Source organism: Salvelinus fontinalis, chromosome 37 (genome assembly GCF_029448725.1).
Source record: "Salvelinus fontinalis isolate EN_2023a chromosome 37, ASM2944872v1, whole genome shotgun sequence".
Taxonomy (NCBI): Eukaryota; Metazoa; Chordata; class Actinopteri; order Salmoniformes; family Salmonidae; genus Salvelinus; species Salvelinus fontinalis.
In genome coordinates, this window is record NC_074701.1 from 16,792,493 (window position 1) to 16,863,751 (window position 71,259).

At 43.4% G+C, this 71,259-nt stretch overlaps 5 protein-coding genes and 1 pseudogene across 7 annotated transcripts in view; 2 read left to right on the forward strand and 4 right to left on the reverse strand.

Moving 5' to 3' along the window:
• LOC129836255 (synaptopodin 2-like protein) overlaps positions 1-2,768 on the reverse strand; it is a 16,142-nt gene extending 13,374 nt beyond the window's left edge. Inside the window, exons 1-3 of one of the 2 annotated variants that reach the window (XM_055902174.1) lie at positions 2,411-2,768; positions 860-1,011; positions 1-485 (exon numbers count right to left, since the gene is read on the reverse strand). The exon at positions 1-485 is cut by the window's left edge and continues 258 nt beyond it. In XM_055902174.1, coding sequence (XP_055758149.1) covers positions 1-485; positions 860-1,011; positions 2,411-2,512 — 739 coding nt within the window. In that variant the 5' untranslated portion in view covers positions 2,513-2,768. Of the gene's footprint in view, positions 486-859; positions 1,012-2,392 lie in introns of both variants that reach the window. The other variant, XM_055902175.1, reaches the window with a different exon arrangement.
• Positions 2,769-6,293: 3,525 nt separating this feature from the next.
• LOC129835929 (N(4)-(Beta-N-acetylglucosaminyl)-L-asparaginase-like) lies at positions 6,294-16,930 on the forward strand (annotated as a pseudogene).
• A 703-nt stretch (positions 16,931-17,633) lies between these two features.
• Positions 17,634-32,148, forward strand: LOC129836257 (ras-related protein ORAB-1-like). Of its 2 annotated transcripts, none has more exons than XM_055902177.1 (7): positions 17,634-17,864; positions 18,006-18,074; positions 28,890-28,962; positions 29,277-29,372; positions 30,591-30,686; positions 30,859-30,990; positions 31,256-32,148. In XM_055902177.1, the coding sequence occupies exons 2-7, from the start codon at positions 18,061-18,063 to the stop codon at positions 31,451-31,453; spliced, it is 609 nt and encodes a 202-aa protein (XP_055758152.1). In that variant the 5' UTR covers positions 17,634-17,864; positions 18,006-18,060; the 3' UTR covers positions 31,454-32,148. The 2 variants fall into 2 exon arrangements, with proteins under 2 accessions (XP_055758152.1, XP_055758153.1); XM_055902178.1 differs by having other exon boundaries at positions 17,634-17,828.
• Positions 32,149-35,869: 3,721 nt separating this feature from the next.
• Positions 35,870-44,315, reverse strand: LOC129836256 (centrosomal protein of 68 kDa-like). The gene is made up of 7 exons (XM_055902176.1): positions 44,118-44,315; positions 39,593-39,953; positions 38,053-39,403; positions 37,733-37,947; positions 36,975-37,097; positions 36,592-36,688; positions 35,870-36,059 (listed from the first exon to the last, which is right to left on the reverse strand). The coding sequence occupies exons 2-7, from the start codon at positions 39,905-39,907 to the stop codon at positions 35,878-35,880; spliced, it is 2,283 nt and encodes a 760-aa protein (XP_055758151.1). The 5' UTR covers positions 39,908-39,953; positions 44,118-44,315; the 3' UTR covers positions 35,870-35,877.
• A 9,821-nt stretch (positions 44,316-54,136) lies between these two features.
• On the reverse strand, positions 54,137-62,034 carry LOC129836259 (succinate dehydrogenase assembly factor 4, mitochondrial-like). The gene is made up of 3 exons (XM_055902179.1): positions 61,886-62,034; positions 56,326-56,439; positions 54,137-54,624 (listed from the first exon to the last, which is right to left on the reverse strand). The coding sequence occupies exons 1-3, from the start codon at positions 61,962-61,964 to the stop codon at positions 54,515-54,517; spliced, it is 303 nt and encodes a 100-aa protein (XP_055758154.1). The 5' UTR covers positions 61,965-62,034; the 3' UTR covers positions 54,137-54,514.
• Positions 62,035-62,927: 893 nt separating this feature from the next.
• Positions 62,928-68,946, reverse strand: tlx1 (T cell leukemia homeobox 1). Its single transcript, XM_055901645.1, has 3 exons — positions 68,377-68,946; positions 67,111-67,348; positions 62,928-65,907 (listed from the first exon to the last, which is right to left on the reverse strand). The coding sequence occupies exons 1-3, from the start codon at positions 68,819-68,821 to the stop codon at positions 65,697-65,699; spliced, it is 894 nt and encodes a 297-aa protein (XP_055757620.1). The 5' UTR covers positions 68,822-68,946; the 3' UTR covers positions 62,928-65,696.
• Positions 68,947-71,259: the final 2,313 nt, after the last annotated feature.

A 71,259-nucleotide genomic window follows, 5' to 3' on the forward strand; every position in this document is an offset into this window, starting at 1 on the left:
ACATCCCTGGAGGGGGCTGGTAAATCACCTCCTTGCGGGCCACCCCCGGCAAGCCTTCCCCCGCTCCTCGGCAATCCATTAGCCCGTGGTCCTGGAGCCCTGGGTAGAGCCGGCCATCTGGGGCGCTGTCATAGCCGCTAAACTCTGAGGTCTCCCCTCCCTCCTGGGAGGCTCTGCCAGAGGCTTTGCCGGGTAAGTTGCTGGGACTTCTGCGCTTCTGCCTCCTCTGCCTCTCGTGGGCTGCCACATCTGCGTCGCTGTCTGTCTCCCCGTAGTAGGCCTCACTGCCTGGGGGTGAGGTGAGGCCGCTGTGCCCCATGGGGGACAGGACAGAGGACCTGCCATGGGGGACCTCCCTGACAGCTGCTATGTGGTTGTGTCTGGAGGAGGGAGACATGGCACGCAGGGTGGCTCGGTACTCTTTGTCAATGCGGGGGGACGGGGCGCGGGTCAACAGCACCACAGACTGGAAGCCTGCTGGTGCCCTGTGGGAGCAAATTAACAATTGTTGGGCATACTGCTCTGGCTTATGCTATTTGCATAAGATGGGGTGGCAGGTAGCCTGGTGGTTAGAGCGTTGGGCCAGTAACTGAAAGGTTGCTGGATCGAATCCCCGAGCTGACAAGGTAGAAATCTGTTGTTCTGCAGCTGAACAAGGCAGTTTACCCACAGTTCCCTGGCAGGCTGTCATTGTAAATAAGAATATGTTCTTAACTGACTAGTTTAATAAAGGTTAAATTAATAAAATAATGATGGAGTAGCACTTAATGCTAATATAACAGGTAAAACAATATGTTAACATCAGGGTTTTTATGCATAAAGGGGTACACATCAATGGAGATTGTAATTGCTCTCTGACCTCTTGACCCGGATGTGTAATATTCCTGGGGAGCTGTCGATTATGGTCATGGCCTGGGAGTGGGACAGACTTCCACATGGCTGCTCGTTGATGGACACCAGCTCATCGCCCTCCCGTAGTCCTGCCCTGCACGCCTTACTGCGCTTACGCACCTACACCAGCAGAGAGAGACAAAATATCACCCACAGTAAACAATATAAGATAGGTTTGCCAACAGCAACCAATGCCATACTCTATCTCTCTCTCTCTCTCTCTCTCTCTCTCTCTCTCTCTCTCTCACTCTATCTAACGAGCTCTCTCTCTATCTATTATCTCTCTGTCATCTGTCATCTCTGTCTCCTTCATTCTGAAAAGTGATATTGGATGAAGAACATGACAAAGCAGCTCTTGATGTCTTGTCTTGATGACTTGCCCTGACAGCCTGGACGTGCTGCAGACATTTCCCACAAGCTGTGGCTGAAGTGAAGCCCTCTTACCCACTTCAGCAGCGAAATGCCAGCCAGCACCTCTCCTCCCCCATGCACTCTCCCACTATTTGTGCCCAGGGTCAACCCATAGTTGTGCTGATGCAACCTATGAGATTTTAAGAGAGTGTACATGTTGAAGCTACGTGATCTGTAAGGATCTCTTACTCTGGTAGAAACTTTACACATCAAGGGTTACATTGAGGTGTGTGAGGATAGAGGAATTTATATTTGTTTTGAAGGTTTTTTTTAACCCTTTGGATCTCAACTAGCATTGGGGAAGAATATAACCCAGACAATTTCTTCACTGGCCTGAAACACACACTTTGGTGAGCCACCTCTTAACCCGGAATAGTCTGTTTGAAAAGCGGTTTTGCTCAGTCAACACTCAGTAAATGTGGTTTCAGTGTACTAAAATCCCCTATACAGAAAAGGACAAGAGAAATACTTTGGTAATGGGGAAATGCAATGGGGGAATGCATAGGCAGAGAAGTGATAAGGTAGTTGGATTTCTAAGGTGTGAAACTGATATCCTGTATGTATCTATGACAGCTTTGCTGAACTGGATATCCTCTTATGAAGAGGTGTGGCGACTGACTGAGAACCCTGACTGAGAACCAGCCATTCAGAAACGAGAGCGATCCAATGAGGAAACTCTGCAGATGATTATCCGATCTGTCCGACATCTGTGCAATCACGTACCAAATACTTTAAGAAAACAGTACCTCATGTGTACGTTTTTTCTCATGTCATTCCACATAGCATGAAATGATGTCTGCCTTGCTACATGCGCTTCAAACAGGAGAAGTTGAAAGTTCTATAGCTCTATCAATGTCTCCAATGTCTCCACATGAGACCCATTCTAGAACAGACACATGACTCATGCTCAGGCCTCTCGGCCCCTGCCCATGATTGCAGCCGATATCCATCTGAACCACGTTCACAACCCTTTATAACCCATTAATTCCAGAACCAATATATTATAGAACGTCATAGACATAGACACGTATCATTCAGAATGTCCCTCTTACCATATCCCCTGTCCCTTGAAACAGTTTTACCATCCTACCTTTCACTGAAGCCATACCTTGGCCACCTGAAGTGGTTTCTGGTGCTCCGCGCCCCCCTGGAGACGAAAGCCCCATGGTGCTCCACCAGACAAGGTGATTATAACCTCTTCTGCCACCATTATTGTGTGATACGTTCTCCTTTTTTTGCGTTTCTGTCCGTTTGTCTGTCTTTTTATCTTTCTGGGGGGCCCTCAGTGCGTTTACTCCATAGTTGTCAGGGCCCCCTCAGAGAGCTCTGTCCGCTCTCCTTCAGCTATAATGTCATGGAGTTGACTTCTCTCAGCCCACTACTCTGGCACCTGGGCACGCACACATACACACACTCTTTCAATGACACACACACATGCCCACCCACACCCTAAGTATGGGCACTGCTGATAGGGTTGCAGGCTGGGGGAGCTGAAATAGAGAGAGGGGGGGGGGAGAAAGAGAAAGGGAGAGAGAGAGAGAGGAGAGAGGGGGGAGAGAGAAAGAGGGGGAGAGAGAGAGAGAGAGAGAGAGAGAGAGACAGAGAGAGAGAGAGAGAGAGAGAGAGAGAGAGAGAGAGAGAGAGAGAGAGAGAGAGAGAGAGAGAGAGAGAGAAAGAAAGGGGGGGAGTGAGAGAGAGAGAGAGAAAGAGAGGGGGGATAGAGAGAGAGAGAAATAAAGGGGGGAGAGAGAGCAAGCAAGAGAGAGAGGGGGGTAGGTGGAAAAGAAGAGGAGGTGGTTAGAGACCTGTGTCTGCTTACACAGTGGAATGCTGGCCTGAGTGATTGAGAGGGTCTAATTGCACACTTGTCCTGTCACTCAGACAGCGGAGTTGTCAAGGGGTTGTTGATAGCCACTCCAAAAATAAGCCCCTACCTCCAGTGTGTTGTCGATGCACCTCTAAACCTGTGTAAGACTAGAATCTGGAGAATCTAAATGATTTATATCTATGTTCCCAAATGGTGGGTGGGGATCCACTTTTGTGGTGGATCATGGCTGATTCCTTTGAGGTCGTGACATCATTAATCAGTCAATCACATTTGATTATAACACTTTTTGCAAAATCATTAGTCGCAAGATATTTGTGGTTAGGTCCTGGATAGAAACAGTCATCCGTTCAGGGTCCATATTATGACAGCCTCAGTTTCAGCAGGTGTTGTACATCTGGTTGACTTTTTGGATCACAAAAACTCAACCACTGACAATACACTACTTTGTTTGTGACACTTTCCCTGGGGGGTAGATAACTTCCCTCGTGTATCATAGCAACAGGTGGACATACACTACTGTTCAAAAGTTTGGGGTCACTTAGAAATGTCCTTGTTTTTGAAAGGAAAGCACTTTTTTTGTCCATTAAAATAACATCAAATTGATCAGAAATACTGAGTAGACATTGTTAATGTTGTAAATGACTATTGTAGCTGGAAACAGCTGATTTTTAATGGATTATCTACATAGGCGTACAGAGGCCCATTATCAGCAACCATCACTCCTGTGTTCCAATGGCACGTTGTGTTAGCTAATCCAAGTTTATCATTTTAAAATGCCAGCATCCCGGAGTCGCCACTTCACTGTTGATGTTGAGACTGGTGTTTTGCGGGTACTATTTAATGAAGCTGCCAGTTGAGGACTTGTGAGGCATCTGTTTCTCAAACTAGACACTCTAATGTACTTGTCCTCTTGCTCAGTTGTGCACCGGGGCCTCCCACTCCTCTTTCTATTCTGGTTAGAGCCAGTTTGCGCTGTTCTGTGAAGGGAGTACTACACAGCGTTGTATGAGATCTTCAGTTTCTTGGCAATTTCTCGCATGGAATGGCCTTCATTTCTCAGAACAAGAATAGACTGCTGAGTTTCAGAAGAAAGGTCTTTGTTTCTGGCCATTTTGAGCCTGTAATTGAACCCACAAATGCTGATGCTCCAGATACCCAACTAGTCTAAAGAAGGCCAGTTTTATTGCTTCTTTAATCAGAACAACAGTTTTCAGCTGTGCTAACATAATTGCAAAAGGGTTTTCTAATGATCAATTCGCCTTTAAAATTATAAACTTGGATTAGCTAACACAACGTGCCACTGGAATGGTGGTTGCTGATAATGGGCCTCTGTACGCCTACGTAGATATTCCATAATAAAATCTGCCGTTTCCAGCTACAATAGTCATTTACAACATTAACAATGTCTACTCTGTATTTCTGATCAATTTTATGTTTTAATTGAGAAAATATGTGCTTTTCTATCAAAAACAAGGACATTTCTAAGTGACCCCAAACTTTTGAACGGTAGTGTATATTACATTGTACATGATGAAGGAGCCACTTTGGATTTAATCCTCAATATTTTACCTTAATGTTCTGGCATGGCTTAGAATCTGACACTGAATTCTTACATATAACTGCACTCTTAGCAGGGGAACTGGGATGGTACGACCAGCCTGGACAGGATCCTGGCTCTCAGCCCACAAGCCCTCACAGACATCTAAGATACTCTGTCCCAAAGGGGAACTGAACCAAACTAAGAGCAGACAAAGTAAAACAGTTTCTCCAGACACACAGTGTGCAGGATTATAGCTAGTGGACCATAGCTATATTATTTTGTGTCATGATCACACACCTGGATGATAAGCTTTATGCTTCACACACACCCCATTCACACCCTTGACCATAGTACATGAACCAGAACAATGTATGTGTTATGGTCAAGGGTGTGAATGCTGTGCATGTCCATATAGTACAAAGGCAGAGGCCTTTACCTAATGCCTAGTGTAAAGTAGATCTCTGTGGCAATGAAAAGCCTTTAAGTCCTTTTGATGGGGATGGAATTATCTTTATCCCCCACAGTAGCCCCTATCCATGCAATGCTGTTTTTATCAACAGTGCTATGTTTGTGTTACCAATGATAGCTTCTCCTTTGGGTGTTGTGTTCAGCAGCTGTCCCCATTTCTCGGATCACTGACTGGAGCCTGGCAGAGGGCAGGCATTATGGAATGTTATTGTGCATATCACTCCCTCTGCTGATTGGGGTTGGGATTACAGTCTCATGTGGTATGCTCCCTGTTTCCTAATGTCCTCCCCGCTCCATATGCTTCCTATTAGAAGAAGTATGGCTGTTATGATTTTCATCTTGAATTTTTTTTACAGATTGGTCTATATGCAGTTGGTGCGTCTGATGGAAGTGGCAGATAGAGTGAGAGCAGGTGAAAATGGGACAACAATATTTTTCTATTCAGGGATCTGCGATGGGTGTGAGGGAGTATGTAGGGTAGCAGAGGAAGGATTTCATCCTGTGGACCAGGATGAGATTGGGGCACTGTGGGTTTGCTGTGTACTGTGTAGGGATATACTGAGCCTGTGGGTGGCAGTAATACACCATGTATTTGTGTAGTCTGCCAGAAACTGAAAGGAAGGAGATGAGGAAGAGGATCACTTTCATTGGCTAGTGCTGCAAGTCGTGGTTCCAGCAAATAGTGTCCATGTAGAGTGATACCAGAGGAGGCTGGTGGGATGAGCTATAGGAAGAACGGACAGAGTTTGCTGTGTTTGATACCCTTCCATTGATTCCATTCCAGCCATTACAATGAGCCTGTCCTCCTAAAGCTCCTCCCACCAGCCCTGTCTGATATATATACTGGTTGTGGTGAAGTTAACGGGGGTTAATCCTGGGTCATGTCCGTATTCTGCAAACACTGCTTTTCCTTTCTCATTTCTGCCCACTAGATGCATAGATAGGGATCTCTTGCATTCACCAGTCCAGCTTTTCCAATGGGGATGACTCGTGAAAGGAAAGTTCTAGTGCATTGTTCATCTACTAGTTTGTTTATTTACTAGTTTGTTTAACCCAGACCTTGGATGTGGGGACTTTAATTTGCACGTGGATTGGGTATATAGCTACCATGTGTTTTGTCCTCCTATAGCCAGTAGTTCTTCAGACAGTGGATCCATGGCAGCTGTAGGGACATGGACATGGGGATTCTCTCAGCCTGATTACCGCTGGACGAGATGCTACGGACAATGTAGAGGATGCCATGGCAGGTTGGCATGAGTTGGAGTGGGTGACCCACCGACTGCAGTTAAGCAAAGCAGCATGTCTATTTAAAAAAATAAATAATAATGTTTAGTAATTTATCAGACACTTATTCAGAGCGACCTACAGTTAGTAGTATCTTAAGATAGCCAGGTGAGACAACCACATATCTCAGTCATAGTAAGTACATGTTTCCTCTATAAAGTAGCTATCAGCAAAGTCAGAAGTAGGAAGAGGGAAAAGAGTCAAGTGCGAGTGGGCACAAGCGGGGAGCCCAGCCAACAGCAAGTTGCAGGAGTCCAGCCAACAGCAAGTTGCAGGAGTCCAGCCAACAGCAAGTTGCAGGAGTCCAGACGGAAGTTGACAAGTGCCTGGATTTGGACCTGCGGCACTTCCAGTGAGGTAGTGTCGTACTCTACAGGTGTTGTAGAACATAAACCTGCAGGAGCATGTCACTTCTTTGATGTTTGCAAAGAGCGACAGAGTGTTGCCCAGGGTCACGCCAAGGTTCTTTGCACTCTGGGAGGGGAACACCATGGAGTTATCAACTGCGACGGAGAGGTCTTGGAGCAGGCGAGCCTTCTTCGGGAGGAAAAGCAGCTCCGTCTTGTAAAGGTTGAGCTTGAGGGCCGACATCTAAGCTCCAGATATCTACTAGGCACACAGAGAGATGCGTGTCCCCACCTGGGTGTCAGAAGGGGGTAAGGATCAAAGTAGTTGAGTTGTCATCCGCATAGCAATGACAGGAGAGACAGTGTGAGGATATGACAGAGGCGAGTGACTTGGTGTATAGAGAGAAGAGGAGAGGGCCTAGAACTGAGCCCTGGGAGACACCAGATGTGAGAGTATGTGGTGCAGACACAAATCCTCTCCACGTCACCTGGTAGGATGGGTCTGCCAGGTAGGATGCAATCCTAAAGTGTGCAGAGCCTGAGACACCCAGCCCTGAGAGGGTGGAGAGAAGGATCTGGTGGTTCATGGTGTTGAAGGCAGAGGATAGATCTAGGAGGATGAGAACAGAGGAGAGAGAGTCAGCTATGGCAGTGCGGAGAGCCTCCTTGACACAGAGAAGAGCTGTCTCGGTTGAGTGACCCGTCTAGAAGCCTGACTGGTTAGAGCCAAGAAGATCGTTCTGAGAGAGATAGCGAGAGAGTTGGTCAGAGACAGCACGCTCAAGTGCTTTGGAAAGAAAAGAAAGAAGGGAGTTTTTGTCGTTTTTGACATCAGCAGGGACGAGTGTTGGTTTCTTGAGGAGGGGAGCGACTCGGGCCATTTTGAAGTCAGAGGCGACGCCGCCAGTGGTCAGGGATGAGTTGATGAGGGAAATGAGGAATGGGAGAAGGTCTCGAGAGATGGTCTGGAAAGGGAGGAGGGGATGGGGTCGAGCGGGCAGGTTGTTGAGCGACCGGTCCTCACTATTCGCAGGATTTCATCAGGAGAAAGAGGGGAGAAAGAGGTTAAGGCGTAAGGTAGATCTGTGTGAGTGGGGCCAGTTGATTCAATAGGCTGAGTGAATGAGGAGCGGATGTCGTCAAACTTCATTTCAAAGTGGTTGACAAAGTTGTCTGCAGAGAGGGAGAAGGGGGGGGGGGGGGGTGGAGGATTAAGGAGGGAGGAGAAGGTGGAAAAGAGTTTCCTAGGGTTAGAGGCAGAAGCTTGAAATTTAGAGTGATAAAGTAGCTTCAGCAGCAGATACAGAGGAAGATAAGGTAGAGAGGAGGGGGAGAAAGGATGCAGGAGGGGGAGGGTGGAGCCAGCCAGGAGGAAAAGGGACAGTGAGAGTCATAGGATGCGGAAAGAAGGGATAGTAGGGTCGAAGAGGCAGAATCAGGAGACAGGAGAGAGAACGATTCAGCAGAAGGGAGAGATGATAGTATAGAAGAGGAGAGAGTAGTGTGAGAAAGAGAGTGAAGATTGCGACTGCGCATAACCATCTGGGTAGGGGCGAACAGCCTTTAATAAAGATGTGGTCAAGCATTTTGCCTGCCTTGTGAGTGTGAGGGGACTGGGAAAGGTCAAAAGAGGCAAGGAGGGGGAAAAAGAGTTGCAAAGAAATTAATCAAAGGCAGATGACGGGAGGTTGAAGTCGCCCAGTACGAAGAGTGGTGAGCCATCGTAGGAAATTAGCTTATTAAGGTGTCAAGCTCATTGAGGAACTCTCTATGGTGGGCGATAGATGACAACAATGTTAAGCTTGAGTTGACAAGTGACAGTGACAGCATGGAATTCAAATGAGGAGATGGACAGGTGAGTGAGGGAGAAAAGAGAGAATCTCTATGAGCAGCCCTGTGCCACCACTGTGAAGACCAGGTGGTCTCGGACTTCGAGAAAACATGTTGTCAGATAAAGAGAGAGCAGTTGGAGTAGCAGTGTTCCCCGGGTTGATACATGTCTCTGTCAGGGCCAGAAAGTCTAAGGACTGAAGGGCAGCATAGGCTGAGATGAACTCAGCGTTCTTGACCGCAGATCGGCAGCTCCAAGCGCTGCTGGAGAGCAGGACTTCCACACGGGTTGTATGCGCAGGGTACACTAAATTAGAAGGGTTGCAGCCAAGGGGTGGGGAGCGTCTGTAAAGCCTACAGGGAGAGGGGCGAACTGGGTTAAAAACACACATATAGTTGCCAAAGATACAAAAAAGCAAAATTAGATCATCTGAAAATAATTAGGTAAGATACTCAAGTGAGAGAGTGGTGTGAAGCTTTACTCTTTTTCCTTCCTTGAATAACTCAGCAGAACCATCTTTGTTTCGGTGACGGTCTTAGTTTTGACGACGAGACCGCCGCTGACACTGATTAACAAAACCACAACAGTCACAAACTGCCCTGCCCCTTAATCCTGGTTGATGTGTCAACAATCATCTGCAAGTTATGAGCAGTCAGCAGTTCACACACCAAGTAGGCTACTGGGAAGACAGGCAGCATTTAAAGTAGATGGTCTTAGCTAGCAGAAAGACAGTACTAGACAACAACAGATTAAGGCAAAAAAAATGAGGAGTCCTCTAGCTATAGAATGAAGCATTATGATACTCTTGTGTTTCTTCCAGAGGTTGAAGATGACCCAGAGACTGGGCATCACATTGTGGGGAGGGGAGGATTCCCTAACAGTGGGGGAGTGTGATGCTGCCATCATGGAGGGCATCGCCGGCAGGTTTGGGGCAGTCACAGCACTACGATGGTGAGAGAACCACCTGCTGAAACCACTGCCATGGGAAAGAGATATCTTTGAAAATAAATAACCTATTGATAAATGTACTGTCTGTACGGTATGAAACTATGATTTCCAGTGTTGGGGCTCTGGTGCGGGTGGCTTGTAGGGTGATGGACAGGAGCCCCCATAGTCTGCTGGTTGGGGATGGAGCAGCAGCTTTCGCCAGGGAGCAAGGCTTTACTATAGAGTCCAATTACAACATGCTGTGATGCTTGTGCAGTCAGCCAAGGATTACTAGGTACCGATACTCCATAGGGGAAAATGGCATGGCTAACCATTTTAAATATAAATTACAGATATTGATAAACTAAAATTATAACTCATAGTTGCAGGACTTGCTGGAACAGAAGCAAAGTGTCAGTGGACATGACACACTTGGTGAGAACTGAAACTTGCTTTTTAAATGTATTATTTATCATGATCTTCCTGCTCATTGTAGAACATTGAGTGACAGTAGAACACGTAGCAGAAGGGTTGGGTTAAATGCGGAAGACACATTTTAGTTGAATGCATTCAGTTGTACAACTGACTAAGTACCCCCCTTTTCCTTCCCTTTATTGTAACATAACTGAAAAGGACTGGTAATGTATGACTGATACTTGTGCAGTAAATTGTTTGGTCCTCTAAGGGGAGACCTAATCCATACAATCACATTAGTCTGGGTTGTCTATTATATAATGTATGAGTCCCTGACCTGACACCGACTGTTTTGATCTGGAATCACCTTATAATAGTCTTGATTTCCCCCATCTCCAATATGAATGTTTCTCATCTCGGTTAAATAACCCCAATTTCCCTTTTTTTCCCATAATTTTGATTACTGACAATTCCTGCAAGGCATGTTGGTACAGTACAATATATCTGTGGACCCAGGTCTAAAAGTGCAGTTTAAGTATTTATTAGTTCACGTCTAACACCTTCTCATCTTCCCTTTCTCAACAGGACTCATAGTGGCAGTTAGACAACATGGGGAACATAACTGTTGGTGAGGAAATTGGTGTCTTCTGTTTTGCTCTTTCTTCCTTATTATGTAAGGCTCTTTTCACATATAGTCCTCTTTAAAGGAACCAATATCAGTTCTCTTTAAAGTGAACTCTGGGGTAAAAAAAGGGGCACTTTTTTTTCATGAACCCAGTTCTCTTTGTAGTCACACTGCCTTTGCCTTTGAATGAGGCCTCAACTATTTTGCCAGTTCACTTCAACTACTTTGTGGACTGCGTTCTCTTTGCATTCACATTGCTATGTTTAGAAAGGAACCAATATATTTTTCCAACATGCACTCTGGGTTTTTACAAAGTGCAGGACAAGCCATTCAATTAGAATGCGTTATCAGACAGCTAGATACATCTACTTACATGTTGGAAGCCAATAGATTGCATTGAGTTAAAATATGACACATAATAATTGTAACCAGAAGATACTATTAACATGTAAATTTGATTGGTAACAATAAATAGCATTAGAATAACTGCAGAATAAATAATGCTGTAATTGGGGCTAGTGCCCCTTGAAGCTCTCTTAGCCTATATATCACATATTACAAATAAATAATCTGAACTAAAAACTCCATACATTTTGGAATTTCTGTGCGTCCTTGACAATCGCTAATCAATATCCAAAGCAGCACACAATTTTTTTCCGCAAACCGGCACATCGTCATCTTCTCTTTTTTTGTGGCACCAATGTGAGGGTTTATGGCAGGGGGAACGGTGTTGCAGTAGTCTAGTGTGTGGTTTGGGAATAATGACAAGCGAACCTGAGGAGCTTTGCGTTCACATTGTCCTAAAAAAAGGAAACCATGTGTTTGATGCATTTGATAGCATTCCGCTCCAGCCATTACCACAAGCCTGTTCTCACCAATTAAGGTGCCACGAACCTCCTGTGGTGAAAACACCCTAAAAGACATTCATTGACTATTTATTTTCCGAATTTAGAGATACTTCCATAGTAGCTACAGTATGAGGTCAGGTTGTAATATTATCATTCAGCGGATTTGCTCTTGTCCTATTTTTCAGTTGTTTTTACTTCAGGTGCCCCCTTCAAATCACCATGGAGGGTGGAAGACTCCCCTATCGGGCTGTCGCCTATACACTGAACACATGGCAAGTTTACAGCTACCAAAATTAACTCAATCAAAGAACTGTACACACTGATAAACTTTTTCCCCTCAATGTTTTAGTAGCCTTTTCTGGAAAGTTGTGTTATGTGACATACTACATAATTCATTCATGTTACTGTATGTTTGTTAATCCTACAAAGACTGAAGGTGTATGTAAAGTTTGAATACATTATTGTAATGTTAATGTAACAGTCTATTTCAAACCAGTACAATATTCAATGGACAAGTGGGGCAAGAAAAGTGAATGTAGAATTGTTGGGGGGAGGGGGCAAATAATTTTGGCCTTATTCCAACAACCTAGAAACAATCTCTCTGACCAGGCTACTATCGCCTTTACACACAACCATGTCTCTGTTTCAGTACGCTTGAGGGAAACGTATTCATAGACAATTCACCACACTCCACAGTTTAGCATCTTATGATCAATAAGAAAACACAAGAGCAAAGGAAGCGCATGTTGAATTGAAAGAGATGTGAATATTAAAACAGACTTGTTGTTTTTCACGTGGGGGCCACTGCAGGTACAGTATGTGAACTACCCTACCTGTCAAAAGTTTTAGAACACCTACTCATTCAAGGGTTTTTCTTTATTTTTGATGTCTTCACTATTATTCTACAATGTAGAAAATAGTACAAATAAAGAAAAACCCTTGAATGAGTAGGTGTTCTAAAACTTTGACCGGTATTTATATATATATATTTATTTTTTCTTTGCATGCTCAAATATGCTTTAGATTATACATTCATAAGGGTTCTTCTCTTGTCAGCCAGAGGTGATGGTGACAAAAGACTGTGTCATTGCCCAAGCTTTCATGCTGTTCAACTGATGAAACAGGCAGTGTTATCAAATGATCAAGCCATAAATCATTTTACTTTGTCAGCCTTATACTGAGTCAGGTGTAGGTTTGATGTGCCCTGTGGTTAAGATGTTTGAGCAGCACCACTGCCCCATGAAATCTATCCATCTATAATTCACACAGCATTAGCCTGCCTGGAACTTGTCCACCTCCTTACCTCAACTGACTCTCTGTCTCTCTGTCTCTCCCTCAGGAGTCATCATCCAATGAGGCCTGTCACGCTGTCCTGGATGACATCCTCAGGAGGACTGCCCCAGACAGGTGTTTTGAGGTTGGACTCATCACCCTGAACGCGAAGGTGTCTTTTCTACTCTTAGACCTATATTATAGAAATTGAGTAGTCATTTGTATATACAGTGCATTCGGGAAGTATTCAGACCCCTTGATTTTTTTCACATTTTGTTACATTACAGCCTTATTCTACAATGTATTCAATAGTTTTTTTCCCCCTCATCAATCTACACACACAATACCCCATAATGACAAAGCAAAAAGGTTTTATACATTTTTGCAAATGCATAAAAATTAAAAAATTAAATAAAATATCACATTTACATAAGTATTCAGACCCTTTACTCAGTACTTTGTTGAAGCAACTTTGGCAGCCATTACAGCCTCGAGTCTTCTTGGGTATAATGCTACAAGCTTGGCACACCTGTATTTGGGGAGTTTCTCCCATTCTTCTTTGCAGATCCTCTCAAGCTCTGTCAGGTTGGATAGGGAGCGTTGCTGCACAGCTATTTTCAGGTCTCTCCAAAGATGTTCGATCGGGTTCAAGTCCGGACTCTGGCTGGGCCACTCAACGACATTCAGAGACTTGTCCCGAAGCCACTCCTGCGTTGTCTTGGCTGTGTGCTTAGGGTCGTTGTCCTGTTGGAAGGTGAACCTTCACCCCGGTCTGAGGTCCTGAGCGCTCTGGAGCAGGTTTTGATCAAGGATCTCTCTGTACTTTGCTCCATTCATCCTTCCCTCGATCCTGACTAGTCTCCCAGTCCTTGCCACTGAAAAACATCCCCACAGCATGATGCTGCCACCACCATGCTTCACCGTGGGGATGGTGTCAGGTTTCCTCCAGACGTGATGCTTAGCATTCAGGCCAAAGAGTTCGATCTTGGTTTCATCAGACCAGAGAATCTTGTTTCTCATGGTCTGAGAGTCCTTTAGGTGCCTTTTGGCAAACTCCAAGCGGGCTGCCATGTGTCTTTTACTGAGGAGTGGCTTCCGTCTGGCCACTCTACCATAAAGGCCTGATTGGTGGAGTGCTGCAGAGATGGTTGTCCTTCTGGAAGGTTCTCCCATCTCCACAGAGGAACTCTGGAGCTCTGTCAGAGTGACCATCGGGTTCTTGGTCACCTCCCTGACCAAGGCCCTTCTCACCCGATTGCCCAGTTTTGGCTGGGCGGACAGCTCTAGGAAGAGGCTTGGTGCTTCCAAACTTCTTCCATTTAAGAATTATAGAGGCTACTTGCGCTATAAAAGCAACGAAGTCCACCTTCTTTACTATTAGTATGTTGAGATCCTTCTTCTGCATTGCATTCACTGCAGACTATGGGACATCCACTTCCATCTCCTCTCTACTCAGTCCTTCAGCTATTTTCACTGCCTCCACATAGGAGACCGTCTGGATTGCCCTGATCCTAGCTACTGTGACCTCCATCATCCGCATATCTCACGTACTCAAGTTTTACATAAGTTGGGAGAACGACTTCCTTCTCTCTATCATTCGATTCAATCGACGTGCGTCTACCACTCCTTGAATGTTATCCCTAAACCACACAGCCTCTATGTCCAACAAAACACCAGAGATGACACCTTTAACCGGTGCCCTACTCTAAAAGTCATAGCTTTCCACATCATGCGTCGACATCTTATTGAGCCACAGAGCTTTCTCCTTTTGTGCTGTCGACACCATACCACCATACAGCATCATACTGCTCCTGGTTATTCAAACTGATTCCACTTCACCCAATTCGTCCTTCACCATCTTTGAGACTGCAAACGGGTCTCCCAAAAATATCCTTGCTCGCGAATCGCACTCTAACCATAAACTGCAGTTCATTTCCAACTTAAGCCCTATTCACTCCACTCTTCTTCACCATCGTCCACTCATTCTCACCAACTGTACTCGTGCCAAGAGAATCACACAATGCTTCCGGTCCACCATTGCTCCTCCAGTCATCCCCTGGGACTCCCTCGCTCTTTGCTGTGAAAGATGCAGGAGTTTGTGTTCTCGAAGTAGCACCCATATTGTTCTCATTTCAGCACAGCTGTTGCTTCACCAACTTTTTCTCGATTTCCTCCATTTCATCCGCACTACTCGCCGCCATTTCCCTTCTTGGTCATGTCCTGACATGCACTTGACATGCACATGTCCTGACATGCACTTTCATGATGACGGAAGTGAGTGCTACGGGGCGGTAGTCGTTTAGCTCAGTTACCTTAGCTTTCTTGGGAACAGGAACAATGGTGGCCCTCTTGAGGCTGGTGTGTTTAAGGACATATTCAATCAATCCTTATCCCAGTCTGCTGTTCCCACATGCTTCAAGAGGGCCACCATTGTTCCTGTTCCCAAGAAAGCTAAGGTAACTGAGCTAAACGACTACCGCCCCGTAGCACTCACTTCCGTCATCATGAAGTGCTTTGAGAGACTAGTCAAGGACCATATCACCTCCACCCTACCTGACACCCTAGACCCACTCCAATTTGCTTACCGACCCAATAGGTCCACAGACGATGCAACCACACTGCACACTGCCCTAACCCATCTGGACAAGAGGAATACCTATGTGAGAATGCTGTTCATCGACTACAGCTCAGCATTTAACACCATAGTACCCTCCAAACTCGTCATCAAGCTCGAGACCCTGGGTCTCGACCCCGCCCTGTGCAACTGGGTCCTGGACTTCCTGACGGGCCGCCCCCAGGTGGCGAGGGTAGGTAACAACATCTCCACCCCGCTGATCCTCAACACTGGGGCCCCACAAGGGTGCGTTCTGAGCCCTCTCCTGTACTCCCTGCCATCCAGGACACCTACACCACCCAATGTCACAGGAAGGCCAAAAAGATCATCAAGGACAACAACCACCCGAGCCACTGCCTGTTCACCCCGTTATCATCCAGAAGGCGAGGTCAGTACAGGTGCATCAAAGCAGGGACCGAGAGACTGAAAAACAGCTTCTATCTCAAGGCCATCAGAATGTTAAACAGCCACCACTAACATTTAGTGGCCGCTGCCAACATACTGACTCAACTCCAGCCACTTTAATAATGGGAATTGATGGAAATTATGTAAAAATGTATCACTAGCCACTTTAAACAATGCCACTTAATATAATGTTTACATACCCTACATTACTCATCTCATATGTATATGTATATACTGTACTCTATATCATCTACTGCATCTTGCCATCTTTATGTAATACATGTATCACTAGCCACTTTAAACTATGCCACTTTATGTTTACATACTCTACATTACTCATCTCATATGTATAGACTGTACTCTATACCATCTACTGCATCTTGCCTATGCCGTTCTGTACCATCACTCATTCATATATCTTTATGTACATATTCTTTATCCCTTTACACTTGTGTGTATAAGGTAGTAGTTGTGGAATTGTTAGGTTAGATTACTTGTTGGTTATTACTGCATTGTCGGAACTAGAAGCACAAGCATTTCGCTACACTTGCATTAACATCTGCTAACCATGTGTATGTGACAAATAAAATTTGATTTGATTTGATTGTCAACTGTGGGACATTATATAGACAGGTGTATGCCTTTCCAAATCATGTCCAATCAATTTTAACACAGGTGGACTCCTATCAAGTTGTAGAAACATCTCAAGGATGATCAATGGAAACAGGATGCACCTCAGCTCAATTTCATTGCAAATGGTCTCATTGCAAATGGTCTGAATACTTATGTAAAGAAGTATTTCTGTTTTTAATTTTGCAATAAATTTGCTAAACATTTTAAAAACCTGTTTTCGCTTTGTCATTATGGGGTATTGTGTGTAGAGTGATGAGGAACATTTTTTATTTAATACATTTTATATTAAGGCTGTAACGTAACAAAATGTGGAAAAGTCAAGGGGTCTGAATACTTTCCGAATGCACTGTAGATACATTAAATTGCAAATAAACCAGCTTGGGTCTTTCTGTATCCATGACTCCCTAACGCTAGATTGAAACCTGTCCTCTGTCCTTTCAATGGAGTTTCCCTACACATTCTTGAACCAGGGGAATTATTCTTTGGAAACAAGTAATCAGCTTCCACATTCCAAAGCAACAGAGGGCACAGAACAATGTGACACACATGCACAGTGAAAGAAAGAGTGTCATTATTATCAGTGATTTCTTGAATTGTATCGATATAATCAGTAATAGATAATACAACTATTGTATGTTTACTATATATAAGGGTCTAATAGTGCTGTCTGAAAATATATTTTGAAGTAGGCCTACACACAGGTATGACGTTAGAATGGTATGTAGCAGACACTTTTTTTCTCCCCAATCTATGGTATGGACGTTTCTAGCTTTAGCCTGTGAAATGTTGAACTCTTTTCACATGCACGGTTCATGTTATGGACTAACTGTGACTGGCATAATCATAATTACTTACTTGCGTCCTCGCTCATCTCAAAAACCATTGGATGAGAAAGCCAGATGTCACGCCCTTCTGACCTTCTCCTCCAATAGCTTTAGTGAAGGAGGCGAGGAGCTAACCTTTGTTGATATCTGATGTGGCTGATCAATTTCATGAGGGAACTGGACTGTGCCTTCAGTTAATTTTGCCATCCATTACATTGTATCCCTCCCAGTGGTGGTTGTTGTCGTCTTTATTAATTTACTCATTCAAAACACTATCATGGTCTTACATTTTGAGAAAGCAATGACAAAGAGGAACAATTTGTCCGTTGTTTTTTTTTAGAGCTCATCTCAGAATTATTTTAATAAAACAATGACAGGCTTGATTTAGATTTGATTAAGTCTGATTAAGCCATATGGAGAGCAATTTATTTATCCAGTCCAGACTGGATTTCATGCCAACATTTTGCCACGTTTCACTAATGACGTAACCTCTTTTTAGCTTTGACAACAAGCAGAAGGGGCAAACGAGCGGTTGAAACATCGACCAGCCTAGTTGCCTACATTGTCAGTAGGGCACTGTAGTCATATTCTTCACGGCAGAACGTAGTCAATATTTGACGACCCTTTAGGGACAAACTACGATTTCCGAAAATCGCTCAACTCTCTGTAAGGCTTCTCTGCTTGTGGAGTTGCTATTTCCTGGTTGGTAACGTTACTAGCAGCCATTTTGGGTTTCAGACAACTAGCCTATTTTTGGAGGAGTACCTTGTCACCTAGTTAAATTATCTAGCTACTTTTTTATCGAAGGAATTAGCTAGCTAAGTATTTATTTCGATTTTTCAGAGCGGAAGGGGGTGTCGTTTTATAAGAAGAGGGGATTTACTGTGACGAGTCCAGGATGAATCCCGAATAGTAAGTAGCTAGCCAGCTATCGTTAGCTGATCAACTGTCTAAGAAGTGCAAGCTAGTTAACTACTATTGTCACTGTGTTGTTTATTTAGCGCATAATAACGTTTCGCACAGGTGAATTATGTTTGCAGACAGTTGTTGTGAGTTTGCTAGCTAGTTGCTAAGTAGCATCTACCTTAGCTAGCTAGTTAACGTTACCTAGCAAGCTAGACTAGGTAACGTTACCTAACGTTCATCAGTTAGTTAACGATAAGTGCTGTTGTCAAAAGGAACATTACTTTGGTTGGTAACTAACGTTACTACTTCCTTTTTTACTTAACATATTGAAACTAGTAGTCTGACAATACAACGCACGTCTGCTAAAGTTACATGTTATGGTTATCGTTAGCCATGCAAGTCATTATGCGAGTGTGTAACGTTACGGCAGCCTTTGTGCGCTTGTGGTCAATAATTCATGTAACTAGCTTGCCTTTTCCATGACATTCAGTGAATTTGGCCCTCAAGCGGAAAACAAGCAAGAGGACAGTCAGTGCCACCCCCCCTCTACATCCTGAGAGTCATGTGTAGGTCACGAGCATGCCTGCCATATGCCATGCCTCTTTCAACACACTCATTGGGTTGTTTGGCAAGTAATGGTTTGTCTACTACTACCATCTCTCCATGCAGGTTGGCAAGTACCTGATTACTGTAGTTTAGGCCTATACGTTTCCCTTTTGTGATACAGCTTTTGTATTTCAGCTCAGTTTAAATGATTGATTTCTCATATTCAATAGTCCCACTGGCATGACTGAACATCTGATTTGAAATGGTGTTTACAATATTAAGTTCTGATGACACAATCTAGTGCATATGACTTTGCATTGAAGGGTAGCCCTTTCCTTCCTTTTTTTTGACAGGCACACTATACTATTGCCTCCATTTATAGCCATTTCAGTTATTTATTTGAAACCTCAAGGGGTATGTTATTAATTGTAACTCAGTTGTTCTTTAACTCTTAAACTGTGTGTAGCATAATTTTTGGGGGGTCACATACACATGTTTAGCAGATGTTATTGCGGGTGTAGCAATGCTTGTGTTCCTAGCTCCAATAGTGCAGTAGTATCGTAACAATTCACAACAATACACACATGTAAAAGAATGGAATTAATAAATATATAAATATTAGGACAAGCAATGTCTTGAGTGGCATTGAATAAAAAACAGAATATAGTATATACATATGAAATGAGTTAAACAGTATGTAAACATTATTAAAGTGACCAGTGATTCCATGTCTATGTACATAGGGCAGCAGCCTCTAAGGTGCAGGGTTGAGTAACCGGGTGGTAGCCGGCTAGTGATGGCTATATAACAGTCTGATGGCCTTGAGATAGAAGCTGTTTTTTAATCTCTTGGTCCCAGCTTTGATGCACCTGTACTGACCTCGCCTTCTGGATGATAGCGGGGTGAACAGGCCGTGGCTTGGGGGGTTGATGTCCTTGATGATCTTTTTGGCCTTCCTGTGACATCGGGTGCTGTAGGTGTCCTGGAGGGCAGGCAGTGTGCCCAAGGTGATGCATTGGGCAGACCGCACCACCCTCTGGAGAGCCCTGCAGTTTGCGGGCAGTGCCAGGCGGTGATACAGCCTGACAGGATGCTCTCAGTTGTCCATCTGTAAAAATCTGGGGCCATGACAAATATCTTCAGCATCTTGAGGTTGAAGAGGCACTATTGCGCCTCAGTGTGGTGAAGAAGGCTGTTGTGGAACTTGAAGCTTTTCACCTTCTCCGCTGCAGTCCCGTCAATGTGAATAGGGGCGTGCTCTCTCCATTGTCTCCTGAAGTCCACGATCAGTTTATTTATTTTGTTGACGTTGAGGGAGAGGTTATTTTCCTGGCACCACTCCACCAGGGCCCTCACCTCCTCCGTGTAGGCTGTTTCGTTATTGTTGGTAATCAGACCTAGTACTGTTGTGTCGTCTGCAAACTTGATTGAGTTGGAGGCGTGCATGTCCACGTAGTCATGGGTGAACAGGGAGTACAGGAGGGGGCTGATCACACACCCTTGTTGGGCCCCTGTGTTGAGGATCAGTGTAGTGGAGGTGTTGTTTCCTACCTTCACCACCTGGGGGCGTCCCATCAGGAAGTCCAGGACCCAGTTGCACAGGGCGGGGTTCAGACCCACGGCTCGAGCTTAATGATGAGCTTGAGGGTACTGTGGTGTTGGAGGTTGAGCTGTAGTCAATGAACAGCATTCTTACATGGGTATTCTTCTTGTCCATATGGGATAGGGCAGTGTAATGGCGATTGCATAATCTGTGGATCTATTGGGCCAGTATACAAATGGAAGTGGGTCTAGGGTGTCAGGTAAGGGTAGGATTTAATAGTCACAGTGGAAACAACATCCCCTATACACTTCCTGATGAACTCAGTCACTGTTTCCGTGTATACGTCAGTGTTATTCTCAGAGACAACCCGGAACATATCCCAGTCCGCGTGATCAAAACAATCTTGAAGCATGGATTCTGATTGGTCAGACTAGTGTTGAATAGACCTTAGCACGGGTACTTCCTGTTTGAGTTTCTGCCTATAGGAAGGGAGGAGCAGAATGGAGTTGGATGGAGTGATTTGATTTGCCGGCAGGGCGGGGGAGGGCCTTGTAGCCATCCCGGAAGGGAGAGTAATAATGCTCATGTTTTTGTAGCGCGAGTACTACAGGCAATTTGTTGGTAGAACTTCGTTAGCGTTTTCCTCAAATTTGCTTTGTTAAAATCCCCAGCCACAATAATTGCGGCCTCAGGATATGTGGTTTCCATTTTGCACAAAGTCCAGTGTAGTTCCTTGAGGGTCATTGTGGTATTGGCTTGAGGGGGAATATACACGGCTGTGACTATAACCGAAGAGAATTCTCTTGGGAGGTAATACGGTCAACATTTGAGATATTCTAGGTCGGGTGAACAAAAGGACTTGAGTTCCTGAACATTATCACAATCACATCCTGAGTAGTTAATCATGAAACATACACCACCGCCTTTCTTCTTTCTGGAGAGTTTTTTATTCCTGTTTGTGCGATGTACTGAGAACCCAGCTGGCTCTAGGGACAGGGACATTATATCCGGAGAGAGCCATGATTCCGTGAAACATAGTTTGTTACAGTCCTTGTCTCTCTGGAAGGAGATCCTCGCCCTGAGCTCGTCTACTTTATTGGCCAGGGACTGAACATTAGCGAGTAAAATACTTGGAAGCTACTAATGTAAGAAATGACGTACAAAGAAACAAAATACTGCAAAGTTGCTTAGGACCTAGATGCCGAGCTGCCGTGTCTGTCGTCGCCACCTTCACCTTGTTGGCTTACTTTTTTTAATTTTTTAATTTTTTTAGATTTTTTATTTTTTTTAATGTGTTATTTCTTACATCGGTACCCCAGGTAATCTTAGGTTTCATTACATACAGTCGGGAGGAACTACTGAATATACGATTAACGTCAACTCATCATCGTTCCTACCAGGAATATGACTTTCCCGAAACGGATCCAGTGTTTTGCCTTCCACCCAATACAATGGATCTGATCCCAGCCGGCGACCCTGTGCGACGCCGTAAAAGGGGCAAACGAGGCGGTCTCCTGGTCAGGCTTCGGAGACGGGCACATCGCGCTCCACTCCCTAGCATACTACTCGCCAATGTCCAGTCTCTTGACAATAAGGTTGATGAAATCCGAGCACGGGTAGCATTCCAGAGAGACATCAGGGATTGCAACGTGCTCTGCTTCACGGAAACATGGCTAACTCAAGAGACGCTAACGGAGTCGGTGCAGCCAGCTGGTTTCTTCATGCATCGCGCCAACAGAAACAAACATCTTTCTGGTAAGAAGAGGGGCGGGGGGGTATGCCTTATGATTAACGAGACGTGGTGTGATCATCATAACAACACACAGGAACTCAAGTCATTCTGTTCACCTGATCTAGAACTCCTCACAATCAAATGTCGACCGCATTATCTACCAAGGGAATTCTCTTCGATCATAATCACAGCCGTATATATTCCCCCCCAAGCAGACACATCGATGGCCCTGAACGAACTTTATCTGACTCTTTGTAAACTGGAAACCACACACCCTGAGGCTGCATTCATCGTAGCTGGGGATTTTAACAAGGCTAATCTAAAAACAAAACTCCCTAAATTCTATCAGCATATCGATTGTGCTACCAGGGCTGGAAAAACCCTAGATCATTGTTATACTAATTTCCGCGACGCATATAAGGCCCTCCCCCGCCCCCCTTTCGGAAAAGCTGACCACGACTCCATTTTGTTGATTCCAGCCTACAAACAGAAACTCAAACAACAAGCTCCCGCGCTCAGGTCTGTTCAACGCTGGTCCGACCAATCTGATTCCACGCTTCAAGACTGCTTCGATCACGCGGATTGGAATATGTTCCGCATTGCGTCCAACAACAATATTGACGAATATGCTGATTCGGTGAGCGAGTTCATCAGGAAGTGCATTGACGATGTCGTACCCACAGCAACGATTAAAACATTCCCAAACCAGAAACCGTGGATTGACGGCAGCATTCGCGTGAAACTGAAAGCGCGAACCACTGCTTTTAACCAGGGCAAGGTGACCGGAAGCATGACCGAATACAAACAGTGTAGCTATTCTCTCCGCAAGGCAATCAAACAGGCTAAGTCCCAGTACAGAGACAAAATCGAGTCGCAATTCAACAGCTCAGACACAAGAGGTATGTGGCAGGGTCTACAGTCAATCACGGATTACAAAAAGAAAACCAGCCCCGTCGCGGACCAGGATGTCTTGCTCCCAGACAGGCTAAACAACTTTTTTGCCCGCTTTGAGGACAATACAGTGCCACTGACACGGCCCCCTACCAAAACCTGCGGGCTCTCCTTCACTGCAGCCGAGGTGAGTAAAACATTTAAACGTGTTAACCCTCGCAAGGCTGCAGGCCCAGACGGCATTCCCAGCCGCGTCCTCAGAGCATGCGCAGACCAGCTGGCTGGTGTGTTTACGGACATATTCAATCAATCCTTATCCCAGTCTGCTGTTCCCACATGCTTCAAGAGGGCCACCATTGTTCCTGTTCCCAAGAAAGCTAAGGTAACTGAGCTAAACGACTACCGCCCCGTAGCACTCACTTCCGTCATCATGAAGTGCTTTGAGAGACTAGTCAAGGACCATATCACCTCCACCCTACCGGACACCCTAGACCCACTCCAATTTGCTTACCGACCCAATAGGTCCACAGACGACGCAATCGCAACCACACTGCACACTGCCCTAACCCATCTGGACAAGAGGAATACCCATGTGAGAATGCTGTTCATCGATTACAGCTCAGCATTTAACACCATAGTACCCTCCAAACTCGTCATCAAGCTCGAGACCCTGGGTCTCGACCCCGCCCTGTGCAACTGGGTCCTGGACTTCCTGACGGGCCGCCCCCAGGTGGCGAGGGTAGGTAACAACATCTCCACCCCGCTGATCCTCAACACTGGGGCCCCACAAGGGTGCGTTCTGAGCCCTCTCCTGTACTCCCTGTTCACCCACGACTGCGTGGCCATGCACGCCTCCAACTCAATCATCAAGTTTGCGGATGACACTACAGTGGTAGGCTTGATTACCAACAACGACGAGACGGCCTACAGGGAGGAGGTGAGGGCCCTCGGAGTGTGGTGTCAGGAAAATAACCTCACACTCAACGTCAACAAAACAAAGGAGATGATTGTGGACTTCAGGAAACAGCAGAGGGAGCACCCCCCTATCCACATCGACGGGTCAGTAGTGGAGAAGGTGGAAAGTTTTAAATTCCTCGGTGTACACATCACGGACAAACTGAATTGGTCCACCCACACAGACAGCGTTGTGAAGAAGGCGCAGCAGCGCCTCTTCAACCTCAGGAGGCTGAAGAAATTCGGCTTGTCACCAAAAGCACTCACAAACTTCTACAGATGCACAATCGAGAGCATCCTGTCGGGCTGTATCACCGCCTGGTACGGCAACTGCTCCGCCCACAACCGTAAGGCTCTCCAGAGGGTAGTGAGGTCTGCAGAACGCATCACCGGGGGCAAACTACCTGCCCTCCAGGACACCTACACCACCCGATGTCACAGGAAGGCCATAAAGATCATCAAGGACAACAACCACCCAAGCCACTGCCTGTTCACCCCGCTATCATCCAGAAGGCGAGGTCAGTACAGGTGCATCAAAGCAGGGACCGAGAGACTGAAAAACAGCTTCTATCTCAAGGCCATCAGACTGTTAAACAGCCACCACTAACATTTAGCGGCCGCTGCCAACATACTGACTCAACTCCAGCCACTTTAAAAATGGGAATTGATGGAAATTATGTAAAAATGTACCACTAGCCACTTTAAACAATGCCACTTAATATAATGTTTACATACCCTACATTACCCATCTCATATGTATATACTGTACTCTATATCATCTACTGCATCTTGCCATCTTTATGTAATACATGTACCACTAGCCACTTTAAACTATGCCACTTTATGTTTACATACCCTACAGTACTCATCTCATATGTATATACCGTACTCTATACCATCTACTGCATCTTGCCATGCCGTTCTGTACCACCACTCATTCATATATCTTTATGTACATATTCTTTATCCCTTTACACTTGTGTGTATAAGGTAGTAGTTGTGGAATTGTTAGGTTAGATTACTTGTTGGTTATTACTGCATTGTCGGAACTAGAAGCACAAGCATTTCGCTACACTCGCATTAACATCTGCTAACCATGTGTATGTGACTAATAAAATTTGATTTGATTTGATTTACTATTTTAGGAGTTCTACTCGTGAACTTACACCTGGACAATGGACATCCCATAGGCCTATCTTATGTATTGTCTTGGCTAATCCATCAACAATTACCCCAGCCTACATCATTGTGTAAATCATTACAGTTTAGCCTAATTGTCCTTTTACTGTTTATGTACTGATTATGTTAGATCACCACCAAGTTCAAAAAACACAGACATTTTCCTAGCCAAAGATAGGAGTCACAGAAATAGAGATAAAATTAATCACTAACCTTTGATCTTCATCAGATGACACTCATAGGACATCATGTTACACAATACATTTATTTTTTGTTCGATAATGTGCATATTTATATCCAAAAATCTTAGTTTACATTGGTGCCATGTTCAGAAATGACTCGAAATTGCAGAGGGCCACGTCAAATAACAGAAATACTCATCATACACTTTGATGAAAGATACATGATTTACATATAATTAAAGATACACTTGTTCTTAATGCAACCGCTGTGTCAGATTTCAAAAAAACTTTACGGAGAAAGCACACCATGCAATAATCTGAGACGGCGCTCAAATATAAATAACATTTCTCCGCCATGTTGGAGTCAACAGAAATACGAAATGACATCATAAATATTCCCTTTGAATATCTTCATCAGAATGCATTCCCAGGAATCCTAGTTTGACAATAAATTGTTGTTTTGTTCGATAATGTCAATTTATTTATGTCCAAATAGCTGCTTTTGCTCGCGCGTTTAGTACACATATCCAAACGCTCGTGCAAGTGACGCATAACGTCGGACAAAAACTTCAAAAAGTTATTACAAGTTGAATAAACTGGTCAAACTTAGTAGAGAATCAATCTTCAGGATGTTGTTATCATATATATCCAATAACTTTACAACCCGAGAATTCCTCCGTGTCTGTAAAAGTTATGGAACGCAAGGCGATATCATGAGGAATGCGCGTGACCAGGAACTGGCAATCTGCCAGACCACTGACTGAAACACCTCCCATCCGGTCCCACATCACAGTATACACTTCATTCAACGTTCTACTGACTATTGACATCTAGTGGAAGGCGTAGGAAGTGCAAACAAATCCATATCTTCCTGGGATTTGAATAGGCGATGAGTAGAAAAAACAGCAGCCTCAGAATTTCCACTTCCTGTTTGGAAGTTTGCCTGCCATATGAGTTCTGTTATACTCACAGACATAATTCAAACAGTTTTAGAAACTTCAGAGTGTTTTCTATCCAATAGTAATAATAATGCATATATTAGCATCTGGGACAGAGTAGGAGGCAGTTCACTATGGGCACGCAATTCATCCAAAGTGAAAATGCTGCCCCCTATCCCTAAAAAGTTAAACATGAATTGTCTGCGTTCAATTAAAGTAGGCTTCTTGGTTAAGTCAGGCACAGGCCTACTAAGTTGGTAGTGTATTCTGTTGAACATGCTATGCTGTTGTCAGTCACAGTGCAGTCTTTACCTCTTTTAAAATTCTCTTGTCTGAGTGTGTATCACATGAGCACTGAAACATTGACCCCCCCCACTGACTATTATTTCCTTATGTGGTTTTGCTGACCTTGCACAGCTCAGTATTGTGAGGTTTAATTTTATTTGCCTGTAGAAAACGTTATTTTCTGTACCGACAACTATGGAAGTTTGTGTTGCTGTGTGGACTTGAATTGGCGGGGGGATGGGGGGGGATGGAAGGAAACTATGAAGGACCAATACTGGAGTTTTGGTTCAGGTACAGCCAACTAGGGCAAAAATATTGTAAAAATTATCAAATATATTGTAAAAAATGACATCCTGGTATGTAACTATTGATCCCCCCACCCCAATCACTACTGGTGATCCAGTGCATCCAGTAAGTATAAAAGACCCCTCGTCTTTTTCCACATTGTTACATTACAGCCTTATTTTAAAATGGATTCAATAAAAATATTCATCAATCTACACACAATACCCCATAATGACAAAGTGAAAAGCTTTTTTTGTGTGCAAATGTATTAAAAAAGAACACCTTATTTACATAAACATTTTTGCTATGAGACTTGAAATTGTGCTCAGGTGCATCCTGTTTCCATTGATCATCCTTGAGATGATTGGAGTCCACCTGTAGCACATTTAATTGATTGGACATTGATTTGGAAAGGCGCACACACCTGTCTATATAAGGTCCCACAGTTGACAGTGTATGTCAGAGCAAAAACCAAGCCATGTGGTCGAAGGAATTGTCCGTAGAGCTCCGAGACAGGATTGTGTTGAGGCACAGATCTGGGGAAGTCTGCAGCATTGAAGGTTCCCAAGAAAATACTGGCCTCCGTCATTTTTAAATGAAAGAAGTTTGGAACCACCGAGACTCTTCCTAGAGCTGGTCGCCCGGCCAAACTGGACAATCTGGGGAGAAGGGGCTTGGTCAGGGAGGTGACCAAGAACCCAAAGTCACTCTGACAGAGCTCCAGAGTTCCTCTGTGGAGATGGTTGTCCTTCTGGAAGGTTCTCCCATTTCTGCAGCACTCCACCAATCAGGCCTTTACGGTAGAGTGGTCAGACGAAAGCCACTCTTCAGTAAAAGGCACATGACAGCCCGCTTGGAGTTTGCCAAAAGGCACCTAAAGGACTCTCAGACCATGAAACCAAGATTGAACTCTTTGGCATGAATGCCAAGCGTCACGTCTGGAGGAAACCTGGCACCATCCCTACGGTGAAGCATGGTGGTGGCAGCATCATGCTGTGGAGATGTTTTTCAGCTGCAGGGACTGGGAGACTAGTCAGGATCAAGGGAAAGATGAACGGACCAAAGTACAGAGCGATCCTTGATGAAAACCTGCTTCAGAGTGCTCAGACTGGGGCAAAGGTTCACCTTCCAACAGGACAATGACTCTAAGCACACAGCCAAGACAATGCAGGAGTGGCTTCGGGACAAGTCTCTGAATGTCGTTGAGTGGCTCAGCCAGAGCCCGGACTTGAACCTAATCGAACATCTCTGGAGAGACCTGAAAATAGCTGTGCAGCGATGCTCCCCATCCAACCTGACAGAGCTTGAGAGGATCTGCCAGGAAGAATTGGAGAAACTCCCCAAATACAGGTGTGCCAAGCTTGTAGAGTTATACCCAAGAAGACTTGCGGCTGTAATCGCTGCCAAAGGTGCTTCAACAAAGTATTGAGAATTAGGGTCTGAATACTTATGTAAATGTGATATATATATTTTTTTTTTAATAAATTTGCTAAAATTACAATAACTGTTTTTGCTTTGTCATTATGGGGTATTGTGTGTAGATTGAGGGGGGAAAACGAATCCATTTTAGAATAACGTAACGTAACGGTACATAATGTAACGTAACAGTGGAAAAAGGTCAGGGGGTTTGAATATTTTCTGAATGCACTGTATATGCAATTGATAGACACTAACAATCAAAGGACAAACAGTTCAAACAATCAAGTTATGAAACAATGAATGCACACTAATTGGAGAGAGAGCGCATTCTGGCGAGAGATGTGCCTTGTGCAGCTTAGCCACACTTCCCTTCTTCTTGACTCAACATTTAAATTATTCCCAGGACGTATTATCTTCAAACATACTGTAGTCCTAAGGAATATTCCCTGAAATGGTGTCAGATCCAAAGCATTAGCCATTTATGGAAAACCAATGCAATTTCGAAATGAATTAAATTTCACATTTGATAAATTGTATCAAATTGCTTGATGTGCCAAGGCAAATACTCTCACGGCAAGCGTGTCTTGCATTGCCAATGCCTGTTTAAGAGTGATGGCCTGAGCCATCCCCGCTGCCTCTTCAATGGATTAGTCCACTGAGACGGGCGGGACTCAGACTGGCGTGCCATGAAATAAAAATATATATTTGCGACCAGTCGAGTAAATGGGGGTCAGCCCTAAAGCTAATGCTGTCTTCTGAGTTTAGAGTCCCAAGCTTGACAAGGCTGTACTTTCGTTGAAACTGTGGAAAATCTGGAAACCTGTGTTAAAAAAAAAAAAAAAAAAAACTTTACTCCTCTCTCCACAGTGACTATTTATTCAAGCTGCTCCTGATCGGTGACTCTGGCGTCGGAAAGTCATGTCTTCTACTCCGATTTGCAGTAAGTGTCCTATTGATTCATCCATGTCCTATAAGTGTCTCATAGCCATTCATAAATTGCTCGCACTAATCACTCATTAGCTGTTCATAGGCTGAACCAGTCATATTAATAATGATGTCATATTAGTGCACTGCCTGAAGTAAATAGTATTCAACTTCTATATTAATACTCATGTATGTTAATTTTACTTATCTTGTTTACTCTCCTTTTGCGGTGAATGGTCATACTTTTGATTCCTTTTTTCTCTTGACTGAAAATGTATGAAAGGGTTAAGGATTTGTACTTTTTCAGATTCCTCTCCTCTCTCTCCACAGGATGACACATACACAGAAAGCTACATAAGCACAATCGGAGTAGACTTCAAAATACGAACTATAGAATTAGACGGAAAGACCATTAAACTTCAAATCGTAAGTGTTTCCCCGCCACATCTTTGTTTTTCTAATATGGAAAGGGATACTCCAAGCTATACTAACAAGGACCTAACAAGTATGCCTTTCTGCATCTGGCCACATTTGTACCATGGATTTTCTGAAAAAATGCCTTTGTAGGCATTCCTAAACAGAACCTAACTCTAGATTGTTCATCAAATATCGCAAGGCAGAGGCCTCCTACATTATTAAGACACATGGTTGACGATAAAATTGTGATTTTATCGATTTAGAGATGTCCTTCTCTCATCTGTTTGAGGTGCTTGCGTGTGTTCTTATTTGTCACATTTGGTGAATGTGCGAGGAAGCAGCACTGTGAGTGCTGAAAGAATAGTTTTTAGAAGCAATGGGCACAGGCATAAAAGTTGTTCTAATTTACTCAAGTCTACTAAAGTGAGACTTTTTTGTAATGTTTCTTGGCTATTTACATTTATTTTGTTCACAAGCTAGGTTGCTTTTCAATGTTTGAGTTTGCTCCCACGGCTAGCAGAAAGAGACCTTGTTGGCCTCAACTAGTGACATTCTAACAGGCAAACATGACTTAAGTGGCCCTGTTACCAAGTAACCTTAAAGTGGCAGCTAAATATTTTTGTCTGATATTTTGGTTAGAATACTCACAGGTCATTAAATTAAATTGAACCGTAGTCCACATGACTTTTTACTAATAATACATTTATTGTTTTAGAAACATAACTAAGCATGACCATCTGTTTTTTTTGTGTGTGTGTTTGTGTAATTATGGCATCAACAAAAAATGTGGTCTGTAAAAAATAGTCAAATATTGAGTCCTATTTTAATAGTAAACTATAACAACAATGGCCTAATTGTCAAATTCATGACAATAGCTGGATTAGGTTGCAGTGCACATCAAAATATCTTGAATCATGCATTCCTGCTTAGATTAAACAAGATATTTGAATACCATCTCAGTAGTCTATTGCACTACTTTATTAAAGCACTGTTAATGCCATTAAAAATATGGGTAAATTAGCAGGTTTGTGGCGCACGAAGACCTCAAATTGTTATTAAATTGCATTTCAAGTTGCATTAAAAAGGTCTTTAAAATGTCTTAAATTCAACTTGATGAAACCTGCAGATACCTTGTATTTGGCAGTGTGTGTGTGTGGCAGCATCTATTTGGTAGTCCCGTATTTATGACAGTGACTGACTATCTCTGCTGTGTATTGACGCTGGCAGTGGGACACGGCGGGGCAGGAGAGGTTTCGTACGATCACATCCAGCTACTACAGAGGAGCCCACGGCATTATCGTAGTCTACGACGTCACAGACCAGGTCAGTCTGTCTCTTTAGCACAGTCAGTCTTTAACTACTGTGTTTGGGCTTTCTGGCTTCTTTTTCAGAATTTAAATTCAGGAGTGCAGGTGAATTAGTATTTTGAAAGACTTACTTCACAAATATATTGCCTACCCTGATATGTTGGTTTTCATTCTCTTTCTTCTTCTAGGAGTCCTTCAACAATGTCAAGCAGTGGCTACAGGAAATCGACCGCTATGCCAGTGAAAATGTCAACAAGCTATTGGTGGGGAACAAGTGTGACCTGACCACAAAGAAAGTGGTGGATTACACAACAGCAAAGGTAAGGGCTTTTAACCAAGACAATGGGTTATCAGATGGAGCAGAAGTAATGCATGTTTCCAATGAACTTTTAGAAAAAATGGTGTAGAGCTGTGGTTACCAACTTTTGAATTGAGATTTTGTTGAGGCCCCCAAACATTCCAAATGGTTTTGGACACAGTCAGGTCTCTACAACCCAGTAGTAAATTAGTAGCTGTAATGGTCTACAGTCCTGTCATGAATGCAGCAGATCCCCTAACCCTCTCTCGCCATTCCTTTCTCTGCAGGAGTTTGCAGACTCCCTGGGCATCCCCTTCTTGGAAACGAGTGCCAAGAGCGCCACCAATGTGGAGCAGGCCTTCATGACCATGGCTGCTGAGATCAAGAAGAGGATGGGGCCCGGGGCCACGACCGGAGGCAACGAGAAGTCCAATGTCAAGATCCAGAGTACGCCTGTCAAACCTGCCTCGGGGGGCTGCTGCTGAGAGAGAACCCCACCAACACCTCTACCCCCACCTCAAGCACCCCCCTCTGGCCTGTCAGCCCCCTCCACCTGGCCCCATTTTCCACCATGTCCCACCTTCCTAGCCTAACTGTAACCGAGAGAGGGAAAGTCTGATAGAAAGAAGTTGTGTGTGCGAGAGGGAAAACAAAATGAAGTTGCCTGAATTTGTACTGTAGCCGCACTACCAAGAAAATAAATAATTCCCCCCCCTCCCTTATTGCCCTGGTAATTGATTAGTAGTACTGTCTAGGCAATCTGTTAGCAGTCAGATGGACAGGTCCCTCACTGGCCCCCTCCTGGAGAGGCTTTACCCCCCCCACCCTTCCCCGGACCACCTCAGAGACAACTGATTTCGTTTGCCCCCTCACCCTCGCAGTTAACGCCCCCCTCTGTGTGCAGGGTTATGAGAATAATGTGTGTGTATCTCACTGCATTCCTATTTCGGGATTGGTCTGTGGTCAAATTCAATTATGTTTTCTATTCTTCTGTCCCCGTCTTTTTCTTCTTGGCTTTCCTTTCCTGTTGGTTATTTTACTGTTTGTGTCGGCATGTCTCTCTAAGGTGTTTATTCGCGAATATGAGTGTCAGCCAACTGCACAAGTCTCTCACTGTCTCGTGAAAAAGTACAGAAAAATATACAATACCAGTCAAACGTCTGGACACCTACTCATTCAAGGGTTTTCATTTTTACTCTTTTCTACATTGTAGAGGACATCAACTAAGAAATCATGTAGTAACCAAAAAAGTGTTAAACAAATCAAAATATATTTGATTCTTCAAAGTAGCCACCCGTTGCCTTGGTGACAGCTTTGCACAATGTTGGTATTCTCTCAACCAGATTCATGAGGTAGTCACCTGGAATGCATTTCAATTAACAGATGTGCGTTATTAAAAGTTAATTTGTGTTATTTCTTTCCTTAATGCGTTTGATCTAATCAGTTGTTGTGACAAAGTAGGGGTGGTATACAGAAGATAGCCCTATTTGGTAAAATACTAAGTCCATATGGCAAGAACAGCTCAAATAAGCAAAAAGAAATGACAGTCCATTACTTTAAGACATGAAGATCAGTCAATGTGGAAAATTTCAAGGACTTTGAAAGTTTCTTCAAGTGCAGTCGCAAAAACCATGAAGCGCTACGGTGAAACTGGCTCTCATGAGGACTGGCCCAGAGTTACCTCTGCTGCAGAGGATAAGTTAATTAGCGTTAACTGCACCTCAGACATGCTTCAGAGTTCAAGTAAGGGAAACATCTCAACATCAACTGTTCAGAGGAGACTGCATGAATCAGGCCTTCATGATCGAATTGCTGCAAAGAAACCACTACTTAAGGACACCAATAAGATGAGACTTGCTTGGGCCAAGAAACAGGAGCAATGGACATTAGACCGGTAGAAATCTGTCCTTTGGTCTGATGAGTCCAAATTTGAGATTTTTGGTTCCAACCGCCGTGTCTTTGTGAGATGCAGAGTAGGTGAACGGATGATCTCCGCATGTGTGGTTCCCACCGTGAAGCATGAAGGTATGATGGTGACACTGTGATTTATTTAGAATTCAAGGCACATTTAACAGGCATGGCTACGATAGCATTCTGGAGCGATACGCCATCCCATCTGGGTTCTGCTTAGTGGGACTATCATTTGTTTTTCAACAGGACAATGACCCAAAACACACCTCCAGGCAGACCAAGGAGAGTGATGGCGTGCTGCATCAGATGACCCAGCCTCCACAATCACCCGACCTCAACCCAATTGAGATGGTTTGTGATGAGTTGAACTGCAGAGTGAAGGAAAAGCAACAAGTGCTCAGCATATGGGAACTCCTTCAAGACTGTTTGGAAAATCATTCCTCATTAAGCTGGTTGAGAGAATGCCAAAAGTGTGCAAAGATGTCAAGGCAAAGGGTGGCTACTTTGAAGAGTCTAAATCACGGTTACTACATGATTGAATGTGTTAATTCTATAATGTAGACAATACTAAAAATAAAAACCCTTGAATGAGTAGGTGTCCAAACTTTTGACTGGTACTGTATATATGCTTATGTATATATGTATGATCTGCTAGTTCTGTAGACTTCATTACATTATCTGAGTAGTCTTGACTTAATTTCTGAATTAAATTTGTGGCTGTAGGCAATTGTAATATTGTTGCTCAACATGTCAGATTTAAACAATAAATATTGTACTTCCAGACTGTATGATACAGAAAGATCTGTCTGCGATTCTTGGTGGAATATGTAGAAACATTTTGTTTTAATTATTTATCCTACATTTATGGCAAATAAGTTGCACCAGTAATTTAGGATTGGTTTGCAAATGGGCCATTACCTGTGGAATATCTTCATTCAGAATTGCATATATAAAACTGTTCTTTTTTTCATAATAAAGGCAACTAAATACAGTTTTAAAATAAATCTGTTCCCATTTCTCTAGCATCGTTTACTAGTTCAGTGTTGTTGCTGTATGGATGTCTTTGTACAGTGGTAGTGGTCTGTCCAGATATCATTCTGTGGTCTGGTCATTCTACAGGTCAGAGTAGAATGCCTGTGTGTCACATTCTCATGAGTCCCCTCAGTACACCAACTGCTCATTTCAGACTTAAGGAAAAGGTCAGAGATTCACAGTTCCTTGGATCTTACAATATGCCAAGCCACATTTGTTTGTAACTACAGTATTTTCACTGACCTGGCCTCCATTGATCTGCTCCATAAGCAGCTGAAGTGTGACCTGATTTCCAGTAGACCCGACTCAGCAGAATTCCATAGTTGAGGAAATACTGTTCCATGAATCTGTGACCTGTAGACAGCCCATTTCCGATTACTCAGCTTTAAGAGCAAAAACTCAGTAGGCAGCACAAATCTGATAATTATTATACCCGAGCTCTACCCAAACTGATTGTACATTAAATGAAGCAGCCAAATAAAAGGTTTGTTTAATCAGAAGGAACAATGTGTAGTTTTCACCAGGCTCATTCTGTGAATGAGGATAACAGTTTGATGAACAAAGTTTTCCATGGTGTTTAAAAGTTAACATTCCCAATTGATTACTACAGTAACAAAGACAGTTAAAAACATCCTGTACGTTAAAAAAGGCTAGTTATGTCTGAGCGCTCTATTCAATCAGATCCGCTTTAGCCAACATCCGCAAAGTGGTCGTTTTGGCAGTGAAGGTGGAACTGCGTTAGAGCTGTCAAATCCACAAGCGGCTCCTGGCATTATACCTAAAGCGGACATTGCCCTTGGCTGCACCGAGTCTCATTAAGAGAAATCCCATGCAGCCTTGTTTACATTTTAGAACACTGGAATTTGAAAAGAAATCCTCATTATTTAGTTGAATGATTTTCAAATTCAGCATAATTATTTCCATATAACCTACTTTCTCATTCTGAACATCTTAACGCGAGGGGTGTGGCTTTGACAAATCAAGAGCAGCTGCTCACCAATTTGACAGCCAACGCGGTTACACCTCCGACGCCGCCAAAACATCAGGTATGCATGCGGATGCCGACTATTGCCCGTTATGATTGAATTTAGGCACTTTTCATCCAGGTTTTCCATGCATACAAAAAGTATCAAACTCATAAAAACATGGGACCTCCAAACTGTGCTGTTGTCTCTGGCTGGTGATTATCACAGAGGCCATATCTTGCATATAGCTGCCACCTGATCAATGATATGATTTCAAATACAACTGTAAGGGCACAATGGTTCACCATCCTATATTACCAATCTACATATACAACATCAACACAAATGCAGACCTTCACTTCTGTCAATCCAGGAAGAAGGCTCAACATTATGTACCAGAGACAGGTGACACAATCTGAGGCCATAATCAACTGGTTGAGTTCACCCTGAAAAAAGACTTGCTGGAAAATATTGCAGTGCTCTACCCAGTGTACTAAATTCACAGCACCTTTAGTGAAGACACTTAGATGCCACAGAGAAATATCAAAATAGGTTAAAAAACATTATGTCATGCATGTAACAGAGTGAGTTGCAAGAGGAGTGCAATAGGTCATTATTAATAACTGTGTAACTCAAATGATTAAACATCTGCTTGAGCATATATCACAAGGCAAATAATACTTTGCTTCTTCAGCACACATTATGCATACATTTAAAAAGCACTTAAGAAAACAATGTAACAAAAGCATGACAACAGTCAAGTGGTTCTCTTTTCAACACAACGAGGTCATTTCCTTTAAGGAATGTTAGTGAAGATGCTCCTGCACCTCATCAAGCCTCCTCCACCAATCTGCTCTCATTCTTCTTCACTGAAAAGGATAATTACTTACGATAAATAATACAACTGATAGCCCGAAACTAGACGGTGATGTATAGTAATCATAGCCCGATCTCTATGTAACCACAGAAACATACTATCCATATCTTGCATGGAGCCTTCACTAAGCTGTCCCCTGGACCTCCACGCTATCGGTGTCCCCAGCGCCGGTCTCCTCTGCCCCGCAGGGCTCCCTGGGCTGGGTCAGGCTGTCCATGGCCGAGAGGATAGAGGAGAAGAGGTGCTCTGAGTGAGTCTCCAACGCCCTGGACTGCCTCTCAATAAGACCAAGGGTCTCCTTCAGAACTGGGGGACATAAGAGGAAGAGAGTAGTATAGGGAAGAAAAATGAAAAGAGGAAGAGAAAAAAGAAATGGAAAGCTTTAGTGACTGCCAGACATCTACAGTATACCAGTGTTAGCTGTTAAACTGACACGTATGAGACCTGAAACCAAGACAAGCTCGCCACTGTTAGCAGACAGGAAATGTTACCCTTTGATCAAGGTAGCCTTCACACAAACATGTAAGCTAATCATGTAATGTCATTTGAATTTGGAGCCCTTTACAAAACAGGCAACGCCCACTTCAAGAGTCTCAGATGTTGCTGTGTCACGCAACTCATTTGACTCTCCCTTTAGTAAAGGAGCACAAGCATATATATTTCAGAAGGAGTCTGGTCTGACAGGCTGATCCGCTTGAGTTGAGATCGGGGTCATTGCTGTGTGAAGGAAGCCTCATTTATCGGTCCTAATAGTCAGGGTGGGTGACACCTGAGATTCAGTAGGTAACAATGAAATAGCTGCAGGCAAAGAGAAACTAGTCAGTGATGGAAATCTCACCGGGAGAAGTGGAGGTCATACAACCCAGGAGAAGCTCTCCAGTCTGCAGAACAGAGGTGGTCAGAGGCTGGTGGGCATTTACTTCTCTCTGAAACCTCTATGGAGGGAGAGGCAAGGGAACGAGAGAGAGTGATGAGAGTGAAAAAGACAAAGGGGAAAACAGAGGGAGTGGGGAGACAGAGGCATATAGAGATAGAAAGATAGCAAAAGACAGAAACAAAAAAGAGAAAAGGGGGCAGAGGGGGTTGAATAATTATAAGCCACTTCCCTTCTCCCAAGATACTACGCCAAGAGTTATCACTTTTGAACAAGGACGTGCATTGTACACCCACAGAATAACATATAGAATTGATTTATAGGATCTTTGGGTGTAAACTACGGACCTTATAATCCGCCAGGGAAGACTTGACACTCTCGATGTCCACAGAGGGCGGAGCCAGCACCTCCATCCTCTCCACCACAGTGTACAGCCATTGGATGAGCTCCTCCAGGTTAGAACAGAAGGTCTGATGGGTAAACAGGTTGTCAGTCCCAGAATTAATATCAAACTGCACCACAACCGTTTGTTCGTGGATTTGGATTGAATAGAGGTGAGACCTGTGTACTGTACATGTATTATGCGTTATAAACTGGGTGGTTCAAGCCCTGAATGCTGATTGGCTGACAGCTGTGGTATATCAGACCGTATACCACAGGTATGACAAAACATTTATTTTTACTGCTCTAAATTACGTTGGTAACCAGTTTATAATATCAATATGGCACCTCTGGGGTTTGTGGTATATGGCCAATATACCACAGCTAAGGGCTGTATCCAGGCACTCCACGTTGCGTTGTGCATAAGAACATCCCTTAGCCATGGTATATTGGCCATATACCACAAACCCCAGAGGTGCCATATTGATATTATAAACTGGTTACCAACGTAACAATACCACACCCCCTCTGCGTTATTGTTTAAATATACCATTATCAACACATTGCATTGATTGTGTAAGGTGTATTGTATTCCATTGTGTTGGGAGGTACTGTATCATATTGCATTTTTATTTTTTAATTTTTTTACATATTGGTGGCAGAGGCACACCCTTGTCTTTATATCGCACATAATAAAGCAATTATTTTAGCTCTCTGTCCTTACCTGGATGTGCTGCATGAGGGACTCCCTGTGTCCCTGCTCCCCCTGGCTCCCCCTCTGGAACTCAGGCAGGGTTAGTCCACTCAGCTGGTCCACCATGGCCTCCACCTCTCTCAGACTGGCCCTGCTCACTCCCCTGCCTGCTACCCCAGCCTCCATCCTAGAACCAGAGTTTCTGGCTGCTTGGGAGGATTCCCCACTATGGACCACTTTAGAGACTAAAAGTGTTTGAAGTCAAACATGTTAAGTTAAGAAATATTACAAATACAATAAAATACTATATATTTTTTAAAGCCTACTGAAATGCTGCCACCAACACATACCTTTATTAAAGTATTGAAGCGCTTCAGAAATGGGCACCTCTTTCTGCTTCTCATCACCCTCTCTTTCTTCCTTTTCATTCTGCTCCTGTTCTTTTCTCTCCTCCTCTGCCTCCTGTTTCTCAGCCAGGGTCATGGAGGACTGGACGGAGGTGGTCCCCCTCTCCAGGGACTCCCAGCTGGCTGTGACAGGCTGACTGAGTTGGGCCGTCACCTCCCTGACCTGCCGGGACAAACCCCGGAGCTCCTCTAACTGCTCCGGAAGAGACCAGAACTCCTCATCCCAAGCCCCCCCTCTGAGGCACCCTGGCTGGGGAAGGATACTGGTTGTGCGGATGAACGTGGTGGAAGAGGAGACGCCGTGATGGCAGTAGCGACCTTCCCCGATACGATGCAAAGGATCCAGACCACCACCTCCACTACAGTCCAGACTCTCCACGGATAGACCAATAGGGTCCGCAGAAGATAAGGGGCTACTGGAAAGGCGACCATCCGAAGACTTGGGGTGTGAGAGCCCACGCAGCTCAGATGACCTCTGAGCTATACCCGGCATCCGCCTCTCCCTAGCCGTCCCAACCCCTGCCGTGCCAGTCAGGGAAAAGTCCAAAGCTGACAGGCTGGTGGAGCTGCAGATGCGGTCCAGGTCTATTCCTGAGTCCTGGAGGTTTGGGTCTGTCTGGATTAGAGGTCCACCCCCTGCATCAGAGGTATCCCACCCACCTACCACCCTACCTGGCCTCAGAGGGTAGGTGTAGTCCAGGAGGGCTTGGTACTCCTTATCAGGGTCCCAGCTCGAAGAGCGTCGGTCTGGGGAGGGGGGCAGGGAGCTGGGAATGGCGCAGGCCCAGTAGTTGGCCTGGTGGGGGGACATGGTGTGGAGCACAGGGTTGGAGTTGCCCACTGAAGGGCCTACATTTAGATACATTTCCCTTCCTCTTCCACGTGATTGACAAACTTCACCTGCTTCCAATCTCAGCTCTGTCCATCTCTGTCTGGATGGGCGCGAAGGGGGGGTGTAGGAGGGCGAGAGGGGAGATAGCAGAGTGGAGGTCCACTTGGAGTTGAGTGGAGTAGAGAAAGTACGGAACTCCAGGGGTGGGCTGGAGAGGCTGCGTCGGCCAGGCCTGCTGCCAAGGTACGATGAGCTGAAGGTGGGTTCTTCATGTGACAGACAGGCCCTGAGGTCTGACACCCCTAGGGAGGTGCTAAGGTCCTCTCTGGAGGCTGAGCAGGTTGAGATGTTGGCCTGAGAGGGGTTGAAGTTGTCTGGGAACTTCTGTTCAGCCCATCGGGTCTGGAAGTCAAACTCGCTATGATGGTGTGCTTCATTACTGCTACCTTCCCCCTGTCGCTCCTATGGTGAAAGAATATGGAAGGAATAGGACATTTGGTAGAGCTAACATACAATGTGGTGTTCATTGTTGTTATTTGTACAGTAGTAGTAGAATTTTTTTAAATGTTTTATGTGCAGTCAAAGGTCATCTAAATCAAACATGTTTCAATACTTGTCATAAGTCATACAATAGTAGCAGTCCTATCTCACCTTTTCTGGGTGCTCCTGTAGGTAGGATTTCTTTAGGATGGAGGTCTGCTGCTCTGTGGTGGTGACCAGCGGTTTCCTCATAGAGTACTGCCTCCTGTCACTCATATACCTGGAGGTGGGTGCCATGGTAACACTCTTTCGGGGACCACCCCGGTCCCTGCCACCTGTCCCCTTCTCCCCATCTTTGTCATGCTGCGTTGTGGTTGTCCCCGTCCGGATAAACTCTGGAATCCGGGTCTTCCATCGCCCACTGCAGCCCTTGGACTCCATCGGGGAGATGGATGCTGGGAAGGCCCTGTCAACTCCCAGTGCCATGGTTACGGGGAGAGGCCCAGAGATGCGTCATGTGTCCAAGCGACCTCTGAAATTGACAGCAAAAAAATATACATTTCAGTCTTTAAACAGTTGTTGTGATGTAAACCAAAGACACTTGTGCTATACTACTGGTACCGTGATCTGTTGTGTGGTCAGGGATGGTAGCACAGATAAGAGGAAGAACACTGCCCTTTGTCCACTTCCGCAGTGTACCTTATAGTAGCATAGCTACAACCAGACAGACCAGCCATATAAACAAACATTTAGCATCCATCCAGCCACAGCCGCCAGTCAAGTCATGCTGAACTTTCAAATATAAAACCATCATATTAGCTGTATTCGTCACAAAGTTAAATAGCTCTCATAAGCTCGATTATATTTAATGATAGTGATATTCCATACTGGACTCATTAGGAACCAAAATGATTGTAAATATAATTGTAAAAACAGACAGCTAATGCTCTGTGTGTCTCTGGGGTGTGGCGCTCCATCTAGCGTCCTCCCTGCCGGTTTGAGTATGTCTTGTTGCCATGGGGCAATTCCACAGTAACGGAATTACGCCAACTCCGATTTTTCACTTTAAAATCTATACCAAACAAAAACCATTGTTTTCAAAGTTTAACAAACCGTAGAGAAGTCTATGCACAATAACTACTTTTAAACAATTTCCACTGGAACATTTTACAAAAACCCATTTAATGGAAGAACTGTGCAGATGCAAAGTATTGTAACAGAATTACGGTAAATCTCCCTCTGTTTTTTAAGCGACCACATTTTCCAAAAACTCTTAAATATCTGCTCCGAATTAAGATAAATATATATATTTTTTTATTGGGTGTCAGCTATGACATCTAGAGTTTAAAAAAAATATATATATATATTTTGGTTATTGAACTACAGTAAGCGAAGTGGCTTCACACCCGGTAACAAAATTACGGTAACGGAATTACATCATGGGTCCCTGATCTATACTACACAGAAATGCATAATTATGGATATAAATGTAATTCTCTTCATGGTGATGTATTATGAATAGGTACACAAAGGTAGAAATAGGCAATGGGTATTATTCTACACACTGGCTATTATTCGAATGAAAATTTGGTTGGTCCGGACCTAATCTGAACCAATCATAGACATCTATGTTTCACAAGTTTGGACATCACAGTAGAGTGCGGTACAGTACAGGGCAGTAGAGTACAGTACAATATACTTTACTCAACTTATTTACTGTACTGTGTTGTCCAAACTTGTGAAACAGATGTCTACGATTGGTTCAGATTTGGTCCAGTCACCAATAATGGACGTTTATGTTTGGGCCAAATCAACGCCCATGGACGTTGAAATCAAGGCCAGGGCAGACTGAACAAATTTCAACAACCATGGATGTCCAGTGTCGGTCGGTGCTCAGTGGGTGAGGATGCTGGTTACAGTACATGGAAAGAGGGGGCTCATGGGTGTCATTAACAGCCAGAAGAGGTAATAAATGGAGAGGGATTTTCTCAATTAGATTTGCTCAACTCCCGCGTCCTCTCTTATCTCCTTTTAAAAAAGGTCAAAGGTAATCAAGCAGAGGCAGCGCGGAGAGTGAACGTAGACAAAAATGTACTTTTATGAAATGAGAAGCACCTTCTCCCCTAGCGTACCATGTGGCAAATGGCGTTTACAGGGGTGGTTCCCAAAATAAGTGTAAAGTGATTTATGCAAGAATTGTATAGATAAAAAGGAGAAGTAGAATATTGTTTTTAAATGTGTACATGCTTTTCTCCTCCGGCAATACAACATCTGATTCAAAGGGTGTGTGGCAGATATCAAACTCTTCCACGGTAGGACACACTTGTTCTTCCTCACCAAAAGGAGGTTATCAAGGAGGGGAGGACAGTCTTCCGTTGGCCTCCTAACAAATTGACACACTCCGCGACCACTTATCGGTTTCCAGGTCACGGAGGAGAGGACAGACTTTTGCCCAAATGAGAAAAGGCCATAGAAGAGAGAGGCAGCGAGAGGGGGAGGGGTTGTCTAGACTGTTCACATTCTCGCTTTGACCACTAGAAGTTAAAACCAGAAAGAAAACCTGTATGAACATAACCTGTATGAACATAACAGTATGCCATTGGTAGGGATGACAGTAGCAAGTGACCAAACTGTGGTTTGTGACTACTATGATTTTGTATTGTAGCCAATTCAATTGCAATAAATCCGTTACGGATGTTTTTGTAATTCTGTTACCGATTTGGTAACAGAATTACGTGTTTTAAATCACTTAATTATTCATATACAAAAATGTAAACCACTAAAAACACTTCCTAATTGATAGTTCTACCTTTACTTGTTACTTCTGTGAACTTTCATTATCCTCCCTAACAAGGGTGAAAAATTAGATAATATCTTAAAGATGTGGGTTTTTGGTAACGGAATTACAAGGCACAAACAATGTTTCTTCAAACTTATACGGCAAAACATTTCCCCAAAACTAAATATGAAAATGTTGATATTAGTTGGCAGGAGTCTTTACTTCACATTGTGTTTTGATGTATTTCTAATGCTTTTTATGTTAGATGTTTTCTAAGACACATATTCCATCTGTTTAACCAGAAATCAAAGCCATTACTTATGCAAAAAAAATTAAGATGGAAAATGTATCTATGCCTTCATTTCCCCAAAATATAGACTTAGCTTTCATTTGACATGCTCCTATAAACGTCACATGGTGCTGCTCATGGAAATAACCCATGGCAAACGACTAGAGTGGCTCTCTAAAAAGCTGATCATGAGGGTAGTGTCAATCAAAGCTTTACTACAGAACAAAGACTGACAGAACACTCTAGAACGCTGATCATGAGGGTAGTGTCAATTGCCTACTAACAATAATTTGATTTGCCCCATTTCCTTCTTTGTTACCTTTATACCTATACTACAAGATATGATATAAGTGCAGAAAAAAGCTTACTGTGTTTGAATTCAACGAAAAATACACTTATCAATTTAATCTAAGTTCATTTCTTACCTCTCTCTTGAAGCCGCCACTGATCAAATTATTTTAGCCCGCTGTGCCTCTTTGTTACTCTCATTTGAAGAAGAACAGTTGTGGATACTGGCCTAGCAACAACATGTTTGCCTTTACTCGCACATGGCATAGGTACACTCATTGAATTACTGATACTGTTGTTCAAGAGCCAATGAGTCTTCTTGTAGCTTGCTTACCTGACTTTTCTGGGAACAAGACTCATTTCCTTGTATAGATTTCTCATTATAGAATCAGCCTAGTAAGACTAGATGTATTTGGTGATACAATTTGATGTATTTTACTGGATAATCTTGGACACTTTAGATCTGTGAATTCGTAAAGCCTAGAGCAGCTCTCTGCACCTGTGTGTTTGAATGTGTTGCTCAATTATTTTCCAACAGTCAGGGTATTTATACATAGACTTCAAACATTAACTTTGAGCCAAGCTGCCCTGGCCTTCCCTTGAACATACAGTAGTAACATGTAGGTATTGTCCAGCCCAAGATAATGAGTCCTTGTGATGGGTAGAATGCTTGGCTGGCTACCCAAACGCCACATTTATTGTCGTTTGGGTAGCCAGCCAATTATTTATCTGTATTTGAGTCCCTCCCCAATGATTTCTAGAACGCTAAAACATTCTAGCTGGTTTGATTAGTCCCAGAAACCGCTGGTACAAAGCAGCGTTTTGAAAATTCGTTAACGGCTTTGAAACGCTGATTGGTTAGAGATGATCCAATTGCTGATGACTTTGTTTTGTACAATGACGGCAGTCTCAGACTGATGTAGCGAACATAACAAACACTGCGTAAGAATTCAGTTTGAGTAATCAGGCAAGTAGAATGCTTAGCAAACTATCACTCTATTAGTCTAGGCCACTGAATATTGATATAATTCAAAATGTGAAATGAACTATCCACAAAGGCAACATTCTGTAAGACAAAGGCACTAGTTTATCCTAGGCAGCCGCTAGTGCGATCTAGCGCCCACTAGAGGCTGGCTAGGCTACACTAGCTATATACCTCCAGAGAAACCCGTGACAACACATTCAAAATAATTATCAATGTAAGGTCTACAGTGTGTACCGAGGTTACTGGTTTTCAAATAGCTATCTGCTATCCTCAACCAGTCCTAAAATGACATTAGCAGCCCTAGCCATTTATTAAGAAAAGCATTCACTCCACGAGAGGCTCAAACAGAACATACCTTATTTCTTTAGCGCACGCGTCTGTTAGATGAATGTATTCCAACTAAACGTGTTGCAATGGACGCATCCTTACGGTAACATTTGTTTCACCACGTCCCTTCTTGTAACAAAGATACATCGGCAAAGGAAATAGTTCAATTGTAAACAGGCGTGGCAAACGGAAGAGGCTACTGCACAGTTTCAGACCGTAGCTAACACTACCCCCTAGTGGGGCCACATCTGTAACAATTACTGTAGTTCCTTCATTTTTATTATTCAATGCATTCGTTTTCACATTGATCACAATATTTCATAATTTAATATCACAACTGGACTCAATACGGGTTGAATAATGGCATATTGGTGTGCTGGTATTAGAACACTCATGTAATCTCAGTTTGTTTTAAAGAATCGTCAATACAGCCATAACGTATCAGACCATCGCAACAGATGCAGATGCATCAATACTGAACAAAAACATAAACGCAACATGCAACAATTTCAAAGATTTCACTGCGTTACAGTTCATATAAGGAAATCAGTCAGGACATTGCTTACATCCGCTATGACAGGCTCATTGTCCACCCTACCAGAAGCCTGGAAGGGATGAGAAAGCCAAGCCTATGGGTTCATAGCTTCAACACTGCAGCACACACACACACACACACACCAATTGATTAATGGACTGCTGAATGTATCTTTTTTTCAATGTCTTTGTTTGCTATTTTCCACATTATGTCTATCTCTGATAAGCTACCCAGGAAAGGGCTGAACATAGCCCATATTAATATATGTAGCCTTAGAAATAAGGTTAATTAAATCAATAACTTGCTAACATCAGATAACATTCATATTTTAGCAATTTCTGGGACTCACTTAGATCATTCATTTGATTATACAACAGTAGCAATACAAGGATATAACATCGATAGAAGAGACATAAATGCTTATGGGTGAGGTGTTGCTGTATATTATCAGAGCCATATCCCTGTAATGCTTAGAGAAGATCTTATGTCAAGTGTTATTGAAGTGTTGTGGTTGTAGGTTCACTTGGCACATCTAAAGCCTTTTCTTTTGGGGTGTTGCTATAGGCCACCAAGTGCTAACAGTCAGTATCTAAATAATGTGTGAAATGCTTGATAGTCTATGTGATATAAACAGAGAGGTCTACTTTCTTGGGGACCTGAATATTGACTGGTTTTCATCAAGTTATCTGCTCAAGAGGAAACTTCTCACTGTAACCAGTGCCTGTAATTTGGTTCAGGTTATTAATCAACCTACCAGGGTGGTTACAAACACTACAGGGGCAGCAGGTACCCTAGTGGTTAGAGCGCTGGACTAGTAACCGAAAGTTTGCAAGATTGAATCCCCGAGCTGACAAGGTGAAAATCTGTAGTTCTGCCCCGGAACAAGGCCGTTAACCCACTGTTCCTAGGCCGTCATTAAAAAGAAGAACGTGTTCTTACCTGACTTGCCTAGTTAAATAAAGGTTAAAAAAACACTACAGGAACAAGATTATCCACATGTATGGATCACATTTTTACTAATACTGTAGAACTTTGATCTAAAGCTGTATCCGTACCCATTGGATGCAGTGATCACAATATGTGGCTATATTCAGGAAAGCCAAAGTTCCAGAAGCTGGGCCTAAAATAGTGTATAAGAGATCATACAGATTTTGCTGTTACTCTTATGTGGGTGATGTTAAAAATATTTGTTGGTCTGATGTGATTAATGAGGAGCATCCAGACGCAGCACTTGATGAATTTATGACATTGCTTCTTCCAATAATTGATAAACATGCACCTGTTAAGATACTGACTGTTAGAACTGTTAAGACTCCATGGATTGAGGAAAAACTGTATGGTTGAAAGAGATGGGGCAAAGGGAGTGGGCTAATAAGTCCGGCTGCACATCTGACTGGCTTACTTACTTCAAATTGAGAAATTATGTGACTAAACTCAACAAAAAGAAACTGTATTATGAAGCCAAGATCAATGATATAAAGAATGATGGGAAAAAAATGTGACTACTTTAATATAAATTATGGGCAGAAGGACAAATTCAACTCCATCTTTCATCAAATCAGATGGCTTATTCATCACAAAACCATTTGATGTTGCCAATAATTTTCATGATTACTTCAGTGGCATAGTGGGCAAACTTATGCAGGAAATGCCAACAACGAACAGTGAGCCATCGTATTCATGCATAAAAAAACGAATAATGAAAGAAAAGCATTGCAAGTTTGAATTTTGTCAAGTTAGTGTGGGAGAGGTGAAACATTATTGTTATGAATCAATTATGACAAACTTCCTGGAATTGACAACTTAGATGGAAAGCTACTGAGGATGGTAGCTGACTCTATAGCCACTCCTATCTGTCATATCTTTAATCTGAGCCCAGAGGAAAGTCTTTGTCCTCAGGCCTGGAGGGAAGCCAAAGTAATTCCACTACCCAGTGGTAAAGCGGCTGTCACGATCGTGTGGAGGATTGACGGACCAAAACGCAGCACTTGGAAAATAAGCCATCTTCTTTTATTTTTTAAAGATGACGAAAAATAAACACGACACAAAACACTTTAACAAAACGAACAAAAACAACAAACGACCGTGAAGCTAAATAACGTTGTGCACTTACACACACTGGCTACAAACGTTCTGACATAGACAATTACTCACAACCAATGAGAGCCTATGGCTACCCTAAATAAGGCTCCCAATCAGAGACAACCGAAATCAGCTGTCTCTAATTGGGAACTCATTCAGGTAACCATAGACTCTCCTAGACAACTAAACATACATAGACAACGCTAGACATCTACACTCAACACAAACCCATATACTACACCCTATAACCCCTTTACCATATAAACACCCAAAACTAACAAAACATAAACATTCCCCATGTCACACCCTGACCTAACTAAAATAATCAAGAAAACAAAGAATACTAAGGCCAGGGCGTGACATAACCCCCCCCTTGAGGCGCGAACTCCGGGCGCACCATACACAGTCTAGGGGAGGGTCTGGGTGGGCTTCCCTCCACGGTGGCGGCTCCGGCTCTGGTCGTGGTCCCCACTTCACCACAGTCCCTAACCACCTCCTTAGCTTCTTCAAAATGACCCCTCTCCACATTAACCCCATTGCATTAAGGGGCAGTTCTGGACTAAGGGGCAGCTCCGGACTAAGGGGCAGTACCAGGGTAAGGGGCAGTACCAGGGTAAGGGGCAGTACCAGGGTAAGGGGCAGTACCAGGGTAAGGGGCAATACCAGGGTAAGGGGCAATACCAGGGTAAGGGGCAATACCAGGGTAAGGGGCAGCACCAGGGTAAGGGGCAGCACCAGGATAAGGGGCAGCACCAGGATAAGGGGCAGCACCAGGATAAGGGGCAGCTCCGGACTGAAGAATGGCAGCTCCGGACTGAGGGACTGCAGCTCCGGACTGAGGGACTGCAGCTCCGGACTGAGGGACTGCAGCTCCGGACTGAGGGATGGCCCATGGCTGGCTGACGGATCTGGCTGCTCATGGCTAGCTGACGGATCTGGCTGCTCATGGCTAGCTGACGGATCTGGCTGCTCATGGCTAGCTGACGGATCTGGCTGCTCATGGCTAGCTGACGGATCTGGCTGCTCATGGCTAGCTGACGGATCTGGCTGCTCATGGCTGGCTGACGGATCTGGCTGCTCATGGCTGGCTGACGGATCTGGCTGCTCATGGCTAGCTGACGGATCTGGCTGCTCATGGCTGGCTGACGGATCTGGCTGCTCATGGCTGGCTGACGGATCTGGCTGCTCATGGCTGGCTGACGGATCTGGCTGCTCATGGCTGGCTGACGGATCTGGCTGCTCATGGCTAGCTGACGGATCTGGCTGCTCATGGCTAGCTGACGGATCTGGCTGCTCATGGCTAGCTGACGGATCTGGCTGCTCATGGCTGGCTGACGGATCTGGCTGCTCATGGCTAGCTGACGGATCTGGCTGCTCATGGCTGGCTGACGGATCTGGCTGCTCATGGCTGGCTGACGGATCTGGCTGCTCCTGTCTGGTTGGCGGCTCTGACAGATCCTGTCTGGTTGGCGGCTCTGGCAGATCCTGTCTGGTTGGCGGCTCTGGCAGATCCTGTCTGGTTGGCGGCTCTGGCAGATCCTGTCTGGTTGGCGGCTCTGGCAGATCCTGTCTGGTTGGCGGCTCTGGCAGATCCTGTCTGGTTGGCGGCTCTGGCAGATCCTGTCTGGTTGGCGGCTCTGGCAGATCCTGTCTGGTTGGCGGCTCTGGCAGATCCTGTCTGACGGACGGCTCCTGTCTGGCTGGCGGCTCTAGCGGCTCCTGTCTGGCGGACGGCTCAGTAGGCTCATGGCAGACGGGCGGCTTTGCAGGCTCATGGCAGACGGATGGCTCAGATGGCGCTGGGGAGACGGATGGCTCAGATGGCGCTGGGGAGACGGATGGCTCAGATGGCGCTGGGGAGACGGGCAGTTCAGTCATCGCTGTGCAGACGGCAGACTCCTGCCGGCTGAGGCGCACTGTAGGCCTGGTGCGTGGTGCCGGGACTGGTGGCACCGGGCTGGGGACACGCATCTCAGGGCTAGTGCGGGGAGAAGGAACAGGGCATACTGGACCCTGGGAGCGCACATTAGGCCTAGTGCGTGGTGCCGGAACTGGTGGTACCGGGCTGGGGACACGCATCTCAGGGCTAGTGCGGGGAGCAGGAACAGGGCATACTGGACCCTGGGGACGCACATTAGGCCTAGTGCGTGGGGCCGGAACTGGTGGTACCGGACTGGGGACACGCATCTCAGGGCTAATGCGGGGAGCAGCAACAGGACGCACAGGACTCTGGGTACACACAGGAGGCTTGGTGCGTAATTTAGGCACTGGTGGTAAAGGGCTGGAGACACGCACCATAAGGCTAGTGCGTGGAGGAGGCACTGGTTGTACTGGGCTGGGGACCGTCACAGGAGAGTTAGTACATAGGGCTAATATAGGAGGTGCAGGACTAGGGAGGCGTACAGGAGGCCTGGTTCGTGGGACTGTCCTTTCCAGACGGTTAGCACGCACATCAGGACGAGCATGTAGAGCTGACTCAGGTAACCTCACATCCCGCACACGCTCTGTCGGGTGGATCTTGTGCCTCACGCACCAACACAGCAGCTCCCTCATTTCACTCTCTTCCAACCTCCCCAATAAATCCTTAACTGTCTCTGCATCATTCCCATTGCTCCCCTCCAATCTCAGCCCGACTGGCTCAGGTTCCCTCTTAGAGGAAGCACGGGAAGCACGGGAAGTTGACGCAGTTCTCCCATCAGGACTCGCCACATTCCTCATGAGCCCCTCCCCAAGAAATTTTTGGGTATTACTCACGGGTCTCCAGCCTTGCTTCCTTCTCATATCGCCTCCTCTCGGCTTTCGCTGCCTCCAGCTCTTCACGAGGGAGGCGATATTCTCCAGGTTGAGCCCAAGGTCCCTTTCCTTCCAATTCGTCCTCCCATCTCCAGAAATCCTGTGTAGGTAGGTCCTGTTGCCGCCTTCTATGCCGCTTGGTCCTATGGTGAGTAATTCTGTCACGATCGTGTGGAGGATTGACGGACCAAAACGCAGCACTTGGAAAATAAGCCATCTTCTTTTATTTTTTAAAGATGACGAAAAATAAACACGACACAAAACACTTTAACAAAACGAACAAAAACAACAAACGACCGTGAAGCTAAATAACGTTGTGCACTTACACACACTGGCTACAAACGTTCTGACATAGACAATTACTCACAACCAATGAGAGCCTCTGGCTACCCTAAATAAGGCTCCCAATCAGAGACAACCGAAATCAGCTGTCTCTAATTGGGAACTCATTCAGGTAACCATAGACTCTCCTAGACAACTAAACATACATAGACAACGCTAGACATCTACACTCAACACAAACCCATATACTACACCCCATAACCCCTTTACCATATAAACACCCAAAACTAACAAAACATAAACATTCCCCATGTCACACCCTGACCTAACTAAAATAATCAAGAAAACAAAGAATACTAAGGCCAGGGCGTGACAGCGGCATTTACTGGTTCTAACAGCAGACCTATCACCTTGCTGCCAGGTCTTATCAAACCATTGGAAAAAATAGTGTTTGACCAAATACAAAGCTATTTCTCTGTAAACAAATTAACAGACTTTCAGCATGTTTATAGAGAAGGGCACTCAACATATTCTGCGCTGACACACATGACTGATGATTGGTTGAGAGAAATTGATAATAAGAAGATTGTGGGAGCTGTTAGATTTCAGTGCAGCCTTTGATATTATTGACCATAACCTGTTGTTGAAAAAACTTGTGCTATGGCTTTTCAACCTTTGCCATATCGTGGATTCAGAGCTATCTAATAGAACTCAACAGGGTTTCTTTAATAGAAGCTTCTCTAATGTCAAACGTGTGGTGTACCGCAGGGCAGCTCTCTTATCTTTTCTATTTTTACCAATGACATGACACTGGTATTAAACAAAGCATGTGTGTCTGTGTATGCTGATGATTCAACCATATACGCATCAGCAACCACAGCTAATGAAGTCACTGAAACCCTTAACAATTAGTTGCAGTCTGTTTTGGAATGGGTGGAGAGTATTAAACTGGTCCTGAACATCTCTAAAACTAAGAGCATTGTATTTGGTACAAATCATTGCCTAAGTTCGAGACCTCAGTTGAATCTGGTAATGAATGGTGTGGCTGTTGAACAAGTTGAGACTAAAAGACTAGGTGTTACCTTAGATTGTAAACTGGCATGGTCAAAACATATACACTACCGTTCAAAAGTTTGGGGTCACTTAGAAATGTCCTTGTTTTTGAAAGAAAATATTTTTTTTTTGTCCATTAAAATATCATCAAATTGATCAGAAATAGAGTGTAGAAATAGAGTGTAAATGACTATTGTAGTTGGAAACGGCAGATTTTTTCTGGAATATCTATATAGGCGTACAGAGTAGAGGCCGACCGATTATGATTTTTCAACGCCGATACCGATTATTGGAGGACCAAAAAAAGCCGATACCGATTAATCTGCCAATTTAAAAAAATGTATTTGTAATAATGACAATTACAACAATACTGAATGAACACTTATTTTAACTTAATATAATACATCAATAAAATCAATTTAGCCTCAAATAAATAATGAAACATGTTCAATTTGGTTTAAATAATGCAAAAACAAAGTGTTGGAGAAGAAAGTAAAAGTACAATATGTGCCATGTAAGAAAGCTAACGTTTCAGTTCCTTGCTCAGAACATGAGAACATATGAAAGCTGGTGATTCCTTTTAACATGAGACATCAATATTCCAAGGTAAGAGGTTTTAGGTTGTAGTTAATATAGTATTTATAGGACTATTTCTCTCTATACCATTTATATTCCATATACCTTTGACTATTGGATGTTCTTATAGGCACTTTAGTATTGCCAGTGTAACAGTATAGCTTCCATCCCTCTCCTCGCTCCTACCTGGGCTCGAACGAGGAACACATCGACAACAGCCACCCTCGAAGCAGTGTTACCCATGCAGAGCAAGGGGAACAACTACTCCAAGTCTCAGAGCGAGTGACGTTTGAAACGCTATTATTGCGCACCCCGCTAACTAGCTAGCCATTTCACATCGGTTACACCAGCCTAATCTCGGGAGTTGATAGGCTTGAAGTCATAAACAGCGCAATGCTTGAAGCACAGTGAAGAGCTACTGGCAAAACGCACGAAAGTGCTGTTTGAATGAATGCTTAGGAGCCTGCTGGTGCCTACCATCGCTCAGTCAGACTGCTCTATCAAATCATAGACTTAATCATAACATAACACACAGAAATACGAGCCTTAGGCCATTAATATGGTCGAATCCGGAAACTATCATCTCAAAAACAAAACGTTTATTCTTTCAGTGAAATACGGAACCGTTCCGTATTTTATCTAACGGGTGGCATCCATAAGTCTAAATATTCCTGTTACATTGCACAACCTTCAATGTTATGTCATAATTAGTAGAATTCTGGCAAATTAGTTTGCAATGAGCCAAGAGGACAAGTAAATTAGTGTCTAGATTGAGAAACAGACGCCTCACAAGTCCTCAACTGGCAGCTTCATTAAATAGTACCCTCAAAACACCAGTCTCAATGTCAACAGTGAAGATGCTGGCCTACTAGGCAGAGTTGCAAAGAAAAAGCTATATCTCAGACCGGCAAATAAAAAGAAAAGATTGAGATGGGCAAAAGAACACAGACACTGGACAGAGGAACTCTGCCTAGAAGGCCAGCATCCCGGAGTCGCCTCTTCACTGTTGACGTTGAGACTGGTGTTTTGCGGGTACTATTTAATGAAGCTGCCAGTTGAGGACTTGTGAAGCGTTCCCCACCCATTCCACACATACTTACCCCCCCAGACATGCCCCGAGGGGTCTTTTCAGTCCCCAAATCCAGAACAAATCCAAGAAAACGTACAGTATTACATAGAGCCATTATTGCATGGAACTCCGTTCCATCTTATATTGCTCAAATGAACAGTAAACTTGCTTTTTTTTAAACAGATAAAGCACACCTCACAACACCTCTCCCCAATTTGACCTAGATAGTTTGTGTGTATGTATTGACATGTAGGCTACGTGTGAAGTAGTTCTATTCTTGAGCTGTTCTTGTCTATTAATGTTCTGTATTATGTCATGTTTCATGTTTTGTGTGGACCACAGGAAGAGTAGCTGCTGCTTTTGCAACAGCTAATGGGGATCCTAATAAAATATAAAAAATACCAACAATTTAAATAAATACATTTGGCCCAAACTGGGAATACAGATATGCATCTGTTGGTCACAGATAACTAAATAAATGTAGGGGCTTGGATCAGAAAACCAGTCAGTATCTAGTGTGACCACCATTTGCCTCATGCAACCATTTGCCTCATACATCTCCTTCGCATAGAGTTGATCAGGCTGTTGATTGTGGCCTGTGGAATGTTGTCCCACTCTTCAATGGCTGTGAAAAGTTGCTGGATATTGGGAACTGGAACACACTGTGTACACATCGATCCAGAGCATTCCAAACATGCTCAATGGGTGACATGTCTGGTGAGTATGCAGGCCAAGAACTGGGACATTTTCAGCTTCTAGGAATTATCCATGCGACATGGGGCCGTGTATTACCATACTGAAACATGAGATGATGGCGGCAGATGAATGGCATGACAATGGGCCTCGGGATCTCGGTCACGGCATCACTGTGCATTCAAATTGCCATTGACAAAATGCAATTGTGTTTGTTGTCCATAGCTTATGCCTGCCTACCCATACCATAACCCCACCATGGGGCGCTCTGTTCACAACGTTGACATCAGCAAACTGGTCGCCCACATGACGCCATATACGTGGTCTGCGGTTGTGAGGCTTGTTGTACATACTGCCAAATTCTCAAAAACAACATTGGAGGCAGCTCATGGTAGAGAAATGAACATTCAATTCTCTGGCAACAGCTCTGGTGGACATTCCTGCAGTCAGCATACTAATTGCACAACATTGTTTTGTGTGACAAAACTGCACATTTTAGAGTGGCCTTTTGTCCCCAGCACAAGGTGCAGCTGTGTAATGATCATGCTGTTTAATGAGCTTCTTGATATGCCACACCTGTCAGGTGGTTGGATTATCTTGGCAAAGGAAAAATGCTCACTAACAGGGATGTAAACTAATTAGTGCACAAAATGAGAGAAATAAGCTTTTTGTGCAAATGGAACATTTCTGGGATCTTTTATTTCAGCTCATGAAACCAACTCTTTACAGGTTGCGTTTATATTTTTGTTCTGTGGATGTTACAGGACGTCCCAGACAACAAGACGTAGAAGAGTCAGGTCAGAATGTCAGGTTTCTGCCTGTTGAGTGTTGGTGAGCAGGAGCGGTTCTGTACAGTACGTATAGAATAAAATCGAGAAACAACCAAGAGCCAGGTATGACAAAGGTAATGGAGAAACGAGACATGGGCTAATGTAGGAATACTGACGATCAGAGAGGCATCAGGCATTGTAGATAACTCTCTTTAATATCATGAGCGTACACCAAAAGTGAAAACATGCCATGGTATTTTCCAGAAACATTTCATTTTATTCACAACATTCAAATTTCTGTACAGGAAGCAATAACCATAACAAGCATTCACTATGTCATCATCATAAATTTCAAGAAAGGAACACAATATAAGAGAGACTGTTTTTCAAATTCATACACATGGAGTCTGTTGAACAGTCATCAGATTGTGTCGTTCAGGGGGAAATAATTAAGCCTGATTCCGTATGGTGGACCGTTCCTGGTTTCTTGCACGACAGTCCTTAGATATAGATACATAAGTTATAAGTTAAGGTATGTCCACATCGCATGTGTAATATACCAGGTATGGAAACTAGAAGTCAACACAGCGGCCCTTCCTCTCCCAGTCCCCGTAGCGTGTGGGCTCTGGGCCCCGGGGCCCCCCCTGCTCCTTTGTGGCTGGGTTCACATCATCAGGGAACTCTGGAAAATCAATGGGGAATAATTACAGTGTGAAAGGCAATGGAGCATCCTAGAAGGTACAGTTGAAGTCAGAAGTTTAGGTTGGAGTCATTAAAACTCCACACATTTCTTGTTAACAAACTATAGTTTTGGCAAGTCGGTTAAGGACATCTACTTTGTGCATGACACAAGTCATTTTTCAAACAATTGTTTACAGACAGATTATTTCACTTATAATTCACTGTATCACAATTCCAGTGGGTCAGAAGTTTACATACACTATGTTGACCGTGCCTTTAAACAGCTTGGAAAATTCCAGAAAGTGATGTCATGGCTTTAGAAGCTTCTGATAGGCTAATTGACATAATTTGAGTCAATTAGAGGTGTACCTGTGGATGTATTTCAAGGCCTACCTTCAAACTCAGTGCCTCTTTGTTTGACATCATGGGAAAATCAAAAGAAATCAGTCAAGACCTCAAAAAACAATTGTAGACCTCCACAAGTTTGGTTCATCATTGGGAGCAATTTCCAAACGCCTGACGGTACCACGTTCATCTGTACAAACAATAGTACCCAAGTATAATCACCATGGGACCACGCAGCCGTCATACCGCTCAGGAAGGAGGCGCATTCTGTCTCCTAGAGATGAACGTACTTTGGTGAGAAAAGTGGAAATCAATCCCAGAACAACAGCAAAGGACCTTGTGAAGATGCTGGAGGAAACAGGTACAAAAGTATTTATATCCACAGTAAAACGAGTCCTATATCGACATAACCTGAAAGGCCGCTCAGAAAGGAAGAAGCCACTGCTCCAAAACCGCCATAATAAAGCCAGATTACAGTTTGCGACTGCACATGGGGACAAAGATCGTACTTTTTGGAGAAATGTTCTCTGGTCTGATGAAACAAAAATAGAAACTGTTTGGCCATAATGACCATCGTTATGTTTGGAGGAAAAAGGGGGAGGCTTGCAAGCCGAAGAACACCATCCCAACCGTGAAGCACGGGGGTGGCAGCATGATGTTGTGGGGGTGCTTTGCTGCAGGAGGGACTGGCGCACTTCACAAAGTAGATGGCATCATGAGGGTGGAAAATTATGTGGATATATTGAAGCAACATCTCAAGACATCAGTCAAGATGTTAAAGCTTGGTCGCAAATGGGTCTTTCAAATGGACAATGACCCCAAGCATACTTCCAAAGTTGTGGCAAAATGGCTTAAGGACAACAAAGTCAAGGTATTGGAGTGACCATCACAAAGCTCTCACCTCAATCCTATAGACAATTTGTGGGCAGAACTGAAAAAGTGTGTGCGAGCAAGGAGGCCTACAAAGCTGACTCAGTTACACCAGCTCAGTCAGGAGGAATGGGCCAAAATTCACCCAAATTATTGTGGGAAGCTTGTGGAAGGCTACCCAAAACGTTTGACCCAAGTTAAACAATTTCAAGGCAATGCTACCAAATACTAATTGAGTGTATAAACTTCTGACCCACTGGGAATGTGATGAAAGAAATAAAAGCTGAAATAAATCATTCTCTCTACTATTATTCTGACATTTCATTATTAAAATAAAATGGTGATCCTAACTGAACTAGACGGGGAATTTTTACTAGGATTAAATATCAGGAATTGTGAAAACTGAGTTTAAATGGATTTGGCAAAGGTGTATGTAAACTTCCAACTTTAACTGTATCTGCAACATAGTGAAAATAGTTTGTCCTACTTTCAAGGGGATCCTTGGTCTTCTCATCATTCATGTCGAAATGGCCCTGGGGGGTTTTGGCCTTGCGCAGTGGCTCCTTGTCCTTCACTGCTCCACTGGCTGTCCGCAAGTATCCTTTACACAAGAGAGCCACATCACATCTGATGCATTAGGACATTCCACCTCCAAAATCACAAGAAAAAGGTATGACACCCACAATGTCAGATTGTTCTGAAATCGTTTCTGTAGTTAGTAACAGATATGATTAGCATTCCTGAAACATTATTTTGTTGACATATAATTTGATCTCTGAGAAAAGAAACTAATTGATTACACTCAAATTGGCCATTCTAATTTATAAGATTCAGACATTCAATAAATATAGTACCCAACATTTGATTTCCACCAAACTTCTTCCTACCAATGAGATCCCAAATAAATTGTCAAAAGCCACCCACGGATTGTTCATTTCTCTACCATAAGCCACCTCCAACGTCCTAGAGAATTTGGCAGTACGTCCAACCGGCCTCACAACCGCAGACCACGTACTTGTATGACGCCATGTGGACGTTTGCTGATGTCAATGTTGTGAACAAAGTGCCCCATGGTGGCGGCAGGGTTATGGTATGGGAAGGCATAATTACGGACAATGAACACAATTGCATTTTACAGATGGCAATTTGCATGCACAGAGATACCGTGACGAGATCCTAAGCCCCATTGTTGTGCCATTCATCCGCCGCCATCGTCTCATGTTTCAGCATGATAATGCACGGCCCCATGTCGCAAGAATCTGTACACAATTCCTGGAAGCTGAAAATATCCCAGATCTTCTTCTATGGCCTGTATACTCACCAGACATGTCACCCATTGAGCCTGTTTGGGATGCTCTGGATCGACGTGTACCACAGCGTGTTCCAGTTCCCGCCAATATCCAGCAACTTCGAACAGCCATTGAAAAGGTGTGGGACACATTCCACAGGCCACAATCAACAGCCTGATCAACTCTATGCGAAAGAGATGTGTCATGCTGCATGTGGCAAATGGTGGTCATACCAGATACAGACTGGTTTTCTGATCCACGCCACTACCTTTTTTTTTTTAAAGGTATCTGTGATCGATGGATGCATATTTAACCTTTACCTAGGCAAGTCAGTTAAAGAACAAATTCTTATTTACAATGACGGCCTACCTCGGCTAAACCCGGACGACGCTGGGCCAATTGTGCGCCGCGCTATGGGACTCCCAATCACGGCCGGTTGTGATACATCCTGGAATCGAACCAGGGTCGAACCAGAGGCGTCACACCTCTAGCTGAGATGCAGTGCCTTAGACCGCTGCGCCATTCGGGAGCCCAATATCTGTATTCCCTAGTCATGTGAAATCCATAGATTAGGGCCTAATACATTTATTTCAATTGACTGATTTCCTTTTATGAACTGTAACTCAGTAAAATCTTTGAAATTGTTGCATGTTGAGTTTATATTTTTGTTCAGTATAGTATGAAGCTGTGGTTTGAGTATTGCTTTTCCATACACTGAACGTATTCCCAGTGAATCTGGTGATGTTTTTTACCCCCGTTCAGAGAAAATAGTCATTGAAGTCACTTGAATTACTGTATACTAGTTGTTAGGGTGGGATTGGAATGGGATGTGGTGGGGTCAGTGGGTTGCTTTCGACAATTTTGGATTCTTCATGTCTTACTCATTAGTAGGAAGAGGTTTGGTCCAAATAAGATATTGAGTACTATATTTATTGAATATGATCTCAATCCTATAAAATGAAAATAGACAATTTGGGTGCAATCAATTAGCTTAATTTCTACAAGATAAAATTAAAAGTTCAACAAAAAAAAATTTCAGGAATGCCAATCGTATCTGTTTCTATTCACAAAAACAATCTCAGAACAATCTGTTGGTGGGTGTCATTGCTTGCTGAAATTACATTGAAAAACTATTAACAACTTCATACCTAAGCTAGAAGATGAATTTGTGTTGACATTTTTGACATATCAACACAAAATGATTGGTAGCTTGAGAAGGGTATCAATATCTTGGTAATTTGTAAACAAATGATGTATACGTGACAATGTAGGAACCATAGTTTGGGTCTGTTTCCCAGTGTACCCTTTTAAATTGATGTATTTATTTGCAATAATAACACAACAACATTAACACATTTAAACACAGGGACAATCCAGGGTACATCATAATACTACCAGACACAGTTTGATTGATCGATCCCTCCGATGTCAACAACTACAGACCAGTATCCCTTCTTTCTTTTCTCTCCAAAACTCTTGAACGTGTCGTCCTTGGCCAGCTCTCCTGCTATCTCTCTCAGAATGACCTTCTTGATCCAAATCAGTCAGGTTTCAAGACTAGTCATTCAACTGAGACTGCTCTTCTCTGTGTCACGGAGGCGCTCCGCACTGCTAAAGCTAACTCTCTCTCCTCTGCTCTCATCCTTCTAGACCTATCGGCTGCCTTTGATACTGTGAACCATCAGATCCTCCTCTCCACCCTCTCCGAGCTGGGCATCTCCGGCGCGGCCCACGCTTGGATTGCGTCCTACCTGACAGGTCGCTCCTACCAGGTGGCGTGGCGAGAATCTGTCTCCGCACCACGTGCTCTCATCACTGGTGTCCCCCAGGGCTCTGTTCTAGGCCCTCTCCTATTCTCGCTATACACCAAGTCACTTGGCTCTGTCATATCCTCACATGGTCTCTCCTATCATTGCTATGCAGACGACACACAATTAATCTTCTCCTTTCCCCCCTCTGATAACCAGGTGGTGAATCGCATCTCTGCATGTCTGGCAGACATATCAGTGTGGATGACGGATCACCACCTCAAGCTGAACCTCGGCAAGACGGAGCTGCTCTTCCTCCCGGGGAAGGACTGCCCGTTCCATGATCTCGCCATCACGGTTGACAACTCCATTGTGTCCTCCTCCCAGAGTGCTAAGAACCTTGGCGTGATCCTGGACAACACCCTGTCGTTCTCAACTAACATCAAGGCGGTGACCCGTTCCTGTAGGTTCATGCTCTACAACATTCGCAGAGTACGACCCTGCCTCACGCAGGAAGCGGCGCAGGTCCTAATCCAGGCACTTGTCATCTCCCGTCTGGATTACTGCAACTCGCTGTTGGCTGGGCTCCCTGCCTGTGCCATTAAACCCCTACAACTCATCCAGAACGCCGCAGCCCGTCTGGTGTTCAACTTTCCCAAGTTCTCTCACGTCACCCCGCTCCTCCGCTCTCTCCACTGGCTTCCAGTTGAAGCTCGCATCCGCTACAAGACCATGGTGCTTGCCTACGGAGCTGTGAGGGGAACGGCACCTCCGTACCTTCAGGCTCTGATCAGGCCCTACACCCAAACAAGGGCACTGCGTTCATCCACCTCTGGCCTGCTCGCCTCCCTACCTCTGAGGAAGTACAGTTCCCGCTCAGCCCAGTCAAAACTGTTCGCTGCTCTGGCACCCCAATGGTGGAACAAACTCCCTCACGACGCCAGGACAGCGGAGTCAATCACCACCTTCCGGAGACACCTGAAACCCCACCTCTTTAAGGAATACCTAGGATAGGATAAAGTAATCCTTCTAACCCCCCCCCCCCCCCCCCCCTTAAAAGAGTTAGATGCACTATTGTAAAGTGGTTGTTCCACTGGATATCACAAGGTGAATGCACCAATTTGTAAGTCGCTCTGGATAAGAGCGTCTGCTAAATGACTTAAATGTAAATGTAAATGATTGCTGCGCCAGCAGCATACCACCCTGCATACCACTGCTGGCTTGCTTCTGAAGCTAAGCAGGGTTGGTCCTGGTCAGTCCCTGTATGGGAGACCAGATGCTGCTGGAAGTGGTGTTGGAGGGCCAGTAGGAGGCACTCTTTCCTCTGGTCTAAAAAATATCCAAATGCCCCAGGGCAGTGATTGGGGACACTGCCCTGTGTAGGGTGCCGTCTTTCGGATGGGACGTTAAACGGGTGTCCTGACTCTCTGAGGTCATTAAAGATCCCATGGCACTTATCGTAGGGGTGTTAACCCCGGTGTCCTGGCTAAATTCCCAATCTGGCCCTCAAACCATCATGGTCACCTAATAATCCCCAGTTTACAATTGGCTCATTCATCCCCCTCCTCTCCCCTGTAACTATTTCCCAGGTCGTTGCTGCAAATGAGAACGTGTTCTCAGTCAACTTACCTGGTAAAATAAAAAATGTAAAATTTAACAAGGCATAATTGGGGGATTAATGTGCTTGTGGGAAGCGGGAAACTGAACAGTGGTGCATCCGACATGATTGTGTTCAAATCCTCTCTGAATTTCCCACTCCCGGGGTACCCTGATTAGTGGGGAACACGTGAAGTGTATAAAAGTACTTCTTAGATCTGTTCAGGTGGGAGCTTAGCCTGAAGGAGTGTAGAGACTGTGGCATCTTTGCTGAGCTGTGCTTGTTTGAGAACCATTTGAGGATCATACTGAATGTTTACAGTGTGGTTGAATTTGTTCTTGAGTTTCTCTCTGTGTTTAGGTTTGGCAATATTCAACAACATTTTTTTTTTTAAAGAAGCACTCTCAAACTATTGTATAATTTCAGGCAGTAGTTTTGAAAGTGATGCTCACGAGCCAAAACGAGTCCTCGTGTTTTGGGTACTACATCATCCATTTCGTGTGATATGTTACAACACATGTTCCAATTTGTATGATATGTTACAAACCAATTTGTGCAATATGTTACGAATTTGTTGTCTTTAAAGATTTCGGAGTGCATCTTTAAGTTATGCCACTGCAGTAGCAAGTGAATGCCTAACCTATTCATAGGGTTAGGGTGCCTACACTGCCATATTTCCATGTTACAGCTCTAGTTTAAGGAAAACAGACGGAAGAGAGATGTGTCCCTATGTTAATTAGCTATCTGCATTTCTAAAACACCTGTGTGTAAACAGTAGATGGAAACAACAAAAAATACTATAAGCTGCAACTGTGTTAACAGTGTATAGTATGTATATATTTAGCATTTGTGAAATAATTATTTTGATGTGATATGAAAGTAGAGGCCTTTTATGTTCCTAGAACCATACCGCAATTGAAAATCGATTCACGTTTAGATGGAGTATTTGGCTGTAAGAGCCAATTCGCTTCTAAACTGAAAATGTATGGTCCTTGGTCTATAAGGGAGTAACGTTAGGCTCCTTTCGTCCATTATTGGGCTAGCTTATGCCCCATCTGAAAATACAACGGAATGCATTTGCTCCATTGTTTACATTTTTTAGGGATAGGCACATCAACCTAGCTCCCACTCATCCTTGAGCTTTACCTCAACTGTCACAAGTAAGTTATCCCTGAGTTGATTTCTTTCATTTTCATGTGTACTTTTCTTATTTATCGTGTGTAGTATTTACTGCATTGTTGACGAACAGCTTGCAAGTAAGCATTTCACTGTACTGTTTATACCTGCTGTATAGTGTGCACGTGACAAATAAACGTTGATTTTATGTTGTTTACCTTGCTAACGGTAACTATAGCCATCATGTGCACGCTAAGCATTGAGAAGCAACACTCTTCTTCGAGTTAAGACACGCACCTGTAAAAACAGATTCCACGAATAACCCTTGGGTCACAAGACGTTTCGATGCAGAAGCACCGGCGCTTAGTAGAGACATAATGATTGCTCGTTTAGAAAGATGGTCAAACAGTAATTTACCAAATGTTCTGGTGTTTTGGCAAGCTTTAATGACGTATAAAAAGTCATCATCTTGCGACAAAATCTACCTTGTAGTAACTACGTATGGTCACCAGGGCGAGCTAAAGTACAGGGTGTGGGTCAATCAGATGCAGCCGAGTAGCCAACACAACACAAACTACCACCACCGGTATGTCCCTGTGTAAATGCTTTCATCATCATGTCTTCTGGGTGCAGAACGTGAGATATCATCATGAAGGGATGGTTATCAATGTCTGTGGGATCGGGGCGGTCTAAAGTTAAACTGTTACATATACATGTGTGATAAAGTGTATTTTGGTTGACATGACCATTTGTGACATGCACAGGTTGAAAGAACCGAACAATTTGTCAACAACAAAAAAATCTTTATCATGATTTAATCTCAGTCTCTTCCTTTCTTTGGATCATTTATCACAAAAAAAAGTCAAGTGTGAAAGAAGTATGGTATAACCTAATCAATCCACCGATCAGTGTTCCTATAGGATCGGGCTGCAGGTAGCCTAGTGGTTAGAGCATTGGACTAGTAACCGAAATGTTTGCTAGATCGAATCCGCCGAGCTGACCAGGTAAGAATCTGTTGTTCTACCCCTGAACAAGGAAGTTAACCCACTGTTCCTAGGCCGTCATTGTAAATACGATTTTGTCCTTAGCTGACTGGACTTGCCTAGTTAAATAAATAGGTTTAGATGAGAAAATACCTTGTTAAAAATTGGGATACAGCAACTTTGATTTTCTTTTGTGGACATGGTTTTGTCTCATCGTATATGTTAAACAAGGGAACTAATGGATTAGAAGAGCCAAATATTTATCAAATACAAAATCATGAATCATTTAATAAAAAAAAATTACATACAAATTGACATATTCTGTTCAAGAATATGATTAAACAATGATTGCAGGATAAAGTCTGCAATAGACAATTGATTTAGCATGCAGTTCAAAATGAGAAAAAAAAACTCGCTCCATTCATACATTTCAAATTCAGAGACATAGGCTACACAATGGCTTTGAATGGTACATTGATTTGCATGTGTGTAAAGCCAATAATAGATTATACTGTAGCTAATTTGACTCATACATTCGTTTTCATAGAGCAATAGGATTCATTGCAAATTAATTGTAGCAATGAAGGACATGACAGAGATCGGTTTATTGATAATTATGTTTCAACTTCTTATTGATGATGTTAAGAATATACTGCTTTATTTCCCTGGTGGTGAATGAAAAATGCATGGGCTTCTGTGACTTACTGTGGCAGAATCATACATTACTGTGCTATAAACAGGATACTAAGCTGTAAGTCCTGGTTAGTGCTAATTTGGAGTTTGTGTAGTGATGAATGCATTGCAGCATTACAGATCATAACTAAGCAAAGCGCAGTGAGGTCAAACGTAGAACATGTTTGTGGAAATGTACATATTTCATACGGTACAAAGGAGATTGCAGAATAATAACAGTAACACAAGAACTGAACATTATTTGTGGCTGTGTCAAGATATACGAATGTTGTTAGATTGTGGATTTGCAACTGAATTGTGGCATACAAAACAAACAGTAAACGCTCACTTGGTAGAAATACAATAACATATTACTTCAGTAATGAAATGCATGCAGGAACTGTATTTGATGACATAAAACAAGCCTAAATAATTGTAATTTAATGAAACAATAAATAAAGAATACTGATCAAACTAAAACTGAAAAGACTGAGGACAGCGAAAAAAATGGAAGGTGTTATACTTGCTTACATATTAAGCTCTCAATCTGCCGCTCACTGCACTTGTCCACTTCTTTTACATTTTCAGACATTTTTACCACCTTTTTCCATTGAGGGCTTTGAAAAAACTGAAAACCCTCATGCCTGCTCGGTTTAAGAATCTCAGGAGTTTGTGGAAAGCCACTTAACTGACGCTGCAGTGCTGATATTTCCGAGTAGATGAGGCAATTCTACTCTACATTCCTTTTTGACCATGGGGAGAGGCCCTGGACTAACTCACAAACACACTGTCCTACAGCTGGATACGATCAACACACACACACACACACATACACACATATACACACACTTTACAGTTGCATTGAATGTTAACTAACACACAAAATACACAGCTGCATACTCCAAAATATAGACATTCATCATGATCATGCAACCAGTATCAATCACTTGCTGGAAACACCCATTATAAAGGTCTGGTATTGACTAATAGAGGGCAGGTATATCAGGGATGGATCCTATAGTCAAAGAGGGCTTTGGCCATCAGTTGTCCCATACACAGCAATGTAGTTTACTCCATGCACTCCATGATGCATGATCATTGGTTTAAAACAAAATATGACAAATACACAAAGTACAACACTGCTGTATTCATTCTTTAAAAAATATTTCATATGGCCTTATAATTCCAGCCTGTCATTATACGTATAAATGGATCAACATAACTGAAATGATTATAGGATTATAGAGTACAAGAAAGTTGAACAAATAATACCTTATTTTACAGTCATAATTCAGCTGTTTACCTTGTATTTATTAAGAAATTACATTATGTAGTAACAATGGATAGGCTACTAAACGAAAAAACAATACATTTACACTTCAACATATTCAAGGCCATATTAATATTGCTAACATTCTGCTTGTTTGAAAGACAAAAACAACAAATAATATTGGATAATGATCAGGCAACTATATAACCTAATTTCTGCAAATACCAGGTAAATAGTAGAGTGCAATAAAGTATAATCCAAATGATTAAGTGCTTGTGTAATGTGGTAAGAGGTAAACGATAATGAATAATTTATAACAGAAACTTGATGAGGTGGTACATTTGAATCTCTTGTCACTGATTCTTCCCTGCAAAGAGATAAAGGGGTTGCATAACTGCTAAAAGCAATTCATAACCATCGCTAGCAATATAAACAGTTGATATAAACATCACTGTTATGAGACACAGGCAGGCTAGTGAATCTATACCACCAAATTCATATTTTTGAAACCAATACATTTTTCTTGAATTAGGCCTATTCCTCAAATGATCAGGTATGAATGAATATGTAAAAGTTTTCCTCTAGGAGAAAAGTGCTAAAAGAAGTGCTCACTTATTTGAATCAATCTAGCTATAGTCTTAGTTCATAGTTAGAACTGGATTATATTTTATTGAAAAATGAAAATAAATACAACTGCTAAAAATGTGATCACCTAAAAACAGGAAGATAAGGTGAACTATTGCACAGTCCTCAAAAAGCATGTTGCTAATGGACTCGTGCATGGCTGCAGGAAGATTTTTCCGGGTGGGGGTGCTGAGAAAGAAAACATTTCCCCGCACAACGACTATTTTTCTCCACTCATACAGGAGTCATTAAGGACCAGTGCACTAATTTGGTGATTTTATGTATATTGGTGATTTTATATATATATATATACATATATATGTATGTGTATGTATATATGTATATTTAATTTTGATTTATCACGGGGTGCTGTAGCACCCTCAGCCCCCTACTTCCGGTGGCTATGAGCTCCTTGTTCACTCCATGCTTTCAACCTAAACCTTTTTTGAGGCAGTCAGATAAATCCAGGTCCTCTTGAGTCATATTTTTCTTAAAAAGTTGTTCGCTATGACTCCACTCACTTTCAAAAAGAAGAGAAAAGAAAAGCGGTCAGAGTTTGTTATTCGCAGGCGGACACGCTGCTGATTTTGGCGGTGTTCTCAGTCCATGGCTGGAGGTTCTGAAGCGCGAACAGGGAGCTGTTATGCAGGCAGAGCGGGTCCGGGTTTGCCGGTTGGTTTATCGTCTTCTGAAAAGCCTCCTGTTGGAGTTGCATGAGGATCCGGTTGGCCTGCTGTCGCTCTGCTTCTCTCTCCTCAGCTGTCTGCCGCCTGGAACACCGGAGACACAAGAGAGACACCGAGGCATCAGTGGGAAATTGTATCCAAAATAGGCTGCGTCATTATAGATCATAACAAGCCTATGCACATTACATTTTGACACAAAGTGAATGTCTTCTGGATTAATTTAAACACGTTTATCAAGTATGATTATAGACTATAACAAATTGCTAGACAACATTTGCCTAATGTAGGCTAAATTGCTTGGCTAAGCATCATTAACCGATAGGCTAAAAGCTGATATTCAAATGCAAATTTCCCACAAATAGTATGCCATTTTCACAGCCAACAATAGCCTATGTGAAAATAAATAACGTTTTGTCAACTAATTTAGTCTTCGTCTGATGTGGCATAAATGTTTCTTCAATTTTTTCTGTTATGTTCTCTCATTGACTTCATACTTACTCTTAGGTCTATATACATAATATTTGTATTCCTTGATTGTTTTGTTGTTGTTTTATTTTCTAAAATCCAATCTTCAGAGATGTATTTAACTTCTTCAGTAGATAGGCCAAGGAAAATATCCTCTATCTCAATGCGTACATGTTGTGGCCAAACAGGCCTTCTACTTTTATGTTTAATCTGAAAAGAGCTTTAAAGACCATTTAAAAAAATGACTGAAATTACATTATTTCGAAAGATTAAAGAAACGTTTCACTTTAAAAGAGTAGACATATGAGGGAAATCATTATCCTGTAGGATAGGATATAGTTAAGTTGCCACTGAATTTTACTTTAATTTTAAACCACTCGTTATAAGAATCACTATAGTTTCCTTGACTGTTGCAAGACAATATTAATTCAATGAATTGCAAAGATTTGCAATCGAAAACTTCAATAAAAAATACAATTGACCACCTGGGGTAGACTGTAAAATGTTCATTTGAAGCAGGGAGATTGGATTTTTGTATATAGTTTTAACAAATGCACACAATTATTTATCCCATATTCAAGACCGAGTACGTTCAAATGAATTTGTGGCATATAATAGGCCTAGATATAGTTCATATTTATCAAATCTATCCGTCTCCCAATCTCTTTTTGGTGGGTTTATATAGCCTTCTTGGAGTGTAAATAAATAGCCCATGTTATACATAAAAGCATCAACTTAGCTAAAACACACACACACAAAAAATCACGGAGAGAACACTTTACACCTTAAATGTAATCTACAAATTATCATCAGTAATTTCACCTCCATTTTGTTCTTCTGTTCTGGAACCATGTTTTGACTTGTGCGTCAGTCATCTTGAGGGCCTTGGCCAAAGCCGCTCGCTCTGCCGAAGCCAGGTACTTCTGTCGGTGAAAGCGTTTCTCCAGCTCGCAGATCTGCAGGCGAGTAAAAGACGTCCGGGGCTTTTTCTTCTTGGGGGGCGTCCGGTTCTGGTACGGGTGACCTACACGACGTGTTACAGTGAGGGGTGAGAGCGCCACTGGATTGGGAGACGGATAGATAGGAGCGAAAGCATGCAGCAAAATCAGCAAAATAGCAACAACAGAGCAGCGAAGCAAGTTCATGCAACGTCAGACAGAGAGAGGGAGATTGCAGGTTTAAAATAAAGAACTGCAATTCAAATGCTAGGCTAGACCAAACATCCCATTGTTAATAATGCACTCTGACACAGCCCTGGATGATATAGCCTATTGATTAGTCACCCGCTGTCCTGTCCAAAAACAAGATGATGCAGGTGGGAGGAAAGCACTTGATGTTACGTTTATACCACACAGATTCTGACAGAAGCATTATCCAACTATTAGGCTGCAGAAACATTTAGTGTAAAAAAACAACAACATACAATTAAATAGCCCCAAATACTATAGCCTAGTTATCGTTAAATTACTTTTTAAAATGTCAGCTTGAAGGATACATTTTCCTTTTAAATCACCGAGAGATGAGAAACAAGGATGCATAAGATGTTATATTTGTTGTAGCCATTTTTGTAATAATGGGGGGGCTACATTTCGACTATTTCGATAACATGCAGATGTGTTGGGCTATATTTTGATTATCTTTAAGTCAACGTTGATTGTAGGTGCTTCTTGTGAGATGTATATATAGACTAGTAAAATAAGTCAAATGCATTGGTGTTTATCAACTAAAATGGTATAATGAAATTACACAGCGTGTTACGAATAAGCCGCAGTAGACAGCAGTAGACTGATTTATTATCGATTATTTTCTAAGCTGAGTGCATCAGAAGACAATAACTAAGCCTAAATGCATTCAATGACCCTTTCCATCAGAAACAAATTGCATGATCGTGATTTTCTCATGACAAGCATGGCAACACACACACACACACACACACACACACACACACACACACACACACACACACACACACACACACACACACACACACACACACACACACACACACACACACACACACACTCACACACACACAGACACACACACACACATACACAACATTGTATTTGCATTATAGAGATGGTCTACCTGTGAACCTGTCTTTGGTGTATCTTCTGTTGCTCTCCATCCAGGGGAATGTAAATCCCGTCAGGCTGTTAATCGAGCCTGGCATCGTGGACATGCCGCAGGGGATGGACGAGTGTCCACTGTTCAGAGGTCGGTGCGCGGGCACACGGATGACTCCAGCTGCGTTAACGTTATTCCCACTGACGTTCATCCCCATGTTCATGTTATAGGTGCCGCTCAGATTGGCGACCCCACATGCGTTGCCGTTATATCCAGAGTTGTTGCCGGGGAAGTTACTAGTCATGGTGTTGTAGGCAGTGCTGACGACGCAGCCGAGGCCATAGTCCGGCTCGGGCATCCGACCGCCGAGCATGCAGCTTTGGTCCACATTGTTAAGGATTTGGTCGATCCCAAAGCTGATGGGCTCCGCGTGAATGTGCTGGAGATGCGCTCCAATATGATCCATGGCCCCCGCGAGCCCCCCGCGAGGTACAGAGGTGCTCCACGCAGCGCGCCTTATCTTGGACCTTTAAAACGTCTTCGGCTCTCGCTCCTGTCGTTATCTAGTACGCGTGTGTGGGTGTGTGTGCGTGTGTGTGCGTGTTTGTGAGAGTGTACGTGTGTGAGTGTGAGGCTATACTAAAAGCGATTGTCTGTTTTTTTCTTCTTCCCTTTTGGCTCAGGCAGCCTTGCCGACTGGAGTGCAGCATCAATCAAAGTGCCAAATAGGCAGCACGAGATTAAGCCCCATTTTTAGGCCTCGGGACTCAATTGGCTGAAGACACCACCGCGAGGACACAAGCTCATTCAGTGAAAGCTGAGCGCAGGGTCGCATGATCCTCTGGACTTGTGGCAAACATCATAAACACCAGGCGGAGTCTTGTGAAAGTAGGCAATGTTTATATTCGGTATTTGATTAATTTCACCTCATGGCACATTTTTAGAACAGCAATTACAAAAACTGTTTTACGTAGCACACAATAACCTAACGTCAATAGGTGCGTGGTCAGCTCCGAGCAAGCTCCGTTCCGTTCCATTCATCATAGGCCTCTGTGTTCAACTTATTTCAGGTAGGCCTAATCAAATGTCTCCATTTGACAGTGTTTCTTGGAAACACAATTGAACTGGAGAAAAATCTACATCCATGCTCAAGCAAATGATCTTAATCAAAGTGGATTCACAGTGCCTTCCGAAAGTCAAAGTGGAAGAAACATTTGTAAAAAAAAAAATGTATGTATCTTGTTTAGATTGCCTAAGTAGTCAACCATCTGAGTCAATGCATGTTAAAATCCCCATTAGCAGCGATTAAACTGTGAGTCTTTCTGGATAAGTCTCTAAGAGCTTTGCACACCTGGATAGTAAAACATTTGCACATGATTGTTTTTAAAATTCTTCAAGCTCTGTCAAGTTGGTTGTTAATCATTGCAAGGCAGCCATTTTCAAGTCTTGCCATAGATTTTCCAGACGATTTAAGTTAAAACTGTAACTAGGCCACTTAGGAGCATTCAATGTTGTCTTCGTAAGCAACTCCAGTGTATATTTGGCCTTGTGTTTTGCGTTATTGTCCTGCTGAAAGGTGAATTTGTCTCCCAGTGTCTGTTGGAATGCAGACTGAACCAGGTTTTCCTCTGCCTGTGCTTAGCTCTATTATTCTTTTTTTATCCTAAAAAACTCCCCAGTCCTTGCCAATGTAACAGTATAGTTTCTGTCTCTCTCCTCGTCCCTACCTGGGCTCGAACCAGCCACCCTCGAAGCATCGTTACCCATCGCGCCACAAAAGCCGCGGACCTTGCAGAGCAAGGGGAACCACTACTTCAAGGTCTCAGAGCGAGTGACGTCACCGATTGAAACGCTATTAGCGCGCACCACTGCTAACTAGCTAGCCATTTCACATCGGTTACACCAATGACAAGCATACCCATGACGTGATGCAGCCACCACCATGCTTAAAAATATGAAGAGTGGTACTCAGTGGTGAGTTGCCCCAAACATAAGATTTTGTATTCAGGACATAAAGTTAATTTCTTTGCCACATTTTTTGCAGTTTTACTTTAGTGCCTTATTGCAAACAGGATGCATGTTTTGGAATATTTTTTATTCTGTACAGGTTTCCTTCATTTCACTCTGTCATTTAGGTGTCACGACTGGTGAATGAAGTGGACCAAGGTGCAGCGTGGTGGGCGTACATATTCCCTTTTATTAGGTGATGACGCCGACAAAACAATAAACACTACAAAACAAACCGTGAAGCTAAAGGCTAAGTGCCATAAACAAAGTCAACTTCCCACCAAGACAGGTGGGAAAAAGGGCTACCTAAATATGGTTCTCAATCAGAGACAACGATAGACAACTGTCCCTGATTGAGAACCCTACCCGGCCAAAACATAGAAATACAAATAATAGAACATAGAATACCCACCCCAAATCACACCCTGACCAAACCAAATAGAGACATAAAAAGGATCTCTAAGGTCAGGGCGTGACATTAGGTTAGTATTGTGCAGTAACTACAATGTTTTTGATCCATCCTTAGTTTTCCTCTATCACAGCCATTAAACTCTGTAACTGTTTTAAAGTCACAATTGGCTTCATGGTGAAATCCCCGAGCCGTTTCCTTCCCCTCCAGAAACTGAGTTAGGAAGGACGCCTGTGTCTTTGTAATGACTGGGTGTATCGATACACCATCCAAAGTGTAATTAATTACTTCACCATGCTCAAAGGGATATTCAATGTCTGTTTTTTTTTACCCATCTATAGGTGCCCTTCTTTGCGAGGCATTGGAAAACCTCCCTGGTCTTTGTGGTTGAATCTGTGTTTGAAATGTACTGCTCGACTGAGGGACCTTACAGTTAATTGTATTGGGTACAGAGATGATGTGGTCATTCAAAAATGCAACGTATTATT

Bases quoted from the DNA above. Each gene is read 5' to 3' on its own strand.
- LOC129836259 (XM_055902179.1), bottom strand. From the start codon at position 61,964: ATGTCTCTACTAAGCGCCGGTGCTTCTGCATCGAAACGTCTTGTGACC. The intron at 56,440-61,885 runs GTGCGTGTCTTA...TCTTGTGTAAAG, and splicing joins CGTGGAATCTGTTTTTACAG to GATACTTGCGGACAGCCAGT. The intron at 54,625-56,325 runs GTAGGACAAACT...TTGATTTTCCAG, and splicing joins GACCAAGGATCCCCTTGAAA to AGTTCCCTGATGATGTGAAC.
- tlx1 (XM_055901645.1), bottom strand. From the start codon at position 68,821: ATGGATCATATTGGAGCGCATCTCCAGCACATTCACGCGGAGCCCATC. The intron at 67,349-68,376 runs GTAGACCATCTC...CTCCCAATCCAG, and splicing joins CACCAAAGACAGGTTCACAG to TGGCGCTCTCACCCCTCACT. The intron at 65,908-67,110 runs GTGAAATTACTG...CCGGTGTTCCAG, and splicing joins AACAGAAGAACAAAATGGAG to GCGGCAGACAGCTGAGGAGA.
- LOC129836256 (XM_055902176.1), bottom strand. From the start codon at position 39,907: ATGGCACTGGGAGTTGACAGGGCCTTCCCAGCATCCATCTCCCCGATG. The intron at 37,948-38,052 runs GTATGTGTTGGT...AAACACTTTTAG, and splicing joins GCTTCAATACTTTAATAAAG to TCTCTAAAGTGGTCCATAGT. The intron at 36,689-36,974 runs GTCCGTAGTTTA...CTCCCTCCATAG, and splicing joins CTTCCCTGGCGGATTATAAG to AGGTTTCAGAGAGAAGTAAA.
- LOC129836257 (XM_055902177.1), top strand. The intron at 28,963-29,276 runs GTAAGTGTCCTA...CTCTCTCCACAG, and splicing joins GTCTTCTACTCCGATTTGCA to GATGACACATACACAGAAAG. The intron at 29,373-30,590 runs GTAAGTGTTTCC...TGACGCTGGCAG, and splicing joins AGACCATTAAACTTCAAATC to TGGGACACGGCGGGGCAGGA.